At 46.0% G+C, this 72,089-nt stretch overlaps 3 protein-coding genes across 4 annotated transcripts in view; 1 reads left to right on the top strand and 2 right to left on the bottom strand.

The window, feature by feature from the left end:
- Positions 1-10,662, bottom strand: part of ATRN (attractin) — a 53,400-nt gene extending 42,738 nt beyond the window's left edge. For both annotated transcript variants that reach the window (XM_053458113.1, XM_053458112.1), the window contains exons 1-4: positions 10,357-10,662; positions 2,206-2,289; positions 1,332-1,445; positions 114-242 (exon numbers count right to left, since the gene is read on the bottom strand). In XM_053458113.1, the coding sequence (XP_053314088.1) occupies positions 114-242; positions 1,332-1,445; positions 2,206-2,289; positions 10,357-10,529 (500 nt within the window). In that variant the 5' untranslated portion in view covers positions 10,530-10,662. The remainder of the gene's footprint in view (positions 1-113; positions 243-1,331; positions 1,446-2,205; positions 2,290-10,356) is intronic.
- Positions 10,663-28,828: 18,166 nt separating this feature from the next.
- LOC128477980 (uncharacterized) lies at positions 28,829-32,453 on the bottom strand. The gene is made up of 3 exons (XM_053458111.1): positions 32,354-32,453; positions 30,160-30,237; positions 28,829-29,992 (listed from the first exon to the last, which is right to left on the bottom strand). The coding sequence occupies exon 3, from the start codon at positions 29,681-29,683 to the stop codon at positions 28,973-28,975; it is 711 nt and encodes a 236-aa protein (XP_053314086.1). The 5' UTR covers positions 29,684-29,992; positions 30,160-30,237; positions 32,354-32,453; the 3' UTR covers positions 28,829-28,972.
- An 87-nt stretch (positions 32,454-32,540) lies between these two features.
- DNAAF9 (dynein axonemal assembly factor 9) lies at positions 32,541-68,962 on the top strand. The gene is made up of 37 exons (XM_053458110.1): positions 32,541-32,776; positions 40,262-40,341; positions 41,080-41,199; positions 41,302-41,426; positions 42,070-42,166; positions 42,568-42,674; positions 42,872-42,949; positions 43,344-43,442; positions 43,913-43,968; positions 45,422-45,557; positions 45,938-46,019; positions 46,429-46,465; positions 47,852-47,939; positions 51,991-52,067; positions 52,664-52,708; positions 52,809-52,854; positions 54,395-54,506; positions 55,386-55,456; positions 56,223-56,273; positions 56,502-56,589; positions 56,816-56,919; positions 58,037-58,183; positions 59,396-59,487; positions 60,227-60,328; positions 60,966-61,083; positions 61,342-61,430; positions 61,755-61,913; positions 62,600-62,725; positions 63,347-63,384; positions 63,857-63,992; positions 64,705-64,791; positions 65,337-65,443; positions 66,154-66,228; positions 66,422-66,624; positions 67,040-67,105; positions 67,187-67,280; positions 67,883-68,962. Exons 1-37 carry the CDS (start codon positions 32,706-32,708, stop codon positions 67,993-67,995), a joined length of 3,522 nt encoding a protein of 1,173 aa, XP_053314085.1. The 5' UTR covers positions 32,541-32,705; the 3' UTR covers positions 67,996-68,962.
- Positions 68,963-72,089: the final 3,127 nt, after the last annotated feature.

Raw genomic sequence — 72,089 nt, 5'->3', positions numbered from 1 at the left:
AAAAAAAGTCCACCGTTTTAAAGCGATCACTCTTAAGGCGCAGCGGCGGCTGCGCATGGACTACCTCCAGATCTCCGTCCATGCAGATGTCTGGCCGCTGCCGGGGCTCTTACTTGTAACTGATGTTGAAGCCGGTGAGGTTGTATGCGGCGTCACTGAAGAAATGCAGCAGGGCATACCCTGACGTCACCGCCACCTCCGGGACAGACTCGTTGCCTTCTTTCTCCGGAACAATAAGCCCGCTGAGAAGGGAAACAGCCAAAAAAACCATCGGGTAAACGGTGCGCACTCTGCAGAATCCCCCCCCTGTATTTACAGACCCCACAAACATTAAAAGGGGCCGCGCAGCCATCATACGCATTAAAGCGCACACGACTGCAGCGCCCCTTTAAAGAGCAATAAATGCCTTCATTCATTAACCCTTTACACGCAGCAAAGGAGATTCCTCGTTGCATTAGATTAAAAATGTCCGGGATCCCGTAGGGCTCTGATTCCCGTGTATTATATCATACAGCGTGTCCGAAGAGCAGACCCAAGTGTTCCCAAAAGCTTGCAATCTAACACAATTCCGTTAGCCATCATCGCCGATAACTCGCTTAATCTGCGGACACGAGATACACGCGGCCGCTGCACAAGATCCACTAATCCCCCGGGACGCCCCCCCCCCGACGACGTCGTCTCCGCTCCAGATACTAATACAAAATAAATCCCCGATCGGTGGAGAAGATTAACGAAAGACGCGCTCAGCGTGAAACTCGTTCCGGACCCCGTCTTATTCTGTGCTAACGATGTCTGCGAGGCGCTTACGACGGTCTGGAGTCGGCATGAATTGCTAATTCATACGCAGCGCGGCCAAGAGGAAACGCGTTCCCTGCTAATGAATGAAAACAGAAACAAAATCGGGGCATTATTGGAATAAATCAGACCGTGCTGGCGGGGGAAAGCCGAGGGCGCTCAAGCAGATACTGTCACGCAGAGTTACAATATGTCAACGAGCCGGACTCTGCCAACACCCTACCACCCCCCGCCCCCAGGCTCAAGGGGGTTATTTACTAAGTCCCAAAAGCCGTCTGCAGAGCCTCTATCCCCTGCAAGGCACTGAAACAGAGGGGAATCCGGCCCATGAGAGGCACACGCCGGGCATCACGCCAGCACGAAACCAGCACAAGAGAGCTGCAGCTTCTCCTAAAGGTATGTGCCCCGCCCCCCATCATAGAGGTTAAAGGTCACAACGCACTTTAACATGCATTCTTAATTGGCGAGGCTGCCCCTGTAACTGCATTCACAGACATGTATAATAATATATATAAATATAATAAGACTCCTCTCACCTGAAGGCGGCTGCCAGCGGGGCGTAGACGGAGTCCCCGTCGTAGACGTAGAGGTGGTCCCAGCTGCACTCCGTCGCGAAGTGATTGAAACGAAGACGCAGGACTGTGTTTGGTCTGGAAAAGGCGGAAAACGGAGGGAATATATTAAAAAACGTACGTTTTAAGACTATTTCATTGGCATTAAGAGTTGATTTATTTCGGGAAGCTGTAAATCTGAACTCTATATCGGGATGGCGGGATGATATTAAGCGAGGGCAGATTCCGGGGTTCCAGCCGCACGCGTATGTCTTTCTCAGTGTACATGCGCGACGCTGCAGCCCCTTCCCGTGCATCCGAACACACGTGGCTTTATTCCCACGGAAGAGCCGATAACACACGGAGATCTATGTAATCGCATGTGCTTTACCACACGGGGATGACATTTAAAGAAAACACGCTATCTCTGTGTACATATTCCGGGGCAAACACCGCGCTAGCGGCTCAAAGTCTAACGGGGATCAGAGATTAGAGTCGGGCAGCGCATGTTCCCCGTTACGTCATCACATGTTTATTTTAATCAGAAAGGTTCCAAAGAGAACCAAAACGTCCCCCGCAGGTTCCGGAAGGACGTGAGACACGGCACCGACAACTAAACCCAGCCGCCACAATCACGTTAACGCGGCCGGGAGGAACATTTATACTTCCGGGTTGTACCATTTGCAGACGTAAAGGGGGGTTCTGCAGAATCCCACCCCCCCATGTAGATTTGGGATTGGAGTGCTTTCCTGCCAATGATTGGCTGATTCAAGAAGCCAATCAGTGGCAAGAACTAACAGAGGAGGGAAGCTACACTGGGGGCAGGGAGAGACGTAGAGACTCTAAAGTGGTCACTCACCTCCCTTCGATGAGCCACGTGCACTTAGTTTTATATTTGTAGTTTCCGGGGCCGTCGGTCACGAACCCCGAAGGTCCGGTCAACCTGTAAGAGAGGAAAGCGGCAGATCAGACGCAGCAATCACACGCGGAGCGTACCATTCTTATCACGCACGCCGGTACCCGCGTAACATTACATGTACCCATCACCAGTGACTGTACCCGCACAGCACCGAATACACCGACATCCTGAAAACCCCAAAAACAACCCTCACCCCCCCACACACACACCGGCCGGGGGAGAGGGCGAGCAACAATAAAGCAAAAAAAAAAAAAAAAAAAAAGAGGTTTTGGGGTTTTTGCTAATAGGGACATTCAGCCCTTTTCCCTGTTTCTATCCCAGCAGCACACCGGGGGTTAAAGTCAGACTGGGTTTAGCTGTGCTGATACTGGTAAGCAGCGCGAATCACCAGTCTGCCCCGACAGCGAGATACCCCAAAATAATACCCCATCTGTCACGTTCCCGTCCCTACATTATTCCTCATGCCTTTTACACGGTGTATTCCCCCACTCGCCCTCCCACGCTCGCACCCACCGGGTGTGAAACCATGATTTACGTACAAGAAGAAAAAAAAAAAAAAAAAAAAAAAAAAAAAAACCCCTTATCATGCAATATATTAATCGGGGGGGTGTTAATTATATTTTATATTAGGATTTTCTTATGTGACCTAACGCAAAGCACAGAACACAATAAAACTTTACAACTCATATTTGAAAAATGCAGTATTCTTTACTAAACATATTATAACAGGGAGGAAATATGAAAAGTGTGCAAAACGCATAATAAAAAAAAAAAGAAAAAACTATCTCCATTTTTTTTTATTATTTCTCCTATAAAAAAACTTCTAGAAAATGTATCACTAAAAAAAAAAAAAAAATCAAAGCAGCCATAAAAATATAATATGGCAATATTAAACACACAATTTATATATATACACACACACACACACACACACACACTCCCATCAACAACAAAAAAAGTAAATGAAAAAAAGGGGGGGTTTATATAAAGTAAATATCACGGCTATTACTGCGTTTGCAAGATATTAACACAAAAGCACCGATACATACAGGGAGGCCGCACAGCGCAGAGCATATGGTCCAGCAGCCGCAGCCAATCACGGCTCGCCAGTAATTTCATCATCAGCGTTAGAATAATTGGTCATGACTGGCGGAGCAAAGCGGCTTAAAAGCACAATCCACTCTCACCGAGCAGCACAGAAACTTCCATAGCAGCGGTAACGAAAGGAGCTTTCACTTCACAGAGGAGGAGGTAGTAGATTCATGGAACAGCCTTCCAGCAGAAGTGCTTGGGGCCAATACAGTGGGGGGGATTTTTTCTTCATTCCTTATATTCTCTACATTACCGATTTTCTATACATATAAACGTCAAAAATCCTTAACAGGCGACAAGCAATTTATTACACAAAACCATATACTCTGACTGTAACAAGACATTTGTTTTAATTCAAAAACCGACAGCTCCTGTCAAAAAGTAATTGTGAATTTATTAAAAACCACACAGCCTTAACCTGCGGGAAAAAAAAACCACGTCACACGCAACGCGCGAGTGTGGAACCAGAAATTATTTTTCTGTGTTTTTATTCTGTTTCTGAGATCATTGTGGGGGGGGATCATTTTTTATCAATATTTTCTCATTTTTTATCATCATTTTTTTTTATTTTTTTAAGTAATTTTTATTATTTGAAGTCCATTCATTCTAAGGGTCTTGGAAAAGCCAGCATTGATATACTACATAAAGAAGGCTCGGCTCACAAGCTTACAATCTAGAGGAACACAGAATGTGGATGACTGGGATTGTCTCATATTATAAAAATTGCTTTTTTTTTTTAAAGTTACCTTATTCAGAATGTAATGAAAAGATACATAAACGTTAAATTTAAATGTTTCCGTATAATTACAATCGGAGCTCATGTTAAAAAAAAGAAAATTTTTTTTTTTTGTTTTTAAAAGCAGCAAAAAGTAGTAAATAAAAAAAAAAAATTTCAATGATATTATTGAAAAGGCTCCAAGCATTCGAACTTTATTTTTTTTTTTTTTTTACAAAAAGTTAGAAATTAGGAAATTAATGTCTCGTTTACCGAATCAACCGAAAAATAAAATAAAATAAAACACACAAAACGTTCCCGCACGTCGCTTTCTAAATCTCTAAAGCAACCTGAGTTTTCTGAAGAAGCTCTTGAGATTCTTAGAGAATTCCGTCTGGGGGGGAATTCCAGACAAACAACTAAAAACACGTCCCGGCCTCGGGGGGTCAGAGAGGAGAACCCCCTGAGTGAAGGGGTTAATCAGCAGATAACGATCAGGCATCATTAACCCCCTGTCTGCCATGCTTTTATTACGGGTTCAGGGCGCGGAGGGAGTCATTCACGTTAATAAACCCCCCGCAGTGCATCTTACGGCCCCCAGGACTACAAGCCAAGCCATTTCAATACAGGGCCGCTTTGTGACGTGCACTGTGAGCATCAGAAGAAGAGACCTCGGAGGTCTCCACCGCAAACAGGATCCGTTTAATGAACACGCAGGAGAGTAACTGACCTCGCAGAACTCTGGAGACCCCCCCCCTCATGTCCGGTATGACCACCAACACGCAAGACAAATACATCACCCTGATCTATGCCAATTACCGCCTCTGCCTAGTGACCGTTTCATTACCCCGGGACTCCTCCGCCAGCAGCCAATGTCTGGAAATAGAACTTAAAAGGAAATCCCCCATTGTTTGTTATTTATCAAAATACTATTGCTTTCTTTTTTATCCCACAGTTATCTCTCTGTTATCTGATCCCCGATCTACTACACACCCCGACTCCTTATCACACTGCCTGTGAGAAAAAGAACGGCTCAGTCTGAATCACCCAGCAGGACTCTGACTAATGAAAGTCTATGGAGGAACGGACTTCATTAGCATCGTCGTAAAGCATCAGCTCAGTGCGGTGTTTGAGAAGGAAAAGACCACAGATTTCCTCTGTACTCGAACTGCAACACATGCCATGTCTTATCATCCTTTGTACTGCGCTACGGAATTTGATGGTGCCATATAAAACAATATATAAACACAATAAAATGATATTAAATGAGGATTTTGCCTGTAGAATCTTAGCTGTTATAGTATTGAGATCGCCGTCTCCACAGCTTCTGTTACCATAGCAATAGCGGGTATACAATAAAGTAATAATTAAACGCCGTCTCGCTCTTTCCTATTGGATAATTTCACGTTCTCTCGGCAAGAGGGTGAAGATTTCATATCGGACATCAGATCTCATGCTTTAAAGTTATATAAATTGCAGATTTTACTTAAGAGAGCGAGTTTAAACGTCCCCGACATAACCTGCCTGGTGGCAGATGGGTCAGAAGTGTGTACAGCACCGCGGAATAGGACGGCACTATATAAAATAGGCAAACAGCAGTTTCAGCTAAGCTTCGTTTAGCGAACCATGCACTGAGAAAACAGCCTCCCAGCAGAAGTGGTAGAGGTACTACAGCCGCAAGGACACGGCTGTCCCTTTAACAGCTCCTGAGGTGGAGCCAAACGCTGGCCAAATATTTAGCTGATAAGCCCCTAAGATAAGGCCATGACATCACAGGGGCCTGGCCTATCACGCGTCAGCACCCGATAACGATACAGCAGAGACACAAGTGATAGAGTACAGTGATCCTCAGATAGCGCCATCGTATTCCGCGGCGCTGTACAAAAGGTAAGCAGAACGTAACAAGTAGTTGAGGCGGGGGGCGGACTCAAGGAATCCGCGGAGGTTAAGAGGGCAGAACGAAGCGGTTTCCAGTATTTTGTTGACGTTTTATTTTTAGGAACTGTTAAGGGCGACTGCTTCACATTCCTGGAATTCGTTCAAAACACGAAAACGTAACGGAAAAAAAAATAAATAAATAAAAAATATATATAAAAAATAATCCAATTCCAATAATAAAATGCATTCATCTCCAGAAAAAAATAAAAAAATCTCTAATTCAAATAAAATGAAACATGATGGAAAATGACACGAGACGTCGTACGGTTTTCCAACACCTCATACAGTATAACAGAGCACATCAGAACGGCACAATTATTCCTCCCCAGGAAGGCTTCCCCCTTTTTGAAGTCGTCGGTTGATTCGGGAAAACTTTGCAGGAGGCATGAAGGCAAGAGACGGCTGCATGTATTACACGCAGCGCCACTAACGGCATTTTATTGTGCATGCGCGTGTAACACGGTGCACACGCCAGAGGCAGACGGTGCATGGGCCGGTTTATATTAAATTCAGAGGGGGGGTTGCGTGAGCTGTAATACGGTATTACATGTGCGGGGGGGGCATCACCCGCGGGGCATTAAAGTGCTGGACTGTCCCTTTAACCCCAACACGGCTGCACGCGGCGCACTAGAGAGCGTTCATGTTTTATTTACACGCGTGATCCCAGAACGACGTCCGGATGTCCCGCGAACAACGCAGCCCTGCCGGAAATCTCCACGACATCGTCACGGATCCGAAGATCAGGGGGAGAAGTAAAAGACACGCAGCATTCTCCGCTTACACGGACAGGAGGTCGCCGAGTACCCGACACGCGAGGCTTTACATCCCGCCTTACATCACGCCGGCTTTCACATATATACGCCTTACATCATGCGCTAATACACACACTATATACCGACACACACGCTAACACACACTATATACTGACACACGCTAACACCATACACACTATATACTGACACACACGCTAACACCATATACTAATACACACACACACATGTTAACATTATATACTGACACACACTCATGCTAATGCTATACTGTAACACACACAGCACCATACATGCTAACACCACACTCTTACACACACTGGCCAACACTATAAATATATGACACACGCACTCTGATGCCGCAGTATACACCCCGACATACGTGACACAACCCCCCCGTCAAGCCACTTCTCTTCTGCCAACGTAATTCCGGCACCCCACGCATAACCCGGTGTCGGATTTCCGATGGCAGCCGTGGCAAGTCTTAATCCTCAGGGCTTTGCAGGACCAGGGGGTAGTCGAGTCCTGGCCTATCCAGCTCACTGTATTAGCCTCTACCACGTCTGCTGTGAGGCTGTTCCACTTATCCACTACCCTATAAGTACAATAAAAGTCCCTTACACTGCATCTAAGCCTCTATATTAAAAGGAATGAAAGCTTCGCCGTCCTGTAACCGAGACGCGATGTCAGAGAGGAGGAGGAATGAAAATATGTTTGTGACCCCGTGTAACGAGCGTAAGCGATCCCCGCGCCGCGCAGGACTTTGGTATGAAGAGTCGTAAACACACCGCAGCGCTTTATAACGGGCGGCGCTCACGGGATTCGAGGGGTTAAAGGAGGGCGACACGCGAAAGGTTCAAAGTCCTGACGCTCGCCTATTCTTATTAAAAAAGTGCAAACAGCTTACACGCCTGTCGCTATCCACACGCAACATGCAAACAGGCGTGTCAATAAAGTTATTCCATTCCCCCCCCGATACCGACAGATTAACCCCTTCATCTGCTAACCGCGGTGCGGCCGACATCTCCGGAACGGAGAATTCCGACAAATTAAATAAACCCCCGGAATCCGCCCCCCCTCCCGGAAACATCCGGAGCGTTTATTAAAGGGGGGGTCCCACTAATTACTAGAACCCGACGCAGCCAATCAGCCGCACGCCGGCCCAGCTCTATCTGTGAGAAGGGGGGCTTATTCACTAAGGAGGGAGCTGTCAGGGAAATCGCGCCTCATTTCCTTCCAGTATTCACTGTTAAGGAACAACACTGGCAGGTTTCTCCAGCAGGTTTCTGAGCTGGCCCTGTATAATGTATAATTCAATGGGTGCAGAGACTACATTATACATTATACAGGGCCGGCCAATCTCAGCTCTCCCTTCTGGTAAAACATAATTTATTATTTTTAATCAGTCATGTGATATTTTGGGTGACTTTCCCGGCTCAAACACCACACTGAGCTGATGCTAATGAAGTCTGTCCATCCATAGGCTTCCATTAGTCACGGAGTCCTTAGGGGTGATTGTGACCGAGCCACTCCATTATTTCCCCCAATCAGTATGATATGGAGCATTTGTCTAACCAGTCCCTCTCGCATCACTCTGTACAATTCGGGGCTGCCTGGGGAATAATATACATACATACATACACCGTGCTCCCAGACCGCCGCGCGCCAGCGTGACATCAGAGTGTAACCGCGTGGAAACGTATCTCTACACGGCACGGAGCGAACGCTCTCCGAAGAGACCGTTTAAAGTCCCCGAGACTCCCGCTATACAGCGCATGTTATAACCCCGAGTCACACTAACACCGGGGACTTTCATACGCATTCCTCCAAACAAAAAAGCATTTCCCTGAAGTAGAAGCTGCAGCGCTGCAGTCTCCCCCCCCTCCGCCACGGTCCGGCAATTCTTGTCACCGATTAGCTGATCTAATTGGCCAGTCAGTGGCAGGATTAACTACGCATTAACACGCGCACGGGGGCCGGGGACGGCCAGGATTCATCACCGGCGCTGCAGCTGCCACCGTTAGCCGGACTACTAGCCATGAAAACCCCCCACCGTACCTGCATTCACCTCATTTACTCCCCACAACAGCAAAGGGAGACGTCCCTAATTTGGGTTTGGAGTCCCCGTATACGCAGCTGGGGGCCGGATCTACTAAACGGGGGGTTTATTCCGCATTATGAAGAGCCAATCCCCCCCCCAGCGAGCTCCTCTACCAGGTGCATAACGTATCAGTAAATCACTGTGCGTACTGGTTTAATTATACATTATACAGGGCCAGCTCATACCTTCTTGCCGAGGTTCGGTGGGGCTAACCCTTCATAACGCAGAATGAAATACACCCCCATATAGTGGTTCACAATGGGTTAATTACGAAGGTGGAGATACAAGAAGCACGAGGGGATATATATATATATATTGACACACACATATATATATAATTCACATGAATTAGGGTGAATATGTAGTGCGTGCATGGAACAGACGCCAGGCAGAGGTACCGGAAGATGGCGATATAGGATGGCGATATATAAAGTCATGATATCGCCGCTGTGCGCAGGAACGTATCGTGAGGTTTTTGTAACGTTGCAGCTTCAGCCGACTCCCCGTCCCGACAGCCGCGGGATTTGGGAAAAGTGACAGAAAATAAACAGAAATATAATAATAATAACACTGATGATGTCATCAAGCAAACGCTCACAAAGGTCGCCAACCGTTTAATTCAACTTCCTCCTCCGTATCAAGGAGCTCAATAATAACGACCGAAGCTTAGAGCGTCAGATCAACCTGTCCACAGAGGGGCCGACGCTGGCCACACAGTACCTGTCATACCCCCCACCCCCGCCAGCATATATAAATAAACCCCCCCACTGCAAGGAGTCCCTTCCCCTAAACAGATGGCCTGAAGAACCCAGTAAAAGTAGCCGCAGTCCCACCGAGGGCATTAAACACAAAACTACCCCCCCAGGGTCCCAATCCCCCCATTCCCTATACACAGAGGGGTCCCCCTCTGCTCTCTCCCCCCCGCTATACACCCACAGAGGGGTGTCCTCCCCCACTCCCCCCCGCTATACACCCACAGAGGGGTGTCCTCCCCCACTCTCCACCCCCTTATCCACACATAGAGGGTTCCCCCTACTCTCACCCCCCTTATCCACACATATAGTGCTCCCCCTACTCTCACCCCTATACGACCACAGAGGGGTCCCCCCCTATACGACCACAGAGGGCCCCCCCTATACGACCACAGAGGGCCCCCCCTATACGACCACAGAGGGCCCCCCCCTATACGACCACAGAGGGCCCCCCCCTATACGACCACAGAAGGGTCCCCCCTATACGACCGCAGAGGGGTCCCCCTGCTGCCCCCTTATGCACCAAAAGAAGGGTGTCCCCCCTATACACCCACAGAGCCCCCTATACAACGACAGAGGGGTGTCCCCCGGCTCTCTCCCCCCCATACTCCCACACAGGGGGGCCTCCGCTCTCTCCAGGGGATACACAGGGTCCCAAAATGCACACATCAAACCCACTATACATATCCTCCCCGCACCCCCCTGTGGCCCCCGGGCACTCACAGGAAGCGGCCCCCGCAGTGTTGGCACTGGTCCCCGGTCCAGCCGGGCTCGCACACACACTTGTCCCCGGCCGGCTGCTGGCACACTCCGTTGACACAGGGCTTCTCACACTCCTTGGCGGCCACGGAGACCTGCAGGAGCAGCAGGGCGGCCAGCACCCCCCGGCCATGCATGTCGGCGAGCTGTCTGGGCGGCCTGGGCAATGCGCTCCCCAGCCGGGCTACCAGCGGACACAGGACACTCTCCGCGGATGCACGGACGGCGACACCGGAGAGGGAAGTGAGATGCACTCAGGACACAAGGAGGTAAGCGCTGCGGCCTGCCAGAAGGTGGGAGGAGCCAAGCGAGTTCGAGTCCTGCCAGAGGGTGGGTGGGGCCTACCTGACCAAAAATGCCAAAGGACGGGCGGAGCTTAGCGTTGTAGACTTGCCAGGAGATGGGCGGAGTTTAGTGTTGCGTAAGGGAAGCAGTTGGAACGCAGCGTTATGCGTGACCTGTACGGCGCGTTCCACGCTGGAAATCCCAAGAGATGGGAACCGTGTTTCTCCTCAGCTGGGTGACCCTACATGGCCTCTCACAGCAGCCTGTGCCGCATGATGTCCTGGCGTCCCGTTCTGCGCAATTTATATAACGAGTTCATTACTAAGTGCCAGAGTTTGGATTCTGCGACGAACACAGCCCTGTAACATGTAAAATGAATGAGCAGCAGGTTTTAAATGGTTTATATAAAAAGGCAGGGTACACACCGAGAAAAAAATTAAAGAAATGAAAGGTTGGGGTTCTCACGGGTGGAGGCCGGAATCTTTGGTCACGTAGCTGGATGCTGAGCACCGACGGGGCGTGAACGCGGCCCGCGAGGCATTGGATGGCCTGGAGTACATTACATTTATTTATATAGCGCCAGCAGATTCCGTAGCGCTGTTTTCCCCTTATATAAGGGGGAGCAACGCTTACAATGTTTTCCCGCTAACAGGGACTCTTTCTCTCGCAAGATCTGCCGCTATTATACGTTTATTCATAGAGGGGCGGCGGGTCCTTTAGTGCCTTTACCAAAGGGGACAGACAAAGTTAATGACAACATTAACATTAATGATACGATTAATAAATGTTAAATACGGTAACGAAGAGGAGGCCTGCCTCCGGGAGCTTACAATCTATTATCATTTAAAGGTGCCATTGAATGGAATAAATCCGTTTGGATGTCTATGGGTTTGGATGCCAGGATAGTTGAATAGATAAGGCGATGGTTGATTGACAGGAGGCACGAGGTTGGGGTTAATGGTGTCTATAAGGGGTTGTCACTAGTGTGGGGACCTCAGGGATCAGTATGGGGACCCGAACTTTTAAATATTTTTATTCATAATATTACAAAAGGCATTAATGGTTTGATCTGTCTTTTTTGCAGATGGTACAAAGGTCTGTAACAGGGTAGAACAACTCAAATGGCGAATGAATGAAGTAAATTAGAAGAATGGTGGAGAATACAGCAGCTGCAGTTTAATGTTAATAAATGTAAAATAACGCACTTATTCCCAAAGCAGAAAAAAGCATTGGTGGCTGTGCTGTCAGTAACGAGACTAAGGAGTAATTATTTCTGAGGAGTTAAAGGTAAGCGGACAATGCAATGAAGCGTCTGAAAAAGCGTCGCAGGGTGCTGGGCTGTATAGCGAGAGGCATTAGTAGCAGGGAGGGGGTTCTGATCTCCGGTCAGGCCTCATCTAGAGTTCTGCGTACAGATCTGGAGACCCCATCTCCAAAAGGATATCGACAAACATCGCAGAGAGCTCAGAGGAGACCTAAAAAAACGGTAAGTGGTTCACAGGACAGAAATTATCAGGGAAGGTTAAAGGATCTTAATATGTACGGCATGGAGGAAAGAAGGGGGGGTGATGCAATAGAAGCATTTAAATACGTCTAGGGATTCACAAAATACACAATGCAAGCTTATTTACAAGGAGGAACAATTGTAGAACAAGAGGTCGCTCTCTGATTAGAGGGTCAGAGGCTTAGATGTAACTACTTTAGTGAGAGTGTAGTAGATAAATGGAACAGTGTCCCAGTAGAAGTGGTGGAGGCTAATACACTGAGGGACTATAAACAGGCATGGGATAGACATACAGCTTTCCTCCCTATGGGACCTGACCAAAGACTGATAGGGGTTTTAACCCCTTACACCAAGAAAAATGGGCAGACTAGACGGCCGAATGGTTCTGCCGTCAAAGTCTATGTTAAGTATCTATTGTGCCATTTAACCCTTTAAGGACAATGGGTTGTCCTAAAATCCACTAATACCAATGCATTGTGAGCCGGTACATGTAGAGGCTTTGTCTTCTCACCATATTATAAACCTGAGACACAGACAAAAGGAATGTTCAAGGCGTGTTAGGTGCATGCGTGCTGCAACGTAGTCTGAAAAGGAGGAAGCACGCGTGTTTATGCTACGGAAGTGTGTTCAGAGGTCAGCCCAATCCGTGCCCTTCCTTAACAATAACCGGCCCTTAGATGTTCTGACAATCACAGCCCACAAATAGAACCATCGGGAACACGTTGGAGAGTGCGGCCCCGTTATAACATTTCCCGAAAAGGTTATTATTGCATGAAAATTCTCTGATGATGTCTGGAGGTTCTGTGTATGTGTGTTTGCGTATAAGTGAGTATGAGTATGTGTTTGCAAATAAGTGAGTGTGAGTATGTGTATGCAAATAAGTGAGTGTGAGTATGTGTATGCATATAAGTGAGCGTGAGGACGTGTGTATGCCACTCAGGCCCAAAAACGCTTTACTGGTCAAACTGGTGTAGGGTATAGCGTCATGTAACATCAGAAGCATCATGTGTTCTTATTTACAACAACAGCAGTTGTCTCTGATCGTTACATTATACAGATATATATCCAGCTCAAGGGATGCATTGTTTCCTCGTTACCGGATAACACATTGTTATATGATGGGCTCACAAAGCTGTTTGGCAACATTAATTTTCCTCCATTCTTGTAAGCGTGAGGGTAATTAAGAAAGGGGTAAGTATGAGCCCGGCCTCGGTCTTGACGTGTGTACATAGAGTCCATAAAACACTGAAACATGCTTCTACGAGATCGGCTCTTTGTACCGAATTCTTTTATAAGAGCCGGTGCTGGCAGAGAGAGCAGCCGTGATCCTCCTATTACCCCCTCATTTTAAGGGGGGGATGGCAAATGGGGTATGGGCTGGGCAAATGGGGTATGGGCTGCCCCCGACTATACTGCAGTCTTAGAAGGTGCCATGCCCCCATTGTAAGCCGGTAAACTCTAATGAAGATATTTAGCGTCAAGATAAGCAGGGTTCATGGGGTGTAATGGGCGATTGCTGTGGCCCTCTCCTGCTCCACACTCTCCCTTGGTGAGTTTTCCCCATTAAGTCATCTGCTTACCCTCTCTCTGCCAAAGAAACAAGGAGAGGTCAGCGGAGACCTGAAACCGCGATATTACTCTCCTTTGGTTCCTACTAACAGCTGCATGTCCTCTGGGGCATCGTGGGTTAACCCCGGCTCAGATGGTTCTCCGTCCTCTGCGTTCCTGTTATCGCACTTCTGATCAATAGTGGACTTCCATGAATAAATGACAATCACAGATTGATTGGAAGAGATACCTGAACTATCAAAAATAGTTTTACAAGAAATGTCAAAGGAACAGGAAAGACAAAAATATCTAGAAAAAACAAGAAAACACAAAGGAATGTCAGCAAAACTAATACCAGGCTTTATGGTGTATATCCTAAACATGCTTCTTTTTTGAAATAACATAAAATTTTCCTGTATTTCAAGGAAGGAAAAGCGGTGACCGGTGACAGGGTAATGGGAGGCCGAGGCTCATTGATGCCCGTGGGGGGCCGTGGGGTCAAATCCAACAGAGGAGCGACTGGAGCTTAAATTGCTGAAAAAGTTACTTCTGGTTCTGATAGAAAGGAGTCGGAACTCGCAGAGCGTCACAGTTTGTTGCGTTTGGGGGCCGCAGAGCAGTCGGGGAGCCCACGCTGACCCCGTCCGCTGCTGAAAGCGCCTACAATGGGCACCTGAGCAGAAGAAACGGACCGCGAAGCGATGGAAGAAGGCGGCCGGTCTGATGAATCCCGTTTTCTTTTACATCACGTGGATGGCCGGTGCGTCGCTGGAGAACACGCGGCACCGGGACGCGTCCATGGGGGCCGCACCTTGCAGCTTACAGGACTTAAACGTCTCGGTGGCGGATTCCACAGCGCAGCTTCAGAGGACTAGCGGAGTCCGAGCCTCGACGGGGCAAACAGGGTCTGACGCGATATCACGTGGGGAGTCATAATGTTATGGCTGATCGGTATATGAAGAGCAGCGGAGGAGGGGCACTGGGCTAGCCGGGGAGAAGGGGCATTTCTAAAACATATAATGCACACAATAAGCAGGGGGGGGTAATAATGGGAGATCTGATACTTCTTTGGCCCCCGGAGTGAAACATTTTTTGAACAGTAAGGATAATTAGACTAGCAGTGATTCTCTCTTAAATTATTAAAAAATAAACTCGGTTAGAATATTAATAAAATTGAGACAGGAGGTTTCCAGGCAACTGGGAAAAAAAGCTTGGGCGGCCAGAGACTGGTTTTATGCGGCTGTCAATCACCCGGAATGAATTGTCAGTAAAACGAGTTTATAAAAATCACAGCAACGGGTAATATGTACAACTGTGAAAAAACTTACTAGAAAATAAACTTTACAAACAAATAAAGATCAGGCTCGCCGACTGGAGAACACTAAAACATATATATATATATACTTATACTTAACCATGTTATATGTGGAAAGTCACATTTCTGGCTGTAACATAATTATGTTTACAATTGTAAAAGGGTTTCTAACCATCAATTAGCCTTTTAAACTTAAACTTGGATCAGCGAACACAACATGCCATCGGAGCACAGGAGTGATGGGAGTGATAAAGGGCCATCGGAGCACAGGAGTGATGGGAGTGATAAAGGGCCATCGGAGCACAGGAGTGATGGGAGTGATAAAGGGCCGTTGGAACACAGGAGTGATGGGAGTTATAAAGGGCCTCTGTACGCCTATGAAGATATTCCATATGCTTTGGACGAGGACATGAAATAAATGATATATTGAATGTATTATAATATAAAGGGGGTATTGTATGTCATATCGTTAAATCCCTTGCTTGGGATATTTAGGAATGATGTAATAGGATGGGAGTCTTTCCTCCGGCGAGTTTCCCTGCGTATAAATAGAGGCAGCGAAGGCACAGCTCCTATCGGATTCGCTCGATTGAACGTTGTTTGGATGCAAAATCCCCGATTCGATTGCGGAAATAACAATTAGAGGCCGCCGGGAAAATATGTCAACACGGACTGCGCGCGAATGCGTTCCTTCGGACAGATTAACGTTCCCGGAAGTGCGTGGTGTGGGAGAATTCCCATAAATATTGTCGTTTTTAGTTATTTATTTATACAGGTAGAGCTTTAAAAGATTAGAAATGAGCGTTTCATTAACCCCTTAACGACCAGGGCTTTTTTCACTCTACAGGACCAGTGCAATTTTGTTTTTGCTTTATATCCTCAACTGTCTTTATTTCCTTCTTTCTCATTTAGTGTACCCACACAAATTGTGTTGTTTTTTTTCTGGGGCAACTAGGGCGTTACATATTTTTATATATATGTAACACATTGTTTATGATTTGTTTTACTGGTATATAAATTATTATTATTGTTGTTTTATATAGTGCCATCATATTCTGCAGCGCTGTACAATGCGACTCTATTGGTCGCTGGCAGGGAGCTCCTCTGCCATTGGTTGATGGCAGACGAGCCTCCTGCCGGCGACCAATAGAGTACGCTCGTACAGACCTTTAACTCTTGGAGCGGGAAGACCAATGGTCTCCCCAGGCCAAATTCCACGTCAGGAGTTAAAGGGCCGTGCGAGTGAGCCTATTGGTCGCCTGCAGGGGCCTCCTCTGGCATCATCCATTTGGTTGACCAATAGAGCCGATCCCATTTACCCCTCCGATGCTGCGTAGATAAGGTAGGCTAGATGGGGAAGGGACCAAGGAGATTAGTAAACGAAGACGAACACTAAGATTCTTCGTGTTGTGTATCTTCGTCTACGTTTTGCTGCCGCCATGTTCGTCTCTTCTGCGCTGGGGGGTTATTACTGTATACAGCTCTGGGGGGTTATATTACTGTATACAGCGCTGGGGGGTTATATTACTGTATACTGCGCTGGGGGTTATATTACTGTATACAGCGCTGGGGGTTATATTACTGTATACAGCGCTGGGGGGTTATATTACTGTATACAGTGCTGGGGGGTTATTACTGTATGCAGTGCTGGGGGGGTTATATTACTGTATACAGCGCTGGGGGTTATATTACTGTATACAGCGCTGGGGGTTATATTACTGTATACAGCGCTGGGGGTTATATTACTGTATACAGCGCCGGGGGTTATATTACTGTATACATCTCTGGGGTTATATTACTGTATACAGTGCTGGGGGTTATATTACTGTATACAGCGCTGGGGGTTATATTACTGTATACAGTGCTGGGGGGTTATATTACTGTATACAGCGCTGGGGGTTATATTACTGTATACAGCGCTGGGGGTTATATTACTGTATACAGCGCTGGGGGTTATATTACTGTTTACAGCGCTGGGGTTATTAATGTATACAGCGCTGGGGGGTTATATTACTGTATACAGCGCTGGGGGTTATATTATTGTATACAGTGCTGGGGGTTATATTACTGTATACAGCACTGGGGATTATATTACTGTATACAGCGCTGGAGGTTATATTACTGTATACAGTGCTGGGGGTTATATTACTGTATACAGCACTGGGGATTATATTACTGTATACAGCGCTGGAGGTTATATTACTGTATACAGCGCTGGAGGTTATATTACTGTATACAGCGCTGGGGGGTTATATTACTGTATACAGCGCTGGGGGGTTATATTACTGTATACAGCGCTGGGGGTTATATTACTGTATACAGCGCTGGGGGTTATATTACTGTATACAGCGCTGGGGGGTTATATTACTGTATACAGCGCTGGGGTTATATTACTGTATACAGCGCCGGGGGTTATATTACTGTATACAGCGCTGGGGTTATATTACTGTATACAGCGCCGGGGGTTATATTACTGTATACAGCGCTGGGGGTTATATTACTGTATACAGCGCTGGGGGTTATATTACTGTATACAGCGCTGGGGTTATATTACTGTATACAGCGCCGGGGGTTATATTACTGTATACAGCGCTGGGGGTTATATTACTGTATACAGCGCTGGGGGTTATATTACTGTATACAGCGCTGGGGGGTTATATTACTGTATACAGCGCTGGGGGTTATATTACTGTATACAGCGCTGGGGGTTATTACTGTATACAGCGCCGGGGGTTATATTACTGTATACAGCGCTGGGGGTTATATTACTGTATACAGCGCTGGGGGTTATATTACTGTATACAGCGCTGAGGGTTATTACTGTATACAGCGCCGGGGGTTATATTACTGTATACAGCGCTGGGGGTTATATTACTGTATACAGCGCTGGGGGTTATATTACTGTATACAGTGCTGGGGGGTTATATTACTGTATACAGCGCTGGGGGTTATATTACTGTATACAGCGCTGGGTGTTATATTACTGTATACAGCGCTGGGGGGTTATATTACTGTATACAGCGCTGGGGGTTATATTACTGTATACAGCGCCTGGGGTTATATTACTGTATACAGCGCTGGGGGTTGTATTACTGTATACAGCGCTGGGGGTTATATTACTGTATACAGCGCTGGGGGTTATATTACTGTATACAGCGCTGGGGTTATATTACTGTATACAGCGCTGGGGGTTATATTACTGTATACAGCGCTGGGGGTTATATTACTGTATACAGCGCTGGGGTTATATTACTGTATACAGTGCTGGGGGTTATATTACTGTATACAGCGCTGGGGGTTATATTACTGTATACAGCGCTGGGGGTTATATTACTGTATACAGCGCTGGGGTTATATTACTGTATACAGTGCTGGGGGTTATATTACTGTATACAGCGCTGGGGGTTATATTACTGTATACAGCGCCGGGGGTTATATTACTGTATACAACGCCGGGGGTTATATTACTGTATACAGCTCTGGGGTTATATTACTGTATACAGTGCTAGGGGTTATATTACTGTATACAGCGCTGGGGGGTTATATTACTGTATACAGCGCTGGGGGGTTATATTACTGTATACAGCGCTGGGGGGTTATATTACTGTATACAGTGCTGGGGGTTATATTACTGTATACAGCGCTGGGGGTTATATTACTGTATACAACGCTGGGGGGTTATATTACTGTATACAGTGCTGGGGGTTATATTACTGTATACAGGGCTGGGGGGTTATTACTGTATACAGCCATGGGGGGTTATATTACTGTATACAGCGCTGGGGGTTATATTACTGTATACAGCGCTGGGGGTTATATTACTGTATACAACGCTGGGGGGTTATATTACTGTATACAGCGCTGGGGGGTTATATTACTGTATACAGGGCTGGGGGGTTATTACTGTATACAGCGCTGGGGGTTATATTACTGTATACAGCGCTGGGGGTTATATTACTGTATACAACGCTGGGGGGTTATATTACTGTATACAGCGCCGGGGGTTATATTACTCCATACATCGGTTAGTAGCAGCTGGCAGGCTCTTGAAGTGAAGCGATGTAGTTCTGTGTAATGACGGCGCAGTATATTTTTATCTCAGGCCTCCATTACTTAATTTAAAACACATTTTCAGTAAAAATATTACTCCAGAGTTCCTTGGCTTCAAATTAACACAAAGATAATCAAATGTACCGGGATGGATGCCAAATAAATTCGTTTTTGAACAGACAATTCATAAAGTATTTTGTAACAGGCCACATGACATCATCACAGAGCCGGAGATGGAACATTTTCATGGTATAGTAACCTTAAAACGTTCCGCTCTTGGAATGTTACTCTCGCCCACTCCTGGGATGTTGGAAGGGACTTGAGTGGATACTTGGAACCATGTTAGATTCCACTTGGATTTGGTGGAGTGAGGGCCGGCCCAAGGCAAAATGCCGCCTGGGGCGCATTTTAAAATGCCACACCCCCCTCTTAATCTACCCTTCCTCGCCCCCCCACCCCTTGTACTTCCCTTTCAGCAGTCCTGCGGCGAGTCTCCCTGTTCGTTCTCGGTGCTGGCTTGTAATGGTGAGCGCCAGAAATGAGCGCCGGCACTCAGCATTACAAGCCGGTACCGAGACCGAACAGGGAGACTCGCCGCAGAGGAGAGAGAAAGTGCCGCCCCTTCAAAAGTGCCGCCTGGAGCGGTTGCCCCACTCGGCTCCATTGTCGGGCCGGCCCTGGGTGGAGTGGCCGGTTCTTCAAGGCATGATAGTTGAGTTCCAGCAATCATTGATGTCATGAACACTGTGATGTTATGTGATCACTCATGATGTCATGGCTATTAAGAAAAGGGGTATTAACTGTTTTTCTTGAGGGTACCGAGTGAGGGTATGAAGAGTTTTCACCTTGACTGCTTTTTTAGCAAATGGGGTTTTTTTTAGCCTAAAGGGTTAATCTCAGTATAATGGCAGTAAAATTGGCTCAAGGATGTAAGGGCAAAATGCCAGTACAATTGCCCCTAGGGCGTGACCCTGGTTTTCAATAAATTATATTCAGCAGTGTATTTTACTTTAAAGGTAAGCGGTCGTCTTGCCATTAATGAGCTTTGGAAATGCAATGGCATACTGTGTCTCTTAGTTACCCAAGTCTGTCTTATTATATATATATATATACATTTCATTAAACCTCTCTAGTTTATTAACTAATTGTCTGACCTTTTACCCACAGGTTTTATTGTCGATTTCCTTGATTATATATTTCATATACAGATTATTTTTTTAAATCTTACTGCTAAGAGCAAAAAAGCTATGAAAAAAAATCGAATGACTTGCTTAAGGTAATACGATGAAAATAGTAAAGCACCAGTGATTTTCCCCAAATACTAATTATAATAAAAATACAGTATTTTAATAATGAAGTATCAATTGTATTTGATTTTTATTTAAATGTCATGCTTTAGTTAGTTTTCTCTAACTTTTTTTTCTAGCAAGGCATTTTATTTATTTTCTTTTTTTTTTCTTTTTGGGTCAACAAGAATGTATAAAATGTATAAAATAGGACAAGCTTGGATCTTGATTCGAATTGATTTAGAACTTTTATGTATAGATTTTGTTTTCGGGGGTTTAGCGTCCAGAAAGCGAACATCTTAAGGAATTGGCTGCTTTGTTGTTTTTTTCTTATCTTTGCCATCTGTTCTCGGTCAAGGGCAAAGAGATTAACTCCTCGGGAGCGCGGGTGCCTATAGCTGCTCATCAGCAAATCGCGGCTGAGCTTCTCGTGGCCGCCGGTTATATATATATATATGTATATCGCGTTATGCGAATTGACCTTTGGAATGATATGGTTTTCATTCATGGAAAATCCGATTGTTACAGTCTTATCACATGGCTCACACTGTCATTTCACACTAATATATCTGATCACATGGTAAATGGAAGGGGATACAGCCCGGCGGGTAATTTAACCCTTAACTGAGTTACATGAATGATGATAAGAATGTGGACCAATCAAAACCATAACACGCCTATTTCAGGATTATAGCCAGCGGAACAGATAGGAGTCACGCGTGTAATCAGATAGCAATTGCTTTTATAAAGAAGAAACCCATCACAAACGCACACAGCGGTACCCGGCCCCTCGCTGAACGCACACAGCGGTACCCGGCCCCTCTCGCTGATCGCACACAGCGGTACCCGGCCCCTCGCTGAACGCACACAGCGGTACCCGGCCCCTCTCGCTGATCACACACAGCGGTACCCGGCCTCTCGCTGAACGCACACAGCGGTACCCGGCCCCTCTCGCTGATCACACACAGCGGTACCCGGCCTCTCGCTGAACGCACACAGCGGTACCCGGCCCCTCTCGCTGAACGCACACAGCGGTACCCGGCCCCTCTCGCTGAACACACACAGCGGTACCCGGCCCCTCTCGCTGAACACACACAGCGGTACCCGGCCCCTCGCTGAACACACACAGCGGTCCCCGGCCCCTCGCTGAACACACACAGCGGTACCCGGCCCCTCTCGCTGAACACACACAGCGGTACCCGGCCCCTCTCGCTGAACACACACAGCGGTACCCGGCCCCTCGCTGAACACACACAGCGGTCCCCGGCCCCTCGCTGAACACACACAGCGGTACCCGGCCCCTCTCGCTGAACACACACAGCGGTACCCGGCCCCTCTCGCTGAACACACACAGCGGTACCCGGCCCCTCGCTGAACACACACAGCGGTCCCCGGCCCCTCGCTGAACGCACACAGCGGTACCCGGCCCCTCGCTGAACGCACACAGCGGTACCCGGCCTCTCGCTGATCACACAGCGGTACCCGGCCCCTCGCTGAACACACACAGCGGTCCCCGGCCCCTCGCTGAACGCACACAGCGGTACCCGGCCCCTCGCTGAACGCACACAGCGGTACCCGGCCCCTCGCTGAACACACAGCGGTACCCGGCCCCTCGCTGAACGCACACAGCGGTACCCGGCCCCTCTCGCTGATCACACAGCGGTACCCGGCCCCTCGCTGAACGCACACAGCGGTACCCGGCCCCTCGCTGAACGCACACAGCGGTACCCGGCCCCTCGCTGAACGCACAGAGCGGTCCCCGGCCCCTCGCTGAACACACACAGCGGTACCCGGCCCCTCGCTGAACGCACACAGCGGTCCCCGGCCCCTCGCTGAACACACACAGCGGTCCCCGGCCCCTCGCTGATCACACACAGCGGTCCCCGGCCCCTCGCTGAACACACAGCGGTACCCGGCCCCTCGCTGAACGCACACAGCGGTACCCGGCCCCTCGCTGAACGCACACAGCGGTACCCGGCCCCTCTCGCTGATCACACAGCGGTACCAGGAACACACGAGACACACAATACACCAAACTGCAACATGTTCCATTCTTCCATTATGTTCCATTATTCGGCGGCAGATAATGTTTCAGCCTCGCCAGGCCTTCTCCGGGGGTTCAGTCTCCGTGTAACGTTCCCCCTCTTGCGGCTCGGCGTGTCGGGGATCTTGCGTGTTCCCTGCGTGACCTGGGGTGGGAAATGCCAAGGAATCCAGAATAAAGGACCTTGTGACTCCGGCATTGACCAACACGCTTTCATTAAGGGTTTAATTTAAGTCTCATGTTATCTAAATCACCCCCCCCCCCCCCGGAATGCACCATGAAACAAACCGCTCAGATCCCCTCGTCTGGCACTCCGCTTCCCATATCTTTCAATTCGACCAAAACTCCCAGGGGCCGCGCCGAGTCTGCGGGGGCCGCTGGGGGCATCTGTGAGGGGACTTAATGCTAACCGTAGCATGAGACCAAATCATTCTCCCACGGGGCCGGGACATGTTTCCCCAATAACGTGTGTAAGTGGGTTATCCGCTACGACGCCGGCAATTTGGCTGGAAGTAAACCGCGCCGCGGCCCGGGTGGTTCGTATTCCGCCGATCCGTGGGGCAGAAAGAGGCCATTGTTCAGTCAAGGTCAGACAAGGACACATGCAAAGCGGAGACTGTCATGTTCTGTGTCGTGCTTTGTGTTCCTCTTTAACCCCTAGGGTAGAAAGTGCCCCGAAGGCTCTCAAAGGGTTAAACTAATAACGTCCAAGAAATTCCCAATGAAAGGTGCACGCAGAAGATGGCCGGGGCAAAAGGGGCAGAAGACGGGAGAAGCCTAACCCCATCTGTGCTCAATAATCATCATCACATGCCTCCCGTCTTCTACCTCGGGATACAGAGCGCCACTCAAACTGGCAGCGATACTGTGCATGCGCAGCTTACGTTCTTTGGTGTCCCAGGCGTCGGGGAATGAAAACGTGACCACGGGATCCACCGAGCAAAAAGTGGGACAGAGTTACAGTTCGGTGTCCCTAATGGTGGCTAACAAATGTTTTTTTTTTTTATAAATGAACCTTCTAAAAACCATAACTTGTCAGGAGCTGAAGATATTCTGAGCGAAGTCACCTGTATTCAAGCAGGGTCTCCAGCGGTGATATAGCAGTGAGAAAAGCAACCAGTCTCCATCTCACTGTATACAGTGCTGGTGGTTATATTACTGTATACAGCGCTGGGGGTTATATTACTGTATACAGCGCTGGGGGTTATATTACTGTATACAGCGCTGGGGGTTATATTACTGTATACAGCGCTGGGGGATATATTACTGTATACAGCGCTGGGGGTTATATTACTGTATACAGTGCTGGGGGTTATATTACTGTATACAGCACTGGGGGTTATATTACTGTATACAGCACTGGGGGTTATATTACTGTATACAGCGCTGGGGGATATATTACTGTATACAGCGCTGGGGGTTATATTACTGTATACAGCGCTGGGGGATATATTACTGTATACAGCGCTGGGGGTTATATTACTGTATACAGCGCTGGGGGATATATTACTGTATACAGCGCTGGGGGTTATATTACTGTATACAGCGCTGGGGGATATATTACTGTATACAGCGCTGGGGGTTATATTACTGTATACAGCGCTGGGGGTTATATTACTGTATACAGCGCTGGGGGTTATATTACTGTATACAGCGCTGGGGGGTTATATTACTGTATACAGTGCTGGGGGTTATATTACTGTATACAGCGCTGGGGGATATATTACTGTATACAGCGCTGGGGGTTATATTACTGTATACAGCGCTGGGGGTTATATTACTGTATACAGCGCTGGGGGATATATTACTGTATACAGCGCTGGGGGTTATATTACTGTATACAGCGCTGGGGGATATATTACTGTATACAGCGCTGGGGGTTATATTACTGTATACAGCGCTGGGGGTTATATTACTGTATACAGCGCTGGGGGTTATATTACTGTATACAGCACTGGGGGTTATATTACTGTATACAGCGCTGGGGGGTTATATTACTGTATACAGCGCTGGGGGTTATATTACTGTATACAGCGCTGGGGGTTATATTACTGTATACAGCGCTGGGGGTTATATTACTGTATACAGCGCTGGGGGGTTATATTACTGTATACAGCGCTGGGGGTTATATTACTGTATACAGCGCTGGGGGTTATATTACTGTATACAGCGCTGGCGGTTATATTACTGTATACAGCGCTGGGGGTTATATTACTGTATACAGCGCTGGGGGTTATATTACTGTATACAGCGCTGGGGGGGTATATTACTGTATACAGCGCTGGGGGTTATATTACTGTATACAGCGCTGGGGGTTATATTACTGTATACAGCGCTGGGGGGTTATATTACTGTATACAGTGCTGGGGGTTATATTACTGTATACAGCGCTGGGGGTTATATTACTGTATACAGCGTTAGGGGTTGTGCTGAAGGGAAGAATATTTTGGCTGCTGTCCGTGGTGCTGCAGCTTCCCAGTGAAGTGCTGTCTTGCTCTCCGTAGTGGCCGGAGGGGGTTGTATGGCTGAGCGTTTCTGTTGGTGCAGTAAATGCGTTGTGCGCTGCTGTAAATTATTCTCGCAATAAAACCTCTGCATTGGCGGCCTGGAGCTCGCGTCCGGTGCGCTCTCATGCTGTCCCCGCACCGGGTCCTTTTCTTGCTCGCTCTCATGCTGTCCCCGTGCCGGGTTCTTTTCTCGCTCGCTCTCATGCTGTCCCCGCGCCGGGTCCTTTTCTTGCTCGCTCTCATGCTGTCCCCGCGCCGGGTCCTTTTCTTGCTCGCTCTCATGCTGTCCCCGTGCCGGGTTCTTTTCTCGCTCGCTCTCATGCTGTCCCCGCGCCGGGTCCTTTTCTTGCTCGCTCTCATGCTGTCCCCGCGCCGGGTCCTTTTCTTGCTCGCTCTCATGCTGTCCCTGTGCCGGGTTCTTTTCTCGCTCGCTCTCATGCTGTCCCCGCGCCGGGTCCTTTTCTTGCTCGCTCTCATGCTGTCCCCGCGCCGGGTCCTTTTCTTGCTCGCTCTCATGCTGTCCCCGCGCCGGGTCCTTTTCTTGCTCGCTCTCATGCTGTCCCCGCGCCGGGTCCTTTTCTTGCTCGCTCTCACTGCTTTAAAGGGCTTTTCAGCCACATTTTAGGAAAAGCCAATTAAGCAGATATTTTATTGTAGTCCAAACGCAACAAACACATCAAACTCTTTTTATGATGCTACGGCAACAAAGCCTTTCAGTCTCTTACTGCTCTCTCATTGGGTAATATGACCACATGAAACATATCTTGGGGTGAGGAGAGGGGCAAATTCATACGGGGGGATTCATGCACTTGCGGGGGAGGGGGGGGGCACCATGGAAATGTAAAGCGCCTCCGGCAGTCTCATATGCATTAAAGTGCTTATGTTGACCGGTGTGTCCCTTTGAGGCTGTCTAGGTTAACGCGTTTTTTCTGAGGGGGCAGTCAGGTAGCTCTTATGAGCCCCCCGTGTCGGTGGCCCTAACCCTTGCGCTGAAGGGCCAAGAACATCCGGCTCTCCTCCAGGCCTTCTGGAAGAAACATAGGAGGGGGCCTGGTGTCCACCTTGGACCGGCACGAGGGGCCCGACCGGCGCCGTTCACTTTTTTTCCATCTGACCCGTCACAGGGCATTAAACACAGCGGCTAAAGCTGTTAAACGAGGCGTTGGCGCTTAAACATTAACTGCCCCGGCGCGCTTCGCCATGCATGAAGGTGTCTGCTGCACCCAGAGGAGAAGAAATCAGCGCGAGAGACGCCGGCTCGGGAAATAACAGGGAGAGGGGGAATAAAATCCAACAAACTTTATTGACGTCCTCGGACGATAGCAAAATCACAGCATTACGGAGGATCCGGCAGGAGTAAGGGCCACGCGCTGACGCGTTTCACACCTCTCATGAGAATATTATAAGAGGATCGCTTGAAAAATAAATACGTTTCATCAACGTTTTAGCTCATCATATGGCATATTTGCATACCTGACCAGTGTCCCAGTTTTCGTAGGATAGTCACGATTTCCGACAGTGTCCCGCACAGATCATGGCCGTTGGAGGAGATCCTCAGATCTCCTCTCGCCAGTCCAGACAGCTGTAAAAACCTGATCATGGAATAGTGAATACTGCAGGAGAAAATGTTTAGATGCGCCGCCTCAACTTTTAGTGAATAGACTCCATTATCTCACCAGGTGCTGGCCGCTGGAATTGGAAGATTTACTGGAAATATATTAATAAATATACATATTAATTATTTATATATATATATTTATTAATATATATATCACCAGGAGGTGGCGCTGCAGGCTGCTGTGTTTGGTTGTAACTCCAGAGCTTAAGATGTATAAAAATATTAATAATAATAATGTAATTAATTATAATAATAATATTAATAATTATTAAGTAATAATAATAATATTAATAATAAAAAAAATCTGATTTCACTGAGGAGTGTTTTGGCGTAGGGTGAACGGGCTTGAGCCTTGGGTGAGATCAGATTTTAAAAGTCTTAACCAATAATAGGTGGATAGGCATACGTCTGCAACAGTAGCAACACAATTACTGTAAAAATGGACATTATCTTGGAATTTTGCCCTAAATGTTTACATTTCTGAACAAAATATAAAAGTCACACAGCCTTGCGCTAAAAAAAAAAGGCAAACTTTTTTTTTTTTTAAATTCTTTTGTGACTTTTTTTTTTTGCTCTGAAATGTAAACATCTGGGGTAAAATTCCAAAATAATATTTTTTTTTTACAGTAATTGTGTTGCTTCTGTTGCAGACGAACGCCTATCCACCTATTATCGGTTAAGACTTTTCAAATCCGATCTCACCCAAGGCTCAAGCCCGTTCACCCAAACAACAATTACAGCTGCGGCCCTGAGTGAAAACCAACGCAATTTAATAGCACACTGTTAATTATTATTATTAATTATTATTTTCTTGATGAGACTTTAGCATTGAGCCTTACACAGAACATAAGCAATGAGTGTGAGTTTACACTGCCACCTTGTGGTCTATTGTGGTAGCGCATGATAGTTTTCACCAGGACAAGTTCAAAGAGAACTGTCACAGATTTTAGCCAATATACATACATTAACCCCTTCAATCCCAGGGGTTTTTGGTACCTCAAGTCCCAGAGAAATTTTGCCATTTTTGGGGTATGTCAGTTCAGCGATTATTCTCTTTTCCTGTGAATAGTGTACCCATGTAAACGATACATTGTTTTTTCAAGGACAGATAGAGCTTTCTTTTGATACCATAGTTGGATGATTAGCTGAAAAGTTCGAATGAGAAATTAATTAAAAACTAGAGAAAATTTTTAAAAAAAACCTATTTTTTAAAAAAAAAAATTCCCTCTGAATCCTCACAAAATTAGGTAAAGTGATGGAAAATCCCCTCCAAGTTTAGAATTGTTATGCTTATGGCTTAACGGGGTTGGGGGTTGTGAACGGGGGCAGGAGGGTTATACTGTGTAGATGTTGTGCTAGAGCAATGGGATGTGAGGTTTTAAAAAAAAAAAATTATCTTTTTTATATATTTTATTTTTTGTATTTTTTATATATATATATATATTTTAAAAAAAATTGTTAGAGGTCCTCTTAGGGACCTCTTGAACATGTTATTAATGCCAGTGATGTCACAATGACATCACTTAGCTCACTGTATTTTTTTTTTAAATGATTATTTATTGTATTATTTGAATGATTTTTTTTTTTAAATGACTAACCGTTTTTTTCCCCTTTGTTTTCTGTTTCAGCATGGGAGGAGGGTGAGAAACCCCCGATGGACGGTGTAGGTCCGTTTTATGTTCTGCTGTACAATGAAACAGAACCCCCGGATCCCTGTGATTTAAATCCGACTCCTTGAACCGGGTCCAACACGGGGCAGACTTGGTGAGACAGGGACCTGGCACCTTCCCTTACCCTGACCTCACTAAGAACAACTGCATTTACCCCACTTCAATGGGTATCCGATCCCATAAACTCAATTCTACCCCTCAGGTGTCTGCTTGGGATGGGGGTGTCAGACGTGGGGGCTCAGGATGGGGCATTAAATTATTAGACAGCAGTGAATCGATTAGATCTAGTATTCAGAGGCTAAGCGGTATGTCTGCCGGGGGCTCAACGCACCTGAACTCCCTTATTCCTGGATATCTGTGTTCTCAAAGATTTTATAAATAAAATGTACGTTTTCACTAATTTTGAGAAAAAAATAAAATTGGCTCCAACAGCGAAAATCTGCACAAAAATGCAGGGATTTGGTGTTTTTATCAATGCACATTTCTGACAATTGGCGACACGGAAACCTGGAACTTTGTGACCGAGAACCCGTTGCAGATTTGGGTTTAATACGCGGGAAAATATTGTAAATACCAGACGGGGGAATCTTATTCAATGACGACTCCGTATTGTGTTTTTTTATTTTATTTGCACTATAGGGAAATTCCTAACAGGGAAGCAGAGGGTTTTGGGGCAGAGGGTGAAGTCCGTTATCCGGGTGACTGCGATGCGATGGAGAGACGGGTCACGTCCGGATCCATCCCAGACACTTCCTACTCTTTGGGAAAGTGACGGCACAGAAAGAAATCAACGATTTTTTGAAAAGCTGCTCTCAGCCGGGAAGCGAGACGCCAGCGGTTCTTCCCTCCGTCTTTGCGAGGAACTGGTGTACGATGGACGGTCACGTCGCTGGGGGTGGTGGTGGTGGTGCGTGGCTTGGCTCTGACCGGCTCCTCACTGCGCTCTCCGGATGGTATAGAGAGGAGGTCACTGTGGAGAGGTGTAAGAGGGTGACAGATCTCTTGGCCCTGTTCGGTGTCATCGAGGGCACGGCTGGTTTGGAAGTCGCCGGCAGCAGATGCCACGTTGTTATAGGGCAGGGGCTGGGAACGTTCTTGGTTTCCCAATGAGATCTGGGCAGGTACAGCGGTGGTTTTCTTGCTCCTCTTTCTCTCATGGGTTGAAGCCTTTGATGACGCTTTCATCTTCCGGTACGCTTCCAGAAGGGTCTCCTCGATTAGCTGCAGGTCCAGGTTTTGGGTCAGCTGGCGGCTATGTGATGGAATAATCAGGGTTACCAAAGAACATTGGAAAGATGTGCTGCCGTCTGGACCAACTAAACCTTCCTGCCGCGGTCCTGGTGGAGAAGTCACGGGGGCTGCATCTCCCTCTCCAGTTCCCAATGAGATCTGCGGTGGTTCTGTGGTGGTTTTCTCGCTCCTCTTTCTCTCATGGGTTGAAGCCTTTGATGACTTTTTCATCATCCGGTAAGCTTCCAGAAGGGTCTCCTCGATTAGCTGCAGGTCCAGGTTTTGGGTCAGCTGGCAGCTCTGTGATGGAATAATCAGCGTAACCAAAGAAGATCTGAAAGATGTGCCGCCATCTGGACCAACTAAACCTTCCTGCCGCGGTCCTGGTGGAGGAGTCACGGGGGCTGCATCTCGCTCTCCAGTTCTTATCGAAAGAGCCTTCCCTGCTGCAACAGCACAGCTTACGGCTATCACCGCTGGGATCAGAACCGCGAGAGCGGCTGCTTGATGGCAGAAGCAGTCATTCTCCGTCACGGGATCTTCCTAAACAGAGGGAGACATAAGGTGGTCAGTGTTGTCCGCAAGGCACTAGGTGGTGAATGAAGCTATTTGGTCATCACAAAGGCAGCGGTCATACATTAAGATATTAAGATCCAAAAACCAAACCTTGCCCAAATTTTACCCAAAGCCATCAGTTTCTTCCTTCTTACCTCATAATTGCACTCGTAGGTGGTTTCTGGTGGGACGCGGCTATCCTCTGGAAGATGATCAATCCAGATTACGACGTCCTGTAAGAGAAAAGAGGATTTCAGATACAGTGATTTGACTCGGTGCCGTCAACCAAGACAACGGGGTGAAAACTGCAAAATAACCCCAGAGTTACCCTACAGAACCGGGGAACGGGAGCCATAGGAGAACATCACGGCTCACCAAAGGCCAAGCTCTCCCGCTCTCCTATATCTCCGAGGGGAAAGTCTGTATGTAACAGATACAATAAGGCTCGTGATTTGCTGGGTTCCACAGGCTGAGCCGCAATTGGTTACAAAGCCCCCAGCTCAGGTTATTTTACCCCAGGGGGTGACGCCCAAATGATCCAAATCCCATGTTGTTGTGATGAAGCTTGGCGCGGTAGCATTACTCACCTGCAGAACATCTACTCCACAAACACTGAAAAAACTTGCAAGCAAAACAAGCAAAACGATCCTCATTCTCATCTCTATCGCTGAGAAATGGCTTTTGGTGACACCGACTCATCAATCTGCAGCCTGCCACCAGTGACATCACAATGGCATCCTGATGTCATCCGACACAAAACGGCACTTGGCTGAATTAAAGTGACGGCGTATCTGTCTAATGTCCCCACCAAACATTTCCACCCAGAAGAGAAACACGAGGGTTTCTGTTGTTTGGGGGTTAAATGAGTGAAACCTGTAAGCGCTGCAGGTCTGTAGCAGAAGGCGAAACTTTTTATTAGGCAAACATAGAAAAAGATGCAGCCTTACATAAGCTTTCAAGGCCTCAGCGGTCTCTTTTTTCAGATATGTCTTATTGCAACCGGCTATTATTATTATTGATTTATATATAGTGGCATCATATTCCGCAGAGCTGTACAATGTGTGTTGTTATTATTGTTGTATGTAGCGCCATCATATTCCGCAGCGGTGTACAATGTGTATTATTATTGTAATTGTTTTATATAGCGCCATCATATTCCGCAGCGCAGCACTTCATGGCCCCCAGAGGGCGCTGTGCTGGGTTTCAGATTAATAACGTTACCTATAGATTTTTCTTCCCCGATATATTTATTGTATCATTTTCACGTATTATGACTTTTCAGATATTGTCAAACATTAAATAATGCAAAGAATCTGTTTTGGAATAAATACTGCTACTAAACATACTATTAGTACCGAGTATTACCCAACGTTCTTTACAAATACACTGTTACATGTTATATGTATTCTAATACCTCCCATATTCCTTTAGCTCACCTTTCCTAGTCCCTGTCCTGCAATACTTTTACTAGTGTGTAATACTTCCTAAATCCCTCTAGATTGTAAGCTCCTCTGTGCTAGGCACTCCTCACCTGTTAGTCAGTTTGTTATGTTACATGCTACATGGTATGTCCTGTCTACCCATTGTACAGCGCTACGGAATTTGATGGCGCTATATAAAACAATCAATAATAATTAGCATGCAGGGCTGGCAGCCTGCCTGGAAGAGACTGCACTTTTTTCAATGATCAGCTGTAGAAGTGTTTTGGAACAGGCCAATTTCTGTCGGGAGGGGGGAATGTATATAAAATTCATTATCTTGTGCTCATTTTATCATGAAGCTACCAATAACTACTTGTTATTTTGCATTTACCAATATTTTTAACCCCTTTCCTAAATATATCACGGCGTCTTCTATTTTTAATCCCCTTTCGATTTCATGAAACATCCAGCCCCCCCTATTAAGATGCGCGTATTGGTACAGTCTGTTGCCCGGGACACGCTCCTGTAGATGTTGTAATGCGTGTGTTTTGAATCTTGCAGAGGCCGTTAGGGCGTGAGAGAATGCGCGTGCTCGATAAAAAAATTAACTCCTTGAGGGGCGGCCTGGTCCGCCTACTCTTTGGAATATTTGACAAAAAAAACAGAAAATGTAAAAATAAAATCAAATCTTAAAAATATTTTATTATTAATATGAAACATTTCCAACACAAATACAAAGAGTACATGAGTCAACATATTACAGAATGTGATGTGACATACAGAATATTATACGTCACTATCAATAATCTATCATCTATCCATATATATATATATATATGTAAATATATATATATATATTATCCATGTATCATTTATATTTGCCCCATATGGGGCTCGTGTACCATATGAGGTATGTAGATATATAAACATTAGGAGTAGCGTTATTCTGGTGTATCCTTCATCACGGGCACGAGGAGCGCGTCACATGGAAGTTCGGAACTGGGCGCGCACGGAAAAGCTGCTCTGAGGGAATAGTGAGCGCGCGCGGAGGCGCTGAGGAGATCGGGGGCGCGCATCTAGTTTCTGAGAGGAGCCGGAACGCGCGCTGTGAGGCAGAATCGCTGGGGAGCGCGCTGCGGAAGGTCGCGGGGTCGGTGCCGGGAGGTGTAACGGGTGTGCATACAGAGTGGCATGCCGGGAGCAGAAAAGTGAGGCCGGCAGGGATTGGAGGCGCGCGCTCGGTGCAAGCGGTACAGTGAGGGAGGCCAGGCTCGGCAGACATGGCTTTCTTTCGCCCGCTGTCATCCTCCCGAAGGAGTCACCGGTACCAGAGCTGCTGTGCGGCTGTCAGGTAACCTTCCGCGGCGGGGGCGCGCACGGGGGATACCTACATGTACCTATAATACTGGGGGTGGGTATTTACTACATGAATACTGGGGGTGGGTATTTACTACATGAATACTGGGGGTGGGTATTTACTACATGAATACTGAGGGTCATATGTAATCCATACACCGTTCTTATATGTGGAAGATATACCTTGTATGTGCGCGACCTCATGTAATTATTATATACTGTAGCAGGGAGTTATATAGACAGTATTCTCTGGGTTCTTGGGGAGGGGATTGTATGTATATAATATAGTATATGTGTATTTATAATATGTATGTAATGTTTCTGAAATGCATTATGGATATTTCACACCCTCCTTCATAGTATGGGGTAATATATACAGAAAATATATACCGTAACTCTGCCTTTATTTATGTGGGGTAATAAATGGAGCAAATCGTTTTTCTCGGGCCATCAAATATACCTGTCATTACCCCGTGGGGCGGCTCGGTCTACCTGGCATTGTATATACCTGGCGCTGTATACCTGGCATTACCCCCCTGGGGGGGCGCAGTATACCTGGCATTACCCCCTGGGGGGGGCGCAGTATACCTGGCATTACCCCCTGGGGGGGCGCAGTATACCTGGCATTACCCCCTGGGGGGGCGCAGTATACCTGGCATTACCCCCTAGGGGGGCGCGCAGTATACCTGGCATTACCCCCTAGGGGGGGCGCAGTATACCTGGCATTACCCCCTAGGGGGGCGCAATATACCTGGCGTTACCCCCTAGGGGGGGCGCAGTATACCTGGCATTACCTCCTGGGGGGGCTCAGTATACCTTGCGTTACCCCCTAGGGGGGGCTCAGTATACTTGGCATTACCCCCTAGGGGGGCGCAGTATACCTGCTATTACCTCCTAGGGCGGCGCAGTATACCTGGCATTACCCCCTAGGGAGGGGCGCAGTATACCTGGCATTACCCCCTAGGGGTGCGCAGTATACCTGGCATTACCTCCTAGGGGGGTGCGCAGTATACCTGGCATTACCTCCTAGGGGGGTGCGCAGTATACCTGGCATTACCTCCTAGGGGGGGCTCAGTATACCTTGCGTTACCCCCTAGGGGGGGCTCAGTATACCTTGCGTTACCCCCTAGGGGGGGCTCAGTATACCTGGCATTACCCCCTGGGGGGGCTCAGTATACCTGGCATTACCCCCTAGGGCGGCGCAGTATACCTGGCATTACCCCCTAGGGCGGCGCAGTATACCTGGCATTACCAGTGTTATTCCGTGGGGTAGGGAGAGTCCATAATGTATAGCGAAGTCAGGGAGGTAGAACCGCAGCTCTCCTGCAGACTCTCCCTTTACTGATTAGAGCCCAAAATAACAAGAGCCTGAGAAAACCTTCATTGAGGAGGCTCTGTTACAGAGAACGGAAGGAGATGCAGATAATGAACCCCTTCCCTCCATCTGCTGAGTAAGGAGGTATCCATAGAAACCGATATAAAAGAGCCCATAAAGTTATCCAAGGAACGAGCTGCTTGGTTGGCGATGCTTTAAGAACGCTGCCTGCAAAGAGTAAACCCCTCAACACCGGCAAAGTGTATCTGACCTCATCCCGTGTTAACCATACTCAACTGTTCAGTTTGGGGTCACTTTTACCTGTTTGTGAAAGAAAAGCACATTTTGTCTATTAAAACAACATGACGTGGATCAGAAATCCAGCGCAGACAGGGTTAATTTTGTAAATGACTATTATGGCTGGAAACGGCTGATTTTTTTATGGAATCTCTTCATAGGCCCTTTATCACTCCCATCACTCCTGTGTTCCAATGGCCCTTTATCACTCTCATCACTCCTGTGTTCCAATGGCCCTTTATCACTCCCGTGTTCCAATGGCCCTTTATCACTCCCATCACTCCTGTGTTCCAATGGCCCTTTATCACTCCCATCACTCCTGTGTTCCAATGGCCCTTTATCACTCCCATCACTCCTGTCTTCCGATGGCCCTTTATCACTCCCATCACTCCTGTCTTCCGATAGCACGTTGTGTTCGCTGATCCTAGTTTAACTTTAAAAGGCTGATCGATGGTTAAAATACCCTTTTGCGATTGTTGCAGCCAGAAAATTCATTGTTTTCTATGGAAATAAGCATTTATATAAAGCGTACTTGCTCTTCACACACCGTGTGGACGTCTCATGCTGAACACTGAAGTTGGAAGAAGAGGAAAGAGCCGCTGTCGCGTGTGTTCGTTTCTAAAGCCTCTACCGGCTGCTGGGAGACTTTTTCATAAAATAAAAATATACATTTCTTTCTTAAACACACTTTGCCTTTAAGGGGCACCTAAAGGAACAGTTATTTTTTTTTTTTTTACAGAACCATCCCAAATATAAAGACTGAAGTCCATTTAACCCCCCATCAGCTCCTGTAAAGGCCCCCCGTAGCCCACCGCACCTCGAGTGCCTCAGTCGCTGGTGCAAAATGCGTTGGGAGCACACGGAGGCTCTTCCACTGCCCATACATTCACCTTTATTACTGGATCCTTTAATTATAAATCAGGCATTCATACATGCTGAACACGCTATTCAGCTTCCCATGTACGTGTACCTGTGGGTGTATAAATATTTTTTGTTATAATGCTATATAAAATATTGAAATTAACTGATTATCATGTACATTACTGAGCATAGTTTTAATTTACTGAGAGGGTGGTGGATAAGTGGAACAGGCTCCCAGTAGAAGTGGTAGAGGGTAATACAGTGAGGGTATTAAACATGCATGGGATAGACATACGGCTCCTGAATCTATGACGAGACCAACGACTGATTATGGTTTTACATCAGGAGAAATTGGCAGAATAGACGGGGGCCGAATGGGGAAGCTTCTGTGTCTCTGTAGCTTCAGCTGCTGCAGTGATGAGAATCTTTGTGCTTTTCCTGAGCTGTAAATGCCTGAGCCCTGACAGCATCCACATTGCGTGGAATAGGATAAGACTCGGGGAGGGGGGGGCGGGAGGAAGTGATCAATTCACAGACCCCCCCCCCCCGCCGGAGACATCTCAGAGCGCGCAGGGAAATGTCTCACCGGAGGCAGACCGCCTCTCCGCATCCTTTGGCTCTTGGATGTAGAAAGGTCAAACGCCGGCTGGCGGTGTGTCAGCTGCTGACTCCAAAGGGGCTTTCCTGCCGCGGGGCCTGATAACCGGGGTGTACGTCATAAAGCAGCGAGCGTCCGGACCCCAGTTACAGGAGCATAACGGGCACTCGATGCTGGTCCCCCCCGGTCTGGCGGGAGGTGATGTTGCAGTGACATTGGAATGCGCGGTATTACCAGACCGTAAAGGGCTGGCACATGCTGCAAAGGGACCGTTCAGTCTCCCCGATAACCCTTCAGAGAAGACTGAGTATTGAAGTACTTTACTACTCTCTCTGCAGCTTCCCTCCTCCTGCCAGAGCCAACTCTTCTTGCCAGTAATTGAAGCAGGAAAGCTGTCTGCGCATGGGCACGGCGATTGGAAAATATCTGGGTTTTGCCAGAAGTGTTACAGAAAGTGGGGCTCATCCATCAAAGGGGGAAGCAAAGACAACCACAAGCCCCCCCCCCCAATGTTTTGTGTCTGTCCGTTTCTATTATGGCAAAAAGATAATTCAGTGCAAATACCGGCTCCCACTTCCTGTGGCATTTAACGGCAGGTGGTATTCTCTCCATGTAATGTAGTTGGAATCATAATAAAATCATGTGATTGCAGAAAACCGCCCAAAACAACTTATTTGATCGATTACTGTATACAGTTCGGGGGGGTATATTGCTGTATACAGTGCTGGGGGGGTGTTACCGTATATTACTGGTCTAAATGGCATTATGCTGAAGGCAAAAAATACATTTCCTGTGTAACTTCTCCATTTGGCTCCTGAATCTTAGACGGAACCAGCGACTGATTAAGTCTTTACAGTAGGAACCGGCAGATTAAATGGGGCCGGATGGGTCTGATCTGCCGGCAGCGTTCTGTTTCTATGAAGTCGTGGGAAAGCGCTCAGCCTGTAGACGCCGGCGTACACGCAGCTGCTGCGATTAGCCGCATGTAATGCATGCTGTCTGCAGCTGTATCTCTCACCCAGCGAAATGCTTCAGGCGGCTTTCTGTCCAAAGCACTTTTACTTTGAGTTCCACAAAAAGAAACAAACCGTGTCGGCGGATCCTTTATATGATGACCTATAATGTGGACGTGGATGAAAATCAACTCGCGTTACGGAGCGTGAATCCAGAGGGTCTCCCCATTATAATATATGTTTAATAAATCTGCTGGTTGCGCAGGCTGCGTCGCTGCTATTCGATAAAAGCGTATTATTAGGATTTACTAATTTATTATTCACTTCACCCGTCTTTTAACATCGGGGAAGTATAGTTTGATACCATAAAGTATGAACAGTGTTATGTAACACTTTATATCAGCAATTCTTATTGAGACAAAACTAAAAAAAAATATTTATAAAGTCGTGATTATGCTTCTTCTGCGTTACGAAGGGCCGATCCGGCCGAGCTTCTCCTGACCTTGCGAAATGCATATTTCAGCTTCTATCCGTCGAGCCGCCTCTTCCCGTATACTCACTGAGAGAATTCTGAGATGTTTTCCCCTTGACTCATAGTTTAGTGAATATCTGCCTCTGTGATCAGTGATGGATTAACCTTTGGCAGAGCTCCCAGTCACCTCCTTCTCCTCCTCGTTTGGCATCTAGGGTACAGTAAAAGACCATGCGCGCCTTTATGAAATGAGGCCCCGGGATATGATGTCCCGGCGGTTTGTCTTAATATATTATTATTATATAGCGGCTGTGCTGAGCTGGCAAAATGTCCATAGTGTAAATAGACCATTGGCCCATCAGAGATCTCCCCTGTAACTGGACGTGCGGCCCCAGGCCATTAGACCTCAGGGTGATTGTTCTATAGACATAGAGGTATAAGTGCAGCATGGTGATGGAATTTAAACCGCGTGCTCATAAAACAGGAGTCGTGCACTGTGACAAATACCATGACGTAATTCCCCTGACCTGTATAACAAATACACACGTGATAATGGCCCCTGACCTGTATAATAAATACACACGTGATTGTGCAAAGCCCGGCTGTGATCTGCCGCTTTATGGGGCTGTAATTCCCCAAAACTACAGGTGAGATAAGCCGGGAGCGCCTGTGAGATGGCATTCGCTTCTTACATCTCGTTTCAGGCGGATCCCCCCGGGCCGGCACGGGTTTTCCCAGGGGCCGAAGTTCAGTCTGTATGGAAAGGATCACGTTGTGGGCAGGTCGTTGGATAAATGCCTGTCTCGGTTGCCGTGTGGATGGGTGACGGCTGCCGAGCAACGCCAGGGTTTGTTGTAGTGACTTTGCTGTTGCTGCGGCGCTGTGGAATTTTTTCCCTGAGTCTGGTGATAACTCAGGCATTGTACCCGCGCGTTAAATACTTTAACACCTTTAAGAAGCACGCGTGTAAAAGCATTTAAATGCAGTATTAATTTTAGGCGCTGGCCTAAGCCCTGCCAGTTTCACCCCCCTGGGTGCGGTGTCCTTCTGAGCGCTAGCCTATGATGTCATATCCTGGTGCTCCTCCTTTTAGAGGCACGAGGTACCGGGCCGAAGACGCTGCCTTTAACTAGTTCATTGAGCAGCCATGCCACAGGGGCCCTGATCGTCCAATAACACGGTTGGCTCCCTGTTCTATGGCAGAGGGGCTCCTGTCGGCCGAGGGCAGAAAACCCCACGGTCTGTATCTCCCTATGGATCTCTGTATTTTCTGTGGGGAATAATAAAAGATATATATAAATATATATTTTACACTATATCTTATTAAGAGTTAAGGTAGTTCTGTTGTTGGTTTTCCTTTTCTGTCTGTATTTAACCCGATTTTGCATAGGTAAGATAATGTGGTGGGATTGTTACATCGTGTAGAAGGCTGGAAAGGGGATAGCATGTGGGGGGAATAAGCAAAAGCTGTCCATTCTATACTTTATGCCCTGGTTTCAGCTCATTGGTTAAGTGATTTACTCTTTCTCAAGGTAAAACCTGCTGTTGGCGGGGCCATAACACCCATTGTCCTCAGCCGAGCCCTGCAAACCCACCGCTGCCTAAGAGCCTTCTGTGGAACACCCACGAAAATGATACCTCTTTATTACACCTCTTCGGTTACAGGTCCCTGCGTATTGGCAGCAGCTCGTGAGAAATCCACCTAATGTTTGATCTTCATGTTTCTAATCGGACGCTCGTTATAAGCTTAGAGTTATTATTGTAATTTACCAAAATATCCTGCAAAACAGCGACCGTACGGCTTAAGCTTTGAGCTCCGCGGCGATTGCTCCATACATAGAGTTCATTCGAATGTTTTTATCATTTTATTTATATGGCGCCAACTATTTCCGCGGTGCTTTTTCCAGTCTGGTGAGCTGATGCGTTGGGTAACGAGCCCGGCTCGCACGCTTGCACTCATACTTGCACTCATACTTGCACTCATACTTACACCTTAGTGATAAAGGAGCAGTACATTGGTTTTCCAGGCAGCGTGAGGTGAATCAGCCATTGCCGGTTTGGTTTATTGGAAGCCGTTGCCCATGTACTGGCGGGCAGGCGATGGGGCACGTGCGCTGCTTTCACCATTAGCGGGCAGGTTCATGATTGACACCCGCCTGCCGACCAGGCCGGCTCTGTCCCCGGTTATGAACAGACACAGCTTTCCGGGGCCGAAAGTGACTCGGTTACGATGTTACTATATGGGCGGCTTTCATAATAATAAAGAGCCCCAGGGAACCGTCCCACAGGCTCTGTTGCAATCTGATACGGCGTGAAGCTTGTTTACTCTCACACCCTTCGGTAATAACGCAAGCCGCTTTTATCTGCTCCTGGGAACACAAACAGCGATGGGCTCCGTGCTCTGTGAATGTGTGAAGCATTGGGTATACGTGGAGGACGCCGGGGACATTATGACATCAGAGCAGAAAATGTAAAAAATCACTAAATAAACCTCCCCAAAACTCACTGTACATTTGGGGGTCCATGGGGGTAACTCTTTTCACCCCAAGTCCCGAAGTACAGAAGGTGACATCAGATATGTGATATGACATCACTGGACAGTTGGACTATGAAATCATTAAATGAAGTAATGGGTGATGTGGTCCCGGCCGTCATGCTCGGGTCTTTCTTTCTGTCTGTTCTGGGCTGAGTTGCTCCATGCGTCTCCGTACAGCTATTTAGGGTCAGCAGAATGCAGCCATCCCCTCTTCTCTTCCCGTTTGCGCTTTCCCCCATCTACCGGTTATCTTCATCGCCGCGCGCTACGTAAATGGGGTAATAACCTTTTGTGTGCTGTAGGCTCTCTGACACACAACGTGTGAATAGCAGAGCTTTATCATCGGCTGTGAGTAGAGATCTTACAGGCAGGGGACGAGTGATTTAATAATAAGCGTATAATAATAATAATAATAATAATAATAACTTCTTCCTTCCTCTGCTTTCAGCTGCAGTCGCCTGAGAAGAATACAAGGCATCCTCGCCAAAAGCAGCAAGTCGACAGCAGATGGAATTTTGTGCATTTTAGGTAAAGGATTAGATCGAAATGCTTCTCACTTTCTTAAAGCCTAGCTCCAAAATACTGACGGCACAAGGGCCGGTAAATGTATATTCAATGTATAGTGGCGTGGAGTCAAATGATCCGTATAACACATGCTGAGCGTTTTCACGTTATCATTTGACCCCAGGCCGCTATACATCGAATATCTCTGCCCCCTGCCTTGGGGAAGGGAGCTCCCGCGCGTCTCGTTCTGCTGGCGTGTATCCGGATGTATCGCTGCCAGGTAACGGGCGGACGCCCAGCTGCTGTTTTGGTTCACAAACAAGAATTGACGCCATCATAAGTGAGATCTGCTTCTTTTTAAACCATGCTCTTTCCATCAAGGAGCTCGCGTGCAAAGTGGCCCCCGTTGTGTTGTCGGCTTCCAGGGGAAACGTGTCCACCCGTCACACGCAGCAGACGTTCTAGAGTTTGGGCTTCTGCTTGTCTGCTGTAAATGGGACTTTTTGGCTCCATCCAGCTTTTATGGGTGTTGTCGGCTCATCGCTGGCCGTGGTTAGAAACGACTTTCTATGAGGGCTCCTACCATAGACCGAGTCTGGTAAAGTTTGCAAGCTGACCGTTCTGCCTGTGAGCAAACTAGAACGGTGACCGATAACCTTGCAAAGATAAAATTATTTTTTCACTGTTATTTCCAAGCAGCTGGTTTCTAAAAAAGATACCATTCATGTTTTCTTTTTCCTTCTCGCTCTTCGTGTTTTGTAGGAATCGACAGCCGGTACAATGAAGGATGCAAAGAACTCGCCGACTATCTGCTTTTTGACTTATACAACCAAAGAAACACCGACTTTGAAAGAACGGGATTTGCTGAAGAAGTTCTGGATGGTGAGAATACGTCGCAGTTACTGACCAGTCCCTGTGTTGAGGAGGCGTTTGCGCTTGGAGACCATTAAACGATGATTTATTTCTTTTTTGTCTCTGTTACAGATGTCATTATCCTAATCAAATCTGACAGAGTCCATCTGTATTGCAATCCTGTGAACTACGCGTATCTCCTGCCGTACGTGGGCTGCTGGAGGAACTTACACGTCCACTGCCTGACTGAAAGCGAGGTGGGTATACGTGGCGCGGCCCTTGTCCTGTAGACGTTGGCAAGCTGGCCCTTGTTAGCATGTGAGCCGGGCTCAGTGTTGGCCACTTCCAAATACTTTTAATGTAATCATGTCCTGTTTATATCTAGGTTGCTCTTGATTGTTGTAACATGCGAATGCACGGCAGTGATATTGGGTTTCGTTGTAATCTGCGATAAAACCGGGAGCCAAAAGCTTTATAGTCCTTTGGGTTATTCCCAGGCTCTTGGGCTAGAGGAGCCTCCTTAAGCCGGGGCAAGTAGTAACAGGATTGATGGCCATTGATAAGACATGGCCAAGGGCAGTTCTCATTAATTACAGACCCAGGAGGAAAGCAAAACGTGTTTTGGAAGACTGGTCCCGAAGGCAGCAGGAACAAATTAACTCTTTGAACACCAAACAGAACAGTGTATCCCTGTCCTGTGTAAACCTATTGATAAAATGTGGGGAGACAAACATGTTTATTGTTCTCTGGCTGTATTCATTGCTTTGTGTAGATTGTCAACCAGTTTATAGGGGGGGGGCTAGAGGCATGCTGCATGCCAGGATACACAGGGTTTGTGTGTACATTAGAGTGTCCATGGCATTTGTGCTTTGTAATTAGTAACGTTTGCTGCTTTTGTAGTATGAAGATGAGGAAGCCGCTGAAGAATTTAAGATAGCCAGCTTTGTAAACATGGTTCGGGACTGTGGCCGCATTGGGATTCCCTACAGCTCCAGAGGTGAGTTGGCACATGTGGGGTGCGTTTAGAAATACTGTAACAACCTGCGCCTGTTACTGATGTGCTTCAATGGGAGGCTTTTCTGGTCACGCCTTGTGTGATCGGTCGGCGGTGATCATCAGGGTATCCCTTACGCTGTCCTGATGATTCCAGGGGTCTCGGCTGTGCCATTGCAGGATATGAATGGCCACGGCCTCTATTTGGGCATTTAATTGCTGTCAGTGTACACTGCGCCTGCTGTACTCCTGCAGACCACGTTTCCCGCGCAAGCAGCAAGATACAACAGAAGACGTGCTGCTTTCTTATGGGACCCTTGTTTTGGGGACATCATAAAACTTCCTTTATCATGATGGGGTTAATAAAGTACATTTGGTCTGAATATGACTGATCTGTCTGCACAGGTCACCTGCAAATGTTTGACATGTTTATCGTGGAGAAGTGGCCCATCGTGCAGGCTTTTGCCCTGGAGGGCATTGGCGGCGGCGGATTCTTCACCATGAAACACGAGGTAATTATTGTGGGCTTTGTTATCGTATTTGAAATAAATACCAGTATAGAATTCTGTTAATTTCTGTCAAATTAATGAAAAATCATATAGTGTTCACCTCAGAGGGAACATCGCATACAACACATTTCAAAGTGGTAAGAAGCATTATGGCGGGGGCATGGAGGTTTCTTACGGTGTGATGTGCATTTGTTTTGCAGTTGGTGGATGTCAGCGAGTCGCTTTGGAAGACGTACAGCGTAATGGACCCCGTGTCATTAGAGGCCTTGCTTACAGAGGTAATATTTCCAAACAAAAACACAGGTTTACAGATATCCCTGTCCCCTCTCTGCATGCGGGGTCCTGGTGGGGTAGTTAACATTTTCCCTAATTAAACATGCAGCCAGTCCTTTCCATTTATTTATATAATGGCAGCATATTAATAAGCGCTGTTACGATAGAAACAGTGAAAATATTTTACAAAGGACATTACAAATGACCATAACGTTAACACAGGCCTGTGGGTTATCCTGCCGCGATTAATTGTTTCCAGGTCTGTCTCGTAGGGAAGAATTATTTTATTGTAGGGGATTTTGTTTCGATGTCCACTTTGTCCCAAAAAGATTTATAAACAACGGTAGTTTCCCCGCTGTGAATTAAAATAAGATGACCTTCTCGTTTTGAAATCTTTAGGATCTGGTCACATTCGAGCATCAATGGACCAACTTCTTCTCCAATTTTGAAACGGAAGTTCCTTTCATCCTAGAGCTGTCTGAGTGCCAGGCTGGGGAGGTGAGCTCCGGGCGGACGGCCTTTTATATTCAAACAACACATTATTTTCAATTTGTCGAATTCAGCGTGATTTGTAATGGTTTGTGCTCTCCTTATATAAACTGTGTTTATATATGAGTGTGGAAGGGGGTCATATATATAAATGGAGTATGAGGGATTTAAATGCTCGATTATAAGACGACATGTTTCTGGGATTTTGTAGGACAAACCCAGAAACATGAGTAATATTATATATTGTTGAATTTTTATTTCTTGTTTTTTTTTCTCCTCTAATTTGTTTTACATTTCCACCCCCCCCTTTTTTTTTTTTTGTAAATCAAGATTTTTATTGGTTTACATATGAAAATAAGGGTAATATTATATATTAATATAATATATACTATGTCTGCTACAGTATTGATAAGGTATATGTCATGAGCTGGAACACACGATCACCATTGTTTATAATGTGTCCTGTATTCTTTTTGCAGCCATTCAGAAGTTATTACAACCATGGGATGCTGTCCAGCCATATCTCGGATAACAGGTACTGGCTCGCTTTCTCTGTGCTGCTGGGGAGATAAGTTCCTTCGACTTTGTTTAGAAAGTGAGTTTAATGTTATAAAAGCAGCCACATCACCATAGCAACCAATGGAACGACCAGTCAGCGGCAGTTTGGTTGCTCTGGGTTTAGAGTGCTTTTACATCCTTTGCACGGAAACCGCTTTTTATACACCGTTCCTATTGTCTTTCGCTTCCCTTCTGCCTCGTGACTGCACGCAGCTGTCCTGTTTTATGGGTGAATTAGTTACATTTTGGAATTTTCAGTTTATAAGGACATAGCCGTATGTTCACGCATAGCTATATCTTAGGGCAGGGGTCCGCAAATTTGGTTTGGATCTAGGAGCCAGACAAAAGTTAGGAACTAACCCCCCCCGATCATGCTTTTATATCGTCCGGGGTTTGTCAAGCCTTGCCATACATTTAGACACGGTAATATCTTATGCTCATAAACACTAACGCCTTACAGTAACACACACGCTAACATTCCACACTTGCTAACACCATACACTATTACACACACTAATACTATATGCTGACATACACACACACGCTAACGTTCCACACTTGCTAACACCATACACTATTACACACACTAATACTATATGCAGACATACACACACACACGCTAACGTTCCACACTTGCTAACACCATACCCTATTACACACGCTAATACTATATGCTGACATACACACTCATGCTAATGCCATACTGTAACATAAACACCATACACGCTAGCACCACACCCGTATAGACATGTGCACACACACTGACTCCGGCACTTTAAATTTTCACACTTACTCTGACAATATAGTATACACACACATACACACTACTCACCTCGTCGGACGAGCCACGCCACGGCTTATCTTCTGCAATCGTGAACGCGCGCCCTGTTTTCCTGCAGGGGCGCGGTGTAGTCAGCACAGGAACATAATGCACGTTTTAGTTTGTTTGGTTCTTGTTTTTTTTACACAAAACATTCATATTGATTTCAGTAAAACTATTTTACACATTTTTTACGTTCTAAGCACATTTGCTGACTATAGAGTCTCATTGTGCAGACAGCCGAGGCGTCTCCTGTTGCTTTCGTTGCTGATCTTTGCGCTTTGCCTTTTAGGTACGCTGCGACTGTAGGAAGCCTGCCAGATATCCCACGTGATCCATAGTTAGCTCAAGCTCTTAAGAAGCGGCTCCTAGAGAATACTCTTAACTATAGATTATAAGAAAGCCCCCACAATTATGTTACAGCTGGAAATGTCCTTGATTTCCCTGAAAGCAGCTGAGTGACCCCAAACTTTTGAACTGTAGTGTATGTGATTTTATTTCAGCAACTCCCCTCTGTATCACGAGGGATAAGCACTCGTATGCTACAATGCAGCAGCGGCATCACGCCGAGCCGTCTGTATAGTGATCAGCGTCATGTACTCTGTTTCAGTCCGTGTAGACAGCCCTTCGTCCTGTTCGGGACTCATTCCACCAGAGACAACCTGAAGCCGGGCAGCCTGATCTTTCCATCCGAAGGCCATCTGGTCAGAAACACCGGTTCTGGAGGAGGCACGGCCAAGCATATGGTACGAATCCTTATTAACGCCATGTTATATGTGTACTGCAGGAGCGGGCAGCCTACCTTCCCGTTCGTCAGGATCTGCATGATTATTCCTTCCCTCTTTAACGCATATGATAGATGATTGTCGCCTTTAAATTAACAAAAGCACCCCCTCCGCAGACCATGGCTTCCCTGAAATAAAACTCAACTCAAAGTTAACTTAGGTTTAAGAGCTACAGTCACAAGTCTGAATAATTTAATGAGGCTAAAAGCTACGTTGGCCGCTAATCCTTTTAATAGGAAAAGTGAAAGTTTCTGCAGGACAGGGAATGCGGGGGGAGGGGCTGATTGTGCGCTTGTTTTTGTGTGATTAGTAATTGAATTGAATATGCTGATGGATTGCAGGTGGCCCAGTGCGTGTCTCCTAAAGGTCCTTTGGCTTGCGCACGAACATACTTTTTTGGAAGCACCCACATTCCTTACTTAGGTAAGCGAAATTAGGCTGTCTGGCGTGAAAATACTTTTTTTATATAATATAATACAGCTTGCAAAAAGTGATTCATATCTTCAATAATTATCTGTAAATGCCATGGATAGGTAAAATTCATCGTAATAATGTAAATTATATGTATTTGAACTTTTATTTTTTTGGGGGGGTTGGGTGGCAGTGACTGTGTGTAATTATAATGGGAAAGGTTTTTTAAGTTTCCTATTCATTTTTGTACACTAAATATACATTATATAACAAAGAACGTGAAAAAAAAACAGATATGAAATGAGAATGTTCTTTAAAAACCCCTCTGTTATTCATGGCGTGTGGCTAACAGATGCGTTGTTAGCTGGTCGTTGCGCGGAGCTCAGCTGCCATCTTTAAGTTTTATTTCACTTCTCTTTAGGTAAAGACAATGAAGCACAAAGCAAGAATGAGCACATGTGAGTATGACGCCGTCTGCCGGCACCACTCACCGCACGTACCGCCGAGCGGGGGACGGACAATGGCCGCTCTGTTAGAAGAGCTGAATTGTGCGCGTCGTGCGGTATACGTGGCACATGGCCGCGTTAATAATGCGCATATCATTAAATAATTCTGCTATTTCTGACAAGAAGCCAGTAGAGTATTTTAGAACAAAGAGCACGCAAATCGTTCAGTATGTGATATTATGAATTCATATGGCTTGCTTTATAGTGATGTTTCCTCTTTGACCGTTCTATTGGGTTCTTTATGGCTGGTGACACCCGCGGTCCCTGGTTACAGAGTGCATACGGCTGGAGACCACTCAGCGAACACCTGCCATTTCTAGTATCTGAGTAAAGACACATTTTCAAAAATATTGCATGGTTTTGTTTTTTTCTAAATGCTTCTGGTATTAACATAGTTTTTTCAGACAGCTGCATATTAGCTTTCATTGTTATCTGGGCCGAATCTACTAGACAAACGTCCCAACTCCTTATACTGCCTGTCGGAAACAATAGGATATCGTACTATTAATCACCCAGCCAACAGTGTTACTATTGAAAGTCTATAGAGGGCCAGACTTCATTAGCATTGCCATAAACAGTCAGCTCAGTGCGGTGTTTGAGCCGGGAAAGTGACCTGAAATATCACAACTGACAGCCGTGGCACCTCCAGGTCTGCAGATAAAGGGACGGTGATATTACTGTATACAGCTCGGGGGGGGGGGTATATTACTGTATACAGCGGGGGGGGGGGTTATATTACTGTATACAGCTGGGGGGGTATATTACTGTATACAGCTGGGGGGGTATATTACTGTATACAGCTCGGGGGGGTATATTACTGTATACAACTTGGGGGGGATATATTTACTGCAAATGCTCAAGAAGAAAAATTATTTTTCTATTTGACTTCCCCTTTAAGTTAAAAAAAAAAAAAATGCCAGTGTCATCTAACCCAAGGGATAATGAGCCCCGAATGTGTAAGTGGCCATTCTTGTGTATGAATCAGTTTAGTGAAAAATAACTTAAACCGTGAAAAAAGATTGTATGTGAAGCTCCCAGAAACACAGAGACCGACGTGGCCTCTGCTTTTTTGTGCCAACAGTTAGTTTAAATGTACTTCTGTCTGATATCACTGCTGTTGCTTTGTGCTCCTAGCAATTCAGATTTATGACCCCCCCCCATCCTTTTATTTTGTCTGCCTTTTGAAGTGTCGGACCCACTAATGCCGCATTATATATAATTATGTACACCCTGCCTTGCAGATGGTCGCTAAGAGACAGGACTGTCACAAAGACTTCACGTCCCAACATGATATGATGATCTTATCGTATGATTTACATTCTGTTTCTTCCTTTTAAGTTCCGCGCTCTCCCAAATCTACGCTGCGCTGGTTAAAGCCGTTCTCGCCGGCATCGCAAGCTACGTCAAACATTCAAGTTTTACAAAGGTAATTAGTGACATCATCGAAGAAACTTCACCCAACAGGATGATTTCTGTGTTTTTTTTACATAATGTTATGGTGGCCTCCACTCCCCAAACTTCAGTAGATTTAACCCCCTCCAGGGTGGGCTTCTGTTCCTTCTGAACGTTTGGTACATACAGTGTTATTGTGCTGCCCACACACCCAGATCTAACGCTATTCTTCAATTGCTAAGTAAATCATGGGAGTTAGCGTACAAAGATAGCAAAGTTTTATGGTACACAGCCATTCCAATGTTTGGGGTCACTCAGCTGTCTTCCTGGAGAGCAGGGACATTTCTGGCTGTAACAGAATTGTAAAAGGGTTTTCTAACCATCAATTAGCTTTTTAAACTTAAACTTGGATCAACGTACACAATGTGGTAACATATAGTACAAATAATACATAAGGTTGAAAAAAGACCGAAGTCCATCAAGTTCAACCCTTTTACCAAACCTTCCTACTCCTCACCCAAAAGAAGGCAAAAAAAAACCCTAATTAAGCTACTTCCAATTCTTCTTCTTGACTCCAAAAGGCAATCAGATTTCTCCTTGGATCAAACAGCTCTAAAATATTTATTCTGTTTAAAGCCCTATTGTGGTATTGGAAGACAGGAGTGATGGGAGTGATAAAGGGCCTCTGTACGCCTATAAAGAGATTCCATTAAAAATCAGCTGGTTTCCCACTACAATAGTCATTTACAACATTAACCCCGTTTGCGCTGGATTTCTGATTCATTTCATGTTACTTTAATGGATAAGATTTGCTTTTCTATTTGAACAGTTGTGTGTGTGTGTATATATATATATGTTTGTATGTGTGTGTATATATGTGTGTGTGTGTGTAATATATATATATATATATATATAGTGTGTGTGTGTGTAATATATATATATAATGTGTGTGTGTAATATATATATATATAGTGTGTGTGTGTGTAATATATATACCGTATTGGCTCGAATATAGGCCGCACTTTTTTCCCCCACTTTAAGTCTTTAAAGTGGGGGTGCGGCCTATATTCGGGGTCTAGTGCCCGACGCCCGGGACATGCAGTCCCGGGCGCCGGGCAGGTAGCGGGGTTAGGATACAGATCCCCCGCAGCGGTGCAGGGGACCTGCATCCTACTCTCGGATGTCCTCAGACAGCCTCCCCTGCCAGCACTTCCCGCGGGGGGGGTGCCGGCACGGGAGGTTGTCTAAGCGCATCGTCTGGACGGTCACCGGCTGCAGCGATGCGGGTAAACAGCCTCCGGGTTGTTTACCCGCATCGCCGCAGCCGGTGACCGTCCACACGATGCGTTTTACCTCTGACCCCCCCGACTTACCGGAGCAGACTCCCGGGTGTCTTGCGGGGGACATCTACGCAATACGTGTATACAACTTCCGGTTGTATACGCGTATTGCGTAGATGCCCCCCGCCGGCCCCGCAAGACACCCGGGAGTCTGCTCCGGTAAGTCGGGGGGGGAGGAGGAGGAGGACAGTGGCAGCATATCTCGGGGAGGGAGGACAGTGGCAGCATATCTCGGGGGGGGAGGACAGTGGTAGCATATCTCGGGGGGGGGGGAGACAGAGTGGCAGAATGTTTTTTTTTTTTTTTTGGTGCTTTTTAACCCCTTCGCGACCTTTGCCGGTTCAGGACCGTCATAACAAGAAGGTCACTAAATGACCTTTGACGGTCCTGAACCGTCAAAAAATTAAATAAGCTTAGAAAGTGATCAAGGATCACTTTCTTCGCTTAAACGGCCTTGCTGCAATGCCTCGATGTCGAGGCATTCAGCAAGGCCGAGATCGGCATCGGGGGCCATGTCTGGCCCCTCCCCGGGGCGTCAACAGCCGCCATACACTGTATGGCGGCGGACGCCCGTTTTAAAAGCGTTTAGGAGGCGATCAACGATCGCCTCCTAAACTTAAATGGTGTCGCTGGAATGCCTCGATCAGGAGGCATCCAGCGACACCAAACACTTACCGCTGCCGGTGATCTTCGCCATCAAGCAAGATGGCGGCGGCCCGGGAAATAAAACCATAAAGATGAAAAAGTTCGCTAGAGGGTCTCCAGACCCTCTAGAGAACTGGCTCCACTTGCTGGTTGAATACAGGTACTGCATTCAACCATGCAAGTCAATGGAGCCCAGCTTTCTAATCACTATGTGATTAGTAAAATATTCAAAAAAAAAATAAAAAATGGAAAAAAAAATTAAAAAAAATGTGCTAACATTTAAAAATAATTATGCAGTGATGTCACTAGATGAACCATCCAGTACCAGCAAAATGTGTTAAAAAAAAATAAAAAAAGTATTAAAAAAATAAAATTAAATTAAAAAATAAAGTTTATTATTTTGAGCAAGTGCTAAAATTTCTCAAAAATCTCAACAAAGAGTTAAAATAAAAGCACTTCAAATACCCAAGGGGTATCTAATATAAAAAAAAATGGCTGAAGGGGTAAATTGGAGTGGCCTAGCTCAAAGATAGGGCATAGGTACAGACTGACCAAAATGGAGAAAAAAAGCGCACTTCCCAAATGTGACATTTTAAATCTGAAACAACCCGACAAACCCATGCATGTCGGGTATCACTGCACTCAGGAGATGTTCCTGCACACACATTGGGGTGTTGTTTGACAGTGACATATACCAGAACCTGTATATCTATAACTAAAGTACAATTTGTGTGAAAAAAAATTACTATTACAAAATTTGACAAAGTGTAGTTCTATAATTGGTGCATGGAAAGGGTTAAAATAACAGCATTTGGAATACCCTGGGGTGTCTAGTTTTCAAAAATATATGGTTTAAATGGGTTAAATTGAGTTAACCGGCTTCAAAGATATTCCAAAGAGGAGATGGAGGCAGAATGACCAAATGACCACCTGAATTACGCATGCCCCAAAAGTAGCCTTTTACCAGCCAAACAATCTGACAAACCCATGCATGTGGGGTATCGCTGTACTCAGGAGATGTTCCTGAACACATATTGGGGGGTTGTTTGACAGTGACATATACCAGAACCTGTATATCTATAACTAAAGTACAATTTGTGTGGGAAAAAAAAATAAAAAAAATATTACTATTACAAAGTTTGACAAAGTGTAGTTGTATAATTGGTGCATGGAAAGGGTTAAAAAAAACAGCATTTGGAATACCCTGGGGTGTCTAGTTTTCAAAAATATATGGTTTGAGGGGGTTAAATTGAGTTAACCGGCTTCAAAGATGTTCCAAAGAGGAGATGGAGGCAGACTGACCAGATTTGTTAAAAAAGATTTGGAAATCATAAAACGCTGCTTGTACTTATTGTCCTCTAACTTACAAAAAACAGCAAAAAAACATAAAAACATTGGGTATTTCTAAACTCAGGACAAGTAGTAGAATCTATTTAGCTATTTTTTTTACTTGCTTTTTTAGGTGAGTAAAAGATTTTTCAAATAAAAGTCATAAAATGTGTTTTTTTTTCAATTTTTCACCATGTTTTTTTTATTTTTTTTATAGTAAATAAGATGATACGATCACAATAATGGTATCTGAAGAAAGCCTATCTTGTCCTGAAAAAAAAAAATATAACTTATGTGGGTACACTAAATGGGTGAGGAGAAAATTACAGCTGAACACAAGCACCACAAAAGTGTCAAAACAGCCTCGGTCCCACAGGGTACAAAACGAAAAACGAGCCCGGTCCTTAAGGGGTTAAAGAAAAAAACTTTTTCTTTAAAAAAGCACCAAACTTTTAGGGGGCGGCCTATATCCGAGCCAATACGGTATATAATGTGTGTGTGTAATATATATATATAATGTGTGTGTGTGTGTGTAATATATATATAATGTGTGTGTGTGTGTGTAATATATATATATAATGTGTGTGTGTGTGTGTGTAATATATATATATTTGTCTTTGGCTTTTAACTTGCTAATGAAGCTGTTAAAGGCACACACTATGTTTTCAGAGCTAGAATTTGATGGCAGGTCTGCCAAACGCTGCTGTTTCGGTATAGAACGTGTCTAGCGGATGACAGTCTGTAGATTGATAGATTTTGGTTTCCTTGCAGGCGAAGGAAGTAGCAGAACATAACCTCTGGTCGTTGCTAGACTCCTTCAACCTCACGCAAATGAAGTCTGCATTAAGGTCTGTTAGAAGGATATAGCCGTATTCGCCCAAGTGAAATATAAGCTCTTTAGTTGATGCCTCTTATTGGGTCAACATAGGCAAATATTTAAGGTTATATAAACCTTTTTTTGGGGGGGGTCTTCGTTAAGGAGCTGAAATATAATTATGCCAACATAGAGCACCGTGAGCAGAGAGTGATTCCTCTTCTTTAAAAATCCTGAGTATCTGATTACCCCGTAAGAAAATACCCATTACATAAAGAATCACCACAATAATATGCCACTGCGGGCAGCGCATGTTTGCACATTTTGTTGCCGTGCCATCAGCTCTGCCTCGTGATGGAAACAAGTAAAGAAAGTAAAGAAATGTCTGTCTATCATGGGGTTTGTTGTTTGCGGCCATCACTATAACACGATTATGTGCCGATAACACCGACAGCAGGTAGCGGAATACAAATCCCATAACGCTCAGCTCGCACCTAACCAATGGCCATGGGGCATCTCCGCGCAATCGATTATACACAGTTTCCATGTTGCTTTCCTCCCCCTCCTGGTCTTGAATGGGTTAAAGGGAGTTGTATGGAGAGTTTGCATTGACGTGTTTTCCGACTTTAGGTTTAAAGTGACGTTTCAGATTGAAGCTGTGAACAGCCTCGGAAGGTAAAGCATTTTCTGACGCTAATAACGTACGTTGTGTTGTCTATCGCGCCGCAAATCCATTAAAGCAGCATGTTTTATTTTGTTTTATTTTGTTTTGTAGGATTGTGCCGCTGGATGATGAGGACAGCTCGCACCTCGTTAAAACGGTAAGTGATTTGCAATTATGTATTTAAACGGCCAAAGCGCAGACCGGACGCAACCTGCAAACTACTGAGATTCCCAACCCCAGCCTTCACAGAATCTGCTTCGCTCGGGGGTTTATTCACTAAAGAGAGAGTCGTCAGGACAGCCGTGGGTTCACTGTATATTCACTGTATATTATAAAGAGCCAACCTCAGGGACCTTCTGCTGCAGGGAGAGCTTGGCTGGCCCTGTATAATGTATAGTTAAAACGCCTCGCAAAACTAATTCACCCCCCTTTTCCTATTTTGTTGCGTTACAACCTGGAAATTAAACTGCTCCAGCTCGTTCCCGCTGGCTGCGTCTATATTGGGTGTAACGGTCCGTACGATGATATTCACACAGTCATGCCATTTTTATGATGGCCCCCCCCATCAGGAACCCAATAGATGGGATGCCATCACCTATCGCATGGTATCTTCTCACCCTGATTGGGTGTTGTGTCGCATGTGGATCCTGGTGCCGTGTGCACGTGTGAAGGGTATATACACATATGTTACATTGTGTATACGTTGCCAGAGTAGTATAGTCTGGATCACCGCGCGCAGGCTGGGGAGAACTCTTACAATGATGAGCTGAAGGCTGTCGGTTTCTGCTGTAACAGCAATACTAATACGTGACGAGCGCAATAGAGAAGCGATACTGGGTGTAAAGCTCGGCTTTCACTCACACCCAGAGCGTGGGCGCTGTGTAAACCTCCGTCACCCGTTCTGTGTGCTTTCACTGGGCTGCGCAGGTTCTTCTGTTACGTCTGGCACAGAATGATGTGATTATTCAGTCATATCGTCGCCTCCTAACTGATAAACACCATGGTGTTTGGAAATGTTTATGCTGCCGATATCAAGCTATTGCAGTGTGTGATGTTATTAAAAACACGCTTACGGGAAACTAGGCCAAAGCTGTGCGGCTGGCTGTGCCACGGCAATAAAATATTTGCAGAACACAATCAGTAACTCTCTTTGCAATGAGGTGTGTGGCGGTGGCGTTAGAGCTCTGCGTGAGGGTCAGGCCGCTTGCCGTGGGTCAGGCCGCTTGCCGCAGGTCAGGCCGCTTGCCGCGGCTTAGGGTTAGGAGTCTGTATTTGGGCCAGGCTTCTCCTTGAGTTAGGACTGAGGGTATTTTGCGTCCTTTGAGGCTAGGACGCTATGTAAGGGTCAGGCATGCCTTGGTTTCAGGACTCTGTATGAGATGCAGGCTACTTGCCGTGTGTCAGACTGGCCAGGGATAGCAGCTGGGGTTGCAGCTTCTCCCCACACCCCAGGTGCCCCCGCCAGCCAGAACCGCACAAGACTCCATTCTGCTGGAGAAGTGAAGCTTCCCGGCCGGCACGAGACACGGAGTCTGACCCCTCGAGCCCCCGGCTTCCTCTTTTCTTTCTGCATCCGAGATGCTATTTTTTGCTGACTGTGACGTTTATTTTTAGATGCTGGCTTTTAATATTTATAACGTGCTGAGATCCGGCCGCGATTCTCCGCTGATGCTGCGTTTTGTCTCCTTTCATCGCAGGCTAGCATGACCGTGTACGACGTTCCCGACCTCCACTCCGGCCGCGGGACCTTGGGATCCGTTGTTTTTTCCGAGTCGTTTCTCAAGTCCCAAGTCTTTGTCAAAGAGAAAGGTATCCGTTCTATATCCTTAGGGGCATCTTAAAGGCGCTTTCCAGCCTTATTCTCGCACTAGAGAGATGCGTGTCGGTGAGCCGGGTTTATTGCTGCAGGTAGAGCCTATAAATCTCAGCCGGCGTTACCACCAAAAGCCATCCTCTTGGAAGTGGGCACTCCGCGGCATCGCATGGGCACAGCTCTTTCTGAGACGGTGACATCATAACCAGACGCTTGAAATGTCTCGAGACTCATGACACGCGATGGCATCGCGTAACGGACTGTAATCCCAGCATGGGAGATACGGCAGGGGGTCCTGCAGCGCTCGCTCCATTGCAGTGGAAATGCCAAAACTTGCAATAAATTGCAGCAGTTATTGGGATGTTACTGATGTGCAGCAGACGTGCGTCACAAGCCCCCCAGCTCCTGCTGGACAGGGGGCACCAAGCCCGGTGAGGCTCGCAGTAATTAGCGCTGGGCTCAGGTGGGGTTTATTCATCATACTTTCTACAGCTGTACATAAACCACCTTGCTACAACGTGCGAGCGCTCTCACACCTACAGACTGAGCGTCTCCTGGGGGCTTCCGGGTCTCACAAAATCCATCAACCCCCTTCAGCAGCCATCATCCCCTTCATAGCAAATCCACCTCTACCCCTGGGCCTAAAAAAGCCCCCCTGGAAAGGCAGAACTGATTTTACAGACCCTCACCGTGATAATCTAAAGAATGCACGGGGGGCTTGCACGTCCCGTCTGCTTTTATTGTTGTTGTTTAGCGCGATGTCCTGCTCTGGAAGAGCGTAACGATCGTTACACATTAAACATTTAAATACTTTTTCACCTGGTTTAATCCGTATAACAGACCGTGGATTTCATTGCTTTCTCTCTCACTCCCAGATGGAGCGGTTACGGCAGACAATGGCTACATCATCCTGACCGCTGCTGTCCCGCGCTTCGCCTCCTGGCTGGTTAGTTTTCCTCTGCTGTTGTGTAGAGAGATATGTAGATAAATGTCTGTATATCGCAAAGGGGGGACATGTTAGAACAAGTGGCCATAATCTACAACTAGAGGGTCGGAGGCTTGCCTGTAATGTAAGGAAGCCTTACTTTATGGAGAGGGTGGTGGATAAGTGGAACAGACTCCCAGCGGAAGCAGTAGAGACTAATACAGCGAGGGGATTGAAACATGCGCGGGATAGACATACGGCTCTTGAATCTAAGACGAGACGAAGGATTGATTAAGGTTTGAGACTTTACAGCAGGGGAAACAGGCAACTAGATGGGGGCCGAATGGGGCCGATCTGTAGGCAGATTCTGTTTCTATATAGAGAGAGAGAGACATATAACTTCTAAATCTAGCGCTTTAATGAAATGTAAAAGCCGCTGTGGGTTTAGGTCTGCAGGCAGTAAATGGATTATACGTTTCTGTGTAAACGCGTCGGTTTGGCAGTAACCTGGCTGTTTGAGAGCGTCGCTGATTGTTAATTCGTTCCAACTCCCGCTAATCTCATCCGTATGTCTGCAGCTCAGACTCCGCTGACCCCAAGACGCTCTCCCCCCTTTAAAACTCAAAATGTGTGTGGCTGACTCCTCCTGTGCCCCCGTCAGATGCATTGTGGGTAGGAAGGAGTCGGGTCATGTAATGTTAGTAATAAGTAGGGGTGCTGGCATCTAAACTGCCGCATATTTTCTCAAATTCTAGATATTTTACTACAGATTTTTTTCTGGTTTCAGGTTGAAGATAATGATGTGAAGCTGTCAGAGAGAGCGCTGAACACCACGAAGGTGAGACTCCGGGGAGCACTGTCTGCGGGAATCACTGCTCACTCGCTGCTCTATCGTGATTGCCTTTCTCCATAATATATAAATATATATATAATATATATACCGGTGTGTGTGGGTATATTGGGTATATATGTATATGTATGTATGTGTGTGTGTGTGTGTGTATATATATATATTATACACCAAGTCTTCTCCAGCAGGATGACAGCTCAGCATTTTACTTTCTAGGGGCTCGGATCATTTCTTGGAAGTTTCCTGGCTGGGGGTGATGGGGCTTACATGTGTCCGAGCGGTCTGCAGGCTAAGCCGGAGGAAGGTGAGCGGGATGGGTGGGTGTATGGGGTCCGCACGCCGCCCTGTAACGCCTTTTATTAGATAATCCGCAGCATGTCATTAAAGTGACATTATAGAAGCCTCTGCTTGGACACCAAGAGGCAAGAAGGGGGTCTTTTACAATATAAACAATAACTTACAAAATGCTGATTGGCTGACTCCATTTAACCCTTCGCAGTTACCAGAAGTTGCCTTATTTCTGTTTTCAGGTAAACTCTATTTCTTTTCGGATGGCCTGCTGTTTCTCCTCCCTTCCCACGGGGCCGTTACCATTTCAAAGAACCACATGAATGCTGTCAAGTTCTACGATGGTGTAAGTACACGTCCCACCCCTGCCGGTCAGCCGTGCCCCGTTTCTATTTACAAATAAGGAGCCCCAAAAAGTCGGAAACCGCATAGACAATGTGGTCGGGATCTGCCCTAGCTGTATGTTTGCAGGTAGTTGTTAACCCTTGGGGAACGTGATATCATCCTGTATCATCCTGTATGCGCAGGCAAAGCTCATTGGAGTTGGACCTTTTGTAATTCAAAATGAATTTCGTGAATAAGCCCCCTTTTTTCCCTTCAAAAGCCTCTCTCCAACTCCACCCCAGTTACATTTTTTTTTTTTTTAGCATATGATCCCCGATGAGCTTGGATTGAAATTGGGATTGGTGTCCAATAAAAAATGAAGTCTGATTTCAATCCAGCCTCATCATATCTATTAACAAATAGAAGCATTTGCTAGAACAATAGCGGGGCGCGCATGCTTCAAACCCCACGAAGCGAGCAGATGATAGGATAAGCCGTCTCATCATTCCCTTTGTGGTATTTTTCCTCTGATTACTGACCTTCCCGCTATTGTTAACGTTAAACAAATAGCTGCAAAGCCGCTCGTTCTGAAGGTAATTATTCATAGCTTTTGGATGTCGGCCAGAGCTTTATCTAAACCATTAAAGATAAAAATATACTCGGGAGAGGGGGAGATACGAAGGAAGCCGCAGTTATCTTATTCTATAAACAGGCTAGTGTGCGTTCTCAGCTCCGGTCTATTATAATAATAATAATAATAATAATAATATGACGTTTATACGGATAAAACCCCCAACAAACACGTTCTAGAACTTTTGTCATTTTACTGCCTCCCTCCATGTTTGTGTATAAACTTCGCTTACGTGTTTGGTAAAATAAGCTTAAACGCGTGTGCTGCGCTGATCCGTCGCTTTAAAATAACCGTATGTAATCATGTTTATATGCACTGGAAGCACCTTCTGTGTATCTCATGCTGTACTCAGCATCTGCATGGTTATTCCTCCCCACTAACCTACAGCCAGCACGTTCTAGGCTGGTCGCCAACGTAACTTTCCGCAGACATGCTCTGGAATAGTCTCCCTCTAGTTGTTGTTGTTGTTGTTGTTGTTGTTCATAACGTCCGCGTCTCCGTTGGACAGGATTCCGCCGGCACGGTTGCCGTTCTCATCATTGACTGTAAAAGCTCTCTGCTGCCTCACCTGCCCACCCACCTCGGCGTCCCCGGCAGCCCGCTGATGTTCGCTATGTTTCCAAAGTCAAAGAGTTATCGCGGGTTCTACTCGCAGGTGAGTGTTTACATCCGCGAAAGACGTGTGCTTTCATTAAAACGCCGACGCGCTTCACGTTTCTCGTACAAAGCACGACGGTGGGGGATGGGGTGATTATTAAACATGCACATGTATGTGTGCAGCGGGCATCGTGCTCAGCAGCGGCTTTCAGGGAACCAGAACCTTTTAATTCTTTTTTTTACAAATGTAGAATAAGGATGTCCTGGGACTTCAACCGGGATGCCAAGTGCAGCGGCTGTGTATTTATTGTACGGCGCCACTCAGAGCACTAGAGGGCAGCAGGGAGCTCTCTGTAGGAATTGTTGCTTAACGCTCTGTATACGAAGGGTATTATGAATCGTACTACATGGTTAATATTCATAAAATCCCAGGTTATTTTACTTATTCCCTGTGACGTTGCTGTGGTTAAAATGATGATCTGGCCAGAGTAACGTACATCAGGTGATGAACGTATTTTAAGCTGTATAACCCATGGGGGGAACAGATAGATGCAGCGTTCAGATTAATGTGACGTTCCTATGTGCGGCTTTGACTGTTTCATGCTAGGAGTTTTAGCAAGTCTTTATTACACCCCCAAAAACAGATCTTTGCAGTCTTTTTATAGTCGTTTAGTCCGGTTTCTCTCACAATCCGGATCTTCTGTGGCTTAACGGAGTTTATGTGTAAAAAGTAATTTTGGTACAAAACGTTTAGAAGGGATCTTATCACCATAGCAACTAATGGACCTGTCTTGATGACCGGGGATACAATGACAAACCATTTTTACTTTCAATAGTTTTTTATTAATTTTCAAAGAAATAAGAAGTACAAATATCACACAATGGGGGCGACGTATGTATTACTATTGGTGTTATCGGCACATATGGGGAGATGTTTGTTTTATCATCTATGTATGTTCTTAAGCTCTGACGGACGGACGTAGCGCTCTACAGTTTACTGTATAATAACGGGGGTGCAATAATATACAGTCACATATAAAGTATACAAATGGCCGCTATTTTGTATTGATAAATATGGCCCAGTGTTAGCAGCCAGGTGCATGCTGGGATGCACATTTGTGCGTTTCTACTGGTTTTCGTATTTCATCATCTAAACGAATTACTTATATTACATGTGATAGATTCTGAACTCTTTGGAAGGTACTTTATACGCTAAGCTTGCCGTGTAGCCTCTGGATCCAAATAAAATATTTTTTATTCTATATTTTAGGTGTTATCGCAGTGGCAGCAGAAGCCTGAGAGCCCCCGAGTGATATTGAATGTGATCCAAGACAATCAGATGTCTGAAGAACAAACCAATATGTAACTAAAGTCTTCATTGATGTTTTATTTATTCTAAATTTAGATGCTGATAAAAAAAAAGGTGCTTTCGCATACCGGCCCCCCATACAGCAGGTGCGAGTCCCCCATCCCCCCCCCCCGCCAGCCGTGTATCCGGAGACGCCGTCGCCTAACCAGCTGGCACGGTGCGGATAGATCGCTGGACGGGCTCCAGGAGCACAGTACGTCCCCTTCGAGGAGATGTTTCTGGCCGCTATCTTTACTGCGGAACGAGCCAGGACGAACCTATCGGTGAAACCCGTACGGAAATACAGCGCCGGGAAAGAGCAGATCGCTCTGTACACTGCGAACGTTCGCACGTGCAAGAGGACCGGCGATAAACAATAATAATTATTAAATTAATAATAATAAAGCAAGGGTTTATCAGAGCTGTGCTGTGTTTAACCCTTTACAACACTGCACTGCATGCCCTTTCCCTGCCGTGCCCAGAAAGCAGCGACTCTCCCTCTGTCTCCTGTTAAATTCGGGCTTTAGACTTTCTCGCTGTGGAAGGGAAATAATAATAATTCCTGTTTGTAAAGCTAGATGTTTTAGGATATATCAATAAATGAGAATATATTGCTTTACAGAAATAGTAGTCGATACCTGAAAACACAACAAAGCAGTTGAAGAAAGCTACGTAAAAATGGGATGACAGCGGCTTGATTATTTTTCTTGTGCGTGAATTTTGAATGCGTTGATTCTTTTGGATTCTTTGCAGTTATGAGAACATGCAGAATCTGTACGATGCTTTGTGCCGTCCTGCTGCAGAAAGATGGAGTCCCCTGAAAATTATTTCTGCCAACCTGCCAGGACTGGAAAGGTGACTGATTACACGTTTATGTGCTTTTCGGAGTTTGTTTACCTCTGCCCTCTGGAAACACTACATTGCCTCTGATCAGCTTGATCGGCCGCAGTTAGCCCAGGGCAGACCATATTTCACGTGTTGGGACCTTGGATTTCCAGGTGCCCACATACTGTGATCTACAATATTCTGCGTGTATCATTTATTTATATAAACACACAAAAGAAAGCCCTGCGCTCAAACTCCCATCATTCTTGGGTGGCAGAAACAGCTATAGTATTCATCAGCCCAAAATACATAGAACAAACACAGAAAAAAGTTACCTGCACACGATCCCAAACACCTGTGCTTATATAGACAAATGGAGGTTTTTAGTTTCACTCCAATGGCCATTAAAATGGAAGCTTTCGGTGTTTGTATCATTTATTTACAAGCATTTCGGTGTCACATCAGTAAGGTTTCTACCTATTCAGATCAGTCTATCGTCTAAGTTAATATATTTAATGTATATGACATTGCATTTCCAAGTAATCAGTTTCATTATAATTCAGATATGATTAGAATGTAATGCTATATATATATATATATATATATATATATACATATACATATATACACACTAAATACTAGAAGTAACGTTTTCTTTGGTTGAAAGTTTCTTAAAGCACCTGGCGGTTAGCAGCGTGGGGCGTGAATCGGTGCCACGGATTCACCTTCCTGCAGTCCTGCAGAATTCTGACACCGCTGCAGGGAATAATACAGAGACTGAGAAGGTAAGGGGTGTTTTGGGCTGGGTTACTGTCTGTTAAAGACCAGAGCGTTATCCGTTATAAGTGGGGTGGGATTACTCGGCAGTTGGGATTCTGAGACGTTGCACGCAAAGCTCCCTGGGACACCATGAGTTCAACTAAACTCTTTACGAACTCACCACAAAGCCAGAGTCACCGTCACTGTAGAGCGCAACGCCGGTCCTGCTGTAGGAACGCGTCGGCCGGATGAGAATGTAGTTATTGAATCTTTATCTGTTTCAGGTGCCGGTTAACGTTCTGATCGGGTTGCCTGGAAGCCGCTGCAGGGATCTTTGTGCGTTCCTTGTGTCCTTTCAGAAGGAATATGGCAGGTTGGTCAGTTATGGCAGAGTTATCAGGAGACTGCAGGGGAGTTGCAGTTTCATCTCAATGACTTTATTATACGTTATGAAGGGCCAACCCCATTGAGCTTCTGCTGCAGCTTGGTTGGCCCTGGACAGTGTATGATGAAATCCGTGTAAGGTCTTGAAGGCCACCCCGCTGAGTTACCTATACTTTATGCTGTATCGTCAGGAACGGCCCTTTTATAGCTCCGCTGCAAACTCTTTTCTCCTTCTCTGCTTCAGTCAATAAACCCCTCGTTCGTATCGTTTTACATGGTAACGTTTACGAATCCCCGTCCTCCTCCCTGACAGGTGGATGGTGTATCACCAGCCCGGCGACGGCTCAGACCACTTCAACCCGGCTCATTTTCAACGCTATCTCTCAAATATTCTCGAGTCTCAACGAAACCGCGGAGCGAGACAGTCCGTTTACTCCCGGAAGAAGATGAGACTCCTTGTCGTTTTCGAGGGGTAAGAGCGCCGAACTCCCGCAGCATCTTCGTCGGCTTCAGCTTCCATAGTTATTTTCAAAGCATTGGAGTATTCAGTAGCGCAATGATAACTGTTTATTAATAATGAAACGGCGGCGTGGAGAAGAACGATGTTTGCACGTTACTAGAGGTTATTATCTAGAAAAGGTCTTCCTTTTATAATATAATTAACAACATAACTACTTAGAGTAGATTTTGCTAAGAACAAAGAAATCCTCTCTGAATGCTAATGTAGATAAACATGCATTGGGAAACGTCTTTACGTTGCGCTTACAGGAACGCTTTATAGAGTAGAGAGCGTCTTCCTTCCCTGCCAGGGCTACGCTTGGCTCAGGACATTGCTTTGTGGCAGATGTCCCAGGCTTATCAGCACCATTTAGGCACTCGTGCTTTAATTAACCTTCGGATGCTCAGCGGTTTCCATGCGCTTTCTGGTTTGTGTACATGATACAGATCATACGTGTGATAAAACGGCGGGTACGCACCGAAGAGCTTGGGGTCTTTCGGGGAAGGTCGCCCTTAACACCCTCTTGTTATATCTTTGAACGCCGACGTTCTTGGAAGCAGGGGATCGGTTTCTTGGAAACATTGAACTCGTTGTAGCTGCTGACGGCTGTGCTTGTAAGTGACGGCCGCCTTCCACGTCTTCACTCGCTCTCCACACAGATACTCGGATGTGGCTGATGTTGTCCAGGCGCTGCAAACTCACGCTGACCCGCATGTCAGGGCGACGTTCGTCATCGGAAGCATCAGCGCTTGCGTGGATCCTCAGATGTGCTTCATGGAACACAGGTAGAGCGTTTTCCCACGCTGACGATGAGAGCGCCTGCCTCTACACGAGCAGGGGACGTAAATATAATAGAACATAAACCCGTGCTACACGAGCGCCGTTATCTGTCCAGCTCTCCACGTCCTCGTATTTAAGAAAGGTGGATTTCTGTTGTAATGTGAAAGTATCCGACGTGGATTTCTACAAAGTGCAGCTAGAACAAACCTCATAGAAACCTAGAATTTGCTGGCAGATCCTTTTGGCCCCCGTCTAGTTGCCCGTTTTTCCTGATGTTAAAGACTCTAATCTTGATCAGTCGTTGGTCTCGTCTCAGATTCGGGAGACGTATGTCTATCCCATGCTCACTGTATTACCCTCTACCGCTTCTCCTGGGAAGCTCTTCCATTTATCTACCACCATCTCAGACCCCAGTTGGACAATGCACAGATCCAAGTGTCCCGCAGTAAATATCTGGTGTTGTGATCCATTTTTGGTTTATTCCTGCCTCCCTCATTTTTTTTTTTGTGTGGCATTTATTGTTGGCGGCAGGGCGTTGGAGAGATCTCACTTTATTAACGCTGCTTTCTGGATCTAACGCTTCCAGAAGCCACTTGCACTAATTCTAGATTTGTTTCCGTTTCCAGGTTTCTTTTCCCGAAGTTTCTGGAACATTGCTCGCAAGGTATCTAACAGACCTGTCCGACCCCACTGCCCCGTTTGCAGATTTGTACACCAGTCCCTGGTTTTGCCCGTTTGTTATTGCTGGATGACGGCTCGTTGCCGGTGAATGAAGTGAGGCGAGAAAGCATTGGGAGCTGCAGACACAAACCCCACGTGGACAGACATGCATGCCCACCATGCCCAACAGCATGCCAGGAGGGGCAGCCAGGGAGACAAGCAGGGGTTCAACATGTAACGTGGCCCATAGAGCTTTACTGACCCCTGACAAAAGAGCATTGCTATTCCTTTAAGTGATATATACCCTCTCCAGTGTTAAGCCACGTGTTTGTTTGGCCTTCTCCTCACTGAATATTGATTATTGTAGCTGAATATTGACCCCCTACGGTCTGTATGTAGAATGAGAGTGCTGGGTAGAATGCCCCCGCCATCCCTGCGGCGGTACCGCTTTCTAATGGATACCGTGTTTGTTTCAGGGATTGTGAGCAGCGTGGTGTTCACCAGTCTCACCGCGGAGCAGAGGCACCCGAGTCTGGTGCTGCTCCAGAAGCTGCTGCGCACCGTCAACCCCGGACTCGCCTTCATTCTGGCCGAAAAAGGAGTTGTGTCCAGGTACGGCTCAAATACACGTAACGGTCACACGGCAACCGTTACACGCATGTGCTCTGAAAATCCATAAATAGATAAAAACTCTATAAACCTGAAGAAATCACGATTTTTACACACACATATGAGAAGGGGATTTGGACCACACGCTGCGAACCAGGAATGGACTGCACCCGCCCATGCGCGGTCACACAGGGTATTGCCCTCTCCCCCCACAGCCGGCACACATGAAGTCTTTAGATAGAAGCGGCTTTAAAGCTGTCCTGCCAGCGTTTATAAATCACACGGTGCCGCCACCTAGCCCTGCGTTCTCTCAGGCAGACGGGACCGTCAAAAAATCAAACCATGACGAAACACTGACTTCCACGTATCGCCACCGCCCAGATCTTACATGAAATGCTTCTTACCGGTCATTTACCTAAACCTTCGGGCCAAAGGCACAGCGTGCAGCGTCAGTGGGCAAATGTCAGGATTTCTGGAGACACCGTGAGACCCCAGGCCATGATAGATTTTATTACTGATGCGTTTTAACACTAATTAGAAGAGCTTAGTCTTAGAATGACTCTGTTTCCCTCTACTAAATGTTTGTTTATTTGTTTATCTTTTATTTTGTGTTCAGTTTTATCAAAAAATTACTTTTGACATTTTATTTGTTGTTTTTTTAATACAGAACCCAGCATTAACCATCTTTTGCTTTTTTTTGTCTGTGTTTTTATAGAAATGAGGACATTGAACTCATTTTATCTGAGAACAGTTTTTCAAGTCCCCAGATGTTAAGAACACGCTATCTAATGTACCCTGGATGGTAAGGAAGAAATATACATACTTACAGCAAATATCAAACATTTCTGCTTTTGTTCATACGCAGAGCGTCACCAACCTAGTGCTAGTATAAAAAATTGAAAAAAAATAAAATATTTACATTATTTAGTAATGCAGATTCCACATCCATAGAAAGATGAACAGCTTTACCAGCTTCAGATTAAAACAGTCTTACAGTCCCCATTTGCTTCTGGGGATTTGAAGAGTCCGCAAACGTGGGTTTGCCGGAGTACGGCACGGATCTGTGTGCTTGCGCTAAAGACTGCGATGGTTTAAGCCGAGCTGCAGCTTCACTTTGAAACTGTGGCAAGCTTTAAAAAGTTGGCTCATGGCGCTTTCATTCTATTTGTTTGTAGGAGAGAATGTTACCTGTTTAAAGAAAGCACCATTCCTTAAAATGAATTGTAATGAATGAAGCATCGGTTTAGCTGCTAACAATGTAATTCATGAAAGCTTAACGGCTTCTGATCCACCGTTAAGATCTTAAAGTTGAATAATGGTAAGTAATCCACGTCTCTTAATTTTCAGGTATGATGGGACGTTTTCAGCTGGAGCCGTGTTCCCAAAGATGGATCGCATCAGCGTGTGGTTCACCCGTCCCTTGGAAAAGGCCAGGTTTATGACCCGGTGTAAAGGTAAAATTCCTTCATAATTACAAAATATATATATTTATTGATTGGGGATGACTTGGGGTTTGAAGCTCGTTTACCAGCTTTGGGTATTCTGAGGATGGATAATGTATATGTCGCTTGTTTCTGTGCGTTGTGTGTATGTCTGGACCTGACATCAGACGCAGATTTCTCCCCTGGTTTGGGGAGAGGTTTAAAGAGCATTCACTGTGTGAATCGTGCTATAGGAGGCCGATAAAAGGAACAATCTAGTCCCTAAAACTGTTTATTTCTAATGCATGTTTGCATGTTGCACGGACTCTAATGCATTTTACTGCAAGCAAAGCATTTCATGACGTCAGTGAAGCAGCAGCCAATCACATGTATGCTAGGTGACCATCAGTCCAAATATACATGTGAATGGCTGCTCCTACCCCCCTGATTTAAATAGGAATGGGGGCTCCGCTGCGGGTGTGTAAGAACCATACTGCACTATGCTCCCGGCTTTCAACTGGGTCGGCATTAAATGAGATCGACTTTAGAGTCCATACAACATGAGCTCTGACATCCGTTTACCACAGAAACAGGACTGCGAGAGCTTATAAACTTATAACAACAACGTATGCCGGAGATGGTATCCTAAACATTCATTGTATGCGCCTCGTTGTATCTCATTCATTCGCTTCTCATCGACTCTAACCCGCGCTCTGTATAAAGTGATTTCTGTTTGTATGCAGGGATCAAGAGCTCCATAAAAACATACCCTTTTCCGGGAAACATTTACCACATTCTCGGGCGAGTGAAATTTTTAGGTAAGATTATTATTTATTGATGGATGCAGCACCCCCTCATTCTGCGTCACGGCATGTAAGAGAATGAAGGCTCTGCTCAGACATAGTCTGTCTGTCCATGCTGTGTTTTCTTTGAATACGGGGAACGTGACTTTCTTATGAGGGTTCTTTCGTTGCGGTTGTATTGACCGTAGCGTTGTATGTTCTCCCGCAGACTCCGAGCAGATGATGGAAGTGTGCCATAATACTCTCACCAATTCTCTGAGTCTGCTCCCGCTGGAGGCCGCGCCGACCCCTCCGCCGGACGCCAGGCGCGACCAGCCGGAATCTGCGGCCCGCCAGTGTGTCCTGGTCTTCATCGGCTGCTCCCTCAAAGAAGAAGAGGTCAAGGACTGGCTGAGGCAGTGCGCCAAACAGGTGGGTGCCGAGCGTGCGTTTCACACGCGATCTGCTCCATTCTCATACTGTTACTGACGGTACGTTTTATCGGCTCGGCAGAAAATTTGGTTTCTAACAACCTAAACAAACTGTAAAATATGTCGATGGCTCTCCAAATATATTTTAATTTTAAGAAATGATGTTTTTCTCCCGGTATTGCCGCGTTCCCGCTATTCGAACCCTCGTACTAAGAGTCTGGCAGCTGAATATTGCACCGGTCTTAAGTATTTCTAAAAACCACGGGCTATCTTTACCACCTCGGCGGGGACACCTTCCCGGCTATGTGTCACCCAATAGCTTTCATACTATATTATTAAACAAAATGCTTAGTTTTATTTAGTCTTATTGGGGTAGATATCATACTTTCTGTCTTTCTCTGATTTATTCTTCACAGAAGCCCCAGAGGAAGGCTTTACGTACGAGAGGAACTCTAACGGCTCAGGAAATCCGTGGTATCCATGTGAGTTACGTTAAAATAACACCGTTTAAATTCTATTTTTTTTTTTAAATAAAAATTATTTGAAACTTCCTTATGTGGCAGGCAAAGCATCGCTTGGATCCGCTTCCTGACGGCTACTTCTACAACGGAAGTCAATTTGTCAATTTTCTGGGGGGGAAAACAGATTATCACCCGTGTATCCTTTTTAATGCGTGAAGATTTGCCCTGGAGGAAAGCTGGTGATGTCACATATGTTACATCACTAAAAAGTAACGCACGCTCGGGATACTCGCCACTGATCGGCAATGCGTGCGCTCGTGATACTTGCCACCGGCCAGCAATGGCCAGCGCATGATCCAGTGGGGCCGAATGAGACCACATGCGCCGGAAGCGATCTCATTGATCTCATTGGCTGTCCGTCTCTAGACGCACTAGAGGCACTATATATGTAATCAACATAAAACATATACGGCTAGTGTTCGCAAGAATACGCAGAAATCAGATATATGAAGCAAATTTTACAGATAACGTGCAAAAACCAATCGGGACAGAGTGACCCCCGTGAGAGAGCCTGTCCGGTCTATACGCATTGTTTCTGGTACGTTATCTGTATTTATACTGTTTATTCTGTGACTATCTCAAGTAAAACGTATGTTTTCTGTATATAATTGATTTCTGTGTATTCTTTGGAGTGCCGGCCGTATATGTTTTATGTTGATTACGCCAATCGCTCCCTTGTTTCCTCTGACAAGGGCAGAGCTTCTCGGGTCGCGGCTTTCCTTAACGTGTAATAATCAGTAATGGACCAGTTCATATACGACTACGTCAATGACGCAAACAAAGAGATCGAGAAGTACAACCGAGATCTGGATCAGCAGGAGTTCTATGACATCTTCGGCCAGAAGCTGTGAGGCATCGCTGGTCCAAGAGCCGCCACGTTAACAGAGAAACCACCCGCCGGAATTCCGACACCCGCCATCTCCTCGGCTCCATTATCCTGGCGGATCTTAAAATATGATTTGCACATTCCATGCGTTCACAATAATTGAGAATAGCACTAATCTGCGCAAGTAGGACGTTGTTTTATTAGGCTATGCAAAGTGGGCGCAATTAACCCCTAAATCCCCTTCACGTGGCTGTCACTCTCTTTACCACCGGCGGTGGGTTTGCTGGCCGGCAGACGGATCGCTCGGCAGAATTATTAATTAACGCTGCTTTGGGATCAGCGCCTCCGTACAGCTTTTACTATCAAAGCCACAGGATCTGTGTTTTATCTGCTAAGCTGTAACCTTAGATCGTACTAATATTTATGTGGACTGTACGTAACAGTATTATTACTATTATTATTATTCTCGTATCGCAGATTATAATGCACTAATTACCCGCGCAGCCGTATCGTACCGGTTCCCGGGGCTGATGGGTTCCTCGTATGCTGCGCTATTGTGGTAGAAACGCCGTAATACGTTACGCAGAATGGAAGTCCGTTAATAAACGGATGATGAGCGCGTTAGCCGGTAGTTACAGGTAGGCCTGCAGTAACCTGCTACATTTAACTATAAACATGCTGCACGAGAATAATTGTTCTGTATTAACGGGAAGAAACTCCTGCAGCAGGTAATATGAGCTGTAACCAATTGCGAGACCTTCCTGGCATTCCGGGGTTAATGGCAGAAAGGTCTCCCGGCCGGCTTTCTTGCACCTTGGTAGCGAGACGGCTGCCGGCATCGATGAGCACGTAAAAGGTGTGCTGTAAAAAAAAAAAAATGGCTTCCCAGGCCAGGAGGTGCTTTACGGCGCGGGAAATGCTTCGTTAGCGAATGAGACGCGGGAGCGCCGGTTTGGGCTACAAAGGCTGGTATTGGAGAGCCTATCTTTAACCCTTTCCCGTTTCCTCCATATATGTTATATTATATAATGATTATTTAGCGACGTGTAAGCACAGTGCAACATATTTAGCATTGAAGCCACGCCACATGCCAGCGTCACGTGAAAATGCTGTGATAAGCCCTAGAGCTAAAAGCTTATCAGCGCATTGAGAAAATTGCATTTTAAATTATATTTAAAAAAAAAAGAAACACTTTTACAATGGAATTTGCCTTAAAAGTGTCATTGTTTTTGTTTTGTAGATTGTTGGACCTGGCATGTGGCCTCAAAGGCCTGTCTATGGATTTCATTAGAACGGTCTGTGAATTATCTATGCATGATGCGGGGGCTATAGTACCTCTCAATGTAACTAGGGATCAGCAGCTCCTCTGTAACAGTAACACTCCACGGCAAGAGAACCGTGTTACCTCTAAGGTGAACGAACATTCACGCACCTCGAGCGCTTCCCAAAAGTGGCTCTGAGGCATACAGCGAAATCCACGTGTCTCGTGGCAGACCAAACAATCTTCTTAGCCACCAATAATCATCCGTACGTTAGAAACTGAGACCCACTTATTACTTTCATTAAAGAACATTAAAAAAAAATCCGAAATTCTGGTTTAACTAAAATGATTATTGTGTGGTGGTTGTTGTCACCTGAGAGGGAACACTTGTTACTGACCCTGCTGATCTCTGATATATAAGCCATAATGAAGTAGAGTAGTTACGCGTAGCTCGGGTTTAGCGTGTAGATGGGGGTTGTACCCCGCGGGTCTTCGGTGGAACCTCCAGTGCAGGGGTAGTGCAGCCGTCCATCTATTGAAGAACTGCGGGAATGGCTTGAGGAATCCTAGTAAATGGAGAGAAAATATAACGCGTGGCGAGGACAATATAGGGGTCTATTCACTAAACTGTGAAGTTAACGGATCAGACTTCGCTCTGCATTATAAAGGGAAATGCAGAGTTAAATTGCTCTGAAACCTTTATCTATACATTATACAGGTCCAAGCACTCCTTCATAATGTGCAAACAGACCCTTTTTGTCACTTTCCAACTCCCATTATCCTAAGTCAGCCTAAGGGCGATGGCTATTAGGTTTTCCCAGGCCATGCATCCCCTACCCCTGCCCTTACTTCACTTACTATAAAGTGTCATTTGGTGACGTTGGGTATATAATATATACAGCGCCAGACCCTTTGAAAACTAAAATGTAGCGTCGTCCAAATTTCGGATCCGGCACGAGCCGCAGGTTTAATCCTCGCAGATCACATTTCAATTGAATTTACACTCTATTCTATAGATTTTAAAGGGCAGGCTTAAAAATATCCGGAACGTTCCGCTAGAATACCTTAAATGGTTTAGTGGTCCATGTGCTATAAATGAATATATGGATAACCCTTCGCCGGACCGGTACTACTTCTATGAAGAACCCGTATTAGTATCGGAATGCAGTTAGTTTACCTCATCTTATTTTGTACCTGCGATTTTTATTTTAGTAGAAACTAGAGAAAACTGTGACGGTGCTATCGTTTTTGTGAGATAGCAGTGCCTTGCCGAACGTGTCATTCGTGGCCGGAGACGCGCTTCTGACGGATGACCGGCGATTGTAACGGCTCGCTCCCTGCTTCAAAGGGAGAACCCGGGGTTGGTGGAAGGGTTTGACGTTTACTCTTGCTTACTTTAGGTAAGTCTCTAGCACATTTCTATACACCTCCGTTCAAAAGTTTGGGGTCACCGAGCTGTTTTCATGGAAAACAAGTAAATTTCTGGCTGTAACATAATTGCAAAAAGGGGTATTTTTTTAACCCCTGATCAGCCTATAAAAGTTAAACTTGGATCAGCAAACACAGACGTGATGGGAGTGGTAAAGGGCCATTGGAACACAGGAGTGATGGGAGTGATAAAGGGCCATTGGAACACAGGAGTGATGGGAGTGATAAAGGGCCATTGGAACACGGGAGTGATAAAGGGCCATTGGAACACAGGTGTGATGGGAGTGATAAAGGGCCATTGGAACACAGGTGTGATGGGAGTGATAAAGGGCCATTGGAACACGGGCGTGATGGGAGTGATAAAGGGCCATTGGAACAGGGGCGTGATGGGAGTGATACAGGTCCTCTGTACGCCTATGAAGATTCAATTTAAAATGAGACATTTCCAGCTACAATAGTAATTTACTGCATTAACCCAGTCTGCGCTGATCCATTTCATGTTATTTTAATGGACAAAATGTGCTTTTCTTTCAAAAACAAGGACAATTGTAAGCGACCCCAAGCGTTTGAACGGTATTGTAGATGTAGGAGTTTAAAAGGAAATAAAGCTCTTTGGGGACTAAAAGTTCAATTTTAGCTCTGCTGGAAGTTCGAGGCTTCGCGGAGCTCGTCTCAATACGATTGGCGATTTCCTGTAAACCTGCGTTTTCGGCGGTTATCGGGAGATGTGATTTACTGTAAAACGCGATCTGTAAGCACAAAGACGTGCCGCTGCACTGTGTCTTTCCTTAATAAATAGGAACGTGGCTTAAAGCAATTCGGGACTAAGGAGTCCTGGCAGAGTCCTCAAGGAGTTTACATGCTTTGCTCACTATTATTAGCAGTTTGGGTTTTTATCTCTGATTGAGTGCGAATAAACTTGCTGAAGTTATAGGGGAGGAAAAAAGCAAACGTGACAAATATATACAGGAAAACGGGGACGATATTCTCCTTTTTTTCCTGTCCTTTGCGGAATTTTTTTTTCATGCTGCTGATTTTTGTTTTTTTTTGTTTGAGGAATATTTCCAGTAACCAAATGATTGGATATTTATTCCAAATAAGTGTTTCTGAGAGTTTCCATGATTTTCTTTTACCGTTTTTATTTTGCACATTTCCGACTTGTCGGACACGTCGCTCGTGTTCACAAAAAGGGACAATTTTTAGTTTAGGGTCGGATCCTAGAAACTGTGACTTAGAAACGCGTGGGTCGTTTAAGTAGAGCGTTTAACACGTACCTCAGACTGTTAGGGAGGACTTACGTTTTCTTCATTTTATTTTAATTTTAAATACTAATATTTAAGAGTCTCACTCAACAGTGTGCCAAAAGTCACTTTTTTTCTTTTGTTTTTGCTGGGTTTCGACGATTCAGTGTTTATTTTGCAATGTCGTTT

The sequence above is a fragment of the Spea bombifrons genome, chromosome 1, assembly GCF_027358695.1.
Source record: "Spea bombifrons isolate aSpeBom1 chromosome 1, aSpeBom1.2.pri, whole genome shotgun sequence".
Taxonomy (NCBI): Eukaryota; Metazoa; Chordata; class Amphibia; order Anura; family Pelobatidae; genus Spea; species Spea bombifrons.
Note: the sequence above shows the minus strand (reverse complement) of the source record. Positions and strands in the feature narration are given on the sequence as shown.

What these genes read in the sequence shown, in the direction of transcription:
- LOC128477980 (XM_053458111.1), bottom strand. Translation starts at nt 29,683, where the DNA reads ATGATGAAAAAGTCATCAAAGGCTTCAACCCATGAGAGAAAGAGGAGC.
- DNAAF9 (XM_053458110.1), top strand. Translation starts at nt 32,706, where the DNA reads ATGGCTTTCTTTCGCCCGCTGTCATCCTCCCGAAGGAGTCACCGGTAC. An exon ending in GATTCCCTACAGCTCCAGAG is followed by an intron (nt 42,167 to 42,567) that starts GTGAGTTGGCAC and finishes CTGTCTGCACAG; the next exon opens with GTCACCTGCAAATGTTTGAC. An exon ending in ATAATACAGAGACTGAGAAG is followed by an intron (nt 61,084 to 61,341) that starts GTAAGGGGTGTT and finishes TATCTGTTTCAG; the next exon opens with GTGCCGGTTAACGTTCTGAT.